The 72,089-nt window shown below is 43.8% G+C and overlaps 1 protein-coding gene across 1 annotated transcript; it reads left to right on the top strand.

The window, feature by feature from the left end:
- Nucleotides 1–13,689: 13,689 nt before the first annotated feature.
- PNSB4 (NDH dependent flow 6) lies at nt 13,690–65,473 on the top strand. The gene is made up of 5 exons (XM_086799191.1): nt 13,690–13,954; nt 64,482–64,635; nt 64,787–64,842; nt 64,936–65,007; nt 65,099–65,473. The coding sequence occupies exons 1-5, from the start codon at nt 13,838–13,840 to the stop codon at nt 65,222–65,224; spliced, it is 525 nt and encodes a 174-aa protein (XP_086655317.1). The 5' UTR covers nt 13,690–13,837; the 3' UTR covers nt 65,225–65,473.
- Nucleotides 65,474–72,089: the final 6,616 nt, after the last annotated feature.

Genomic DNA, 72,089 nt, shown 5'->3' with positions numbered 1-72,089 from the left:
CCAAAGCTTTACTCAATAGTGTTATGATTACCATATGCATGCATAGGATTTGACCAATGTATGTCCAAATATCATCATAGAAAGGGTTTAAGTTAGAATTTAACCATATGGCAAGATATTGCATAGAAATATTAGGTTTTGACCACATGGCCAAAACTTTATTCAATAGTGTTATGATTATAATATGCATGCATAGGATTTGACCATATGGCAAAAACTTTTCTCTTTCTAGTTTTACTCTCAGTGGGAATCTCTACCTAACCTTGAGGCTTTTCCATATACAAGTGATCTTGATCCATATACAATTTCAGAACACAAAAAGAACCATCTTTGTAAGCTAGGTGCTCATAGATTTTAGCTATAATTTCATGCAACAATCAAACACAGGTGAGCATAGATTTTATCCATACTCTCATGCCACAATGAAAGGTTTATTTGTAATGCCAATTTTCATGTAGACATGGTCATAGGTTCATCATGGACCTATTATAGTGGAAGTGGCCAATTGATAATTCATATTCATGGGCTTTTGAAGAGATGTCTTCTATAGAATTTAACCATGTGGAAAAAACTTTGCTTTGTTTAGTTTTACTCTTAGAAGACACCTCTACTTGGCCAACTTCCTTGAGGCCTTTCAATATACAAGTGATCTTGTAAATTAAGATGATTGAAAAATATTTTTAGAACAGAAAAATAACCATCTTAGTAACCTAGGTGTCCATGGATTTTAACCATGATTCCATGCAACAATCAAACATAGGTGCTCGTGGATTTTAGCCATACTATTATGCAACATTGAAAGAATACATGATTTTCTTACTTTTTTCCCATAATTTCAAATTTTGTTTGACATGAAATAGAGAGACAATGTGTTACATGTAACAATTAAGATACAAAGATTTGACCACAATGCAAAAGCCTATGTGTCCAAAATGTTGAATGTAATAATTATAAGGTAGAATTTGACCATATGAACAAATCTTGTGACAATGGAGAGCACTAATGTTAGAGATCACTAATGTTAGAGATCACTAATGGATATACAGAAGTGAGCATGGATTTTATCCATACTCTCATGCCACAACGTTTGGTTTTTTTGTAATACCAAATTTCATGTAGACATCATCATAGATTCATCGTGGACATATTGTCATGAAAGTGGCCATTTGATAATTTATATTCTATGTGTAGCATGGGTTTTTGAAGGAGATGTCTTCTATTGAATTTGACCATATGGTAAAAACTTTGCTATGTTTGGTTTTACTCTTAGAAGACAGCTCTACTTGGCCAACTTCCTTAAATCCTTTCAATGTACAAGTGATCTTGGATATAAGATGATTAAAAAAAAATTAGAACACAAAAAGAACCATCTTAATAACCTAGGTGTCCATGGATTTTAACCATAATTCCATGTAACAATCAAACATAGGTGCCCATGGATTTTAGCCATATTATTATGTGACATTGAAAGTATGCATGATTTTCTTACTTTCATCCGATTTTAGTCTGATATGCAATAGAGACACAACATGTTACGTGTAATAGTTGAGGTACTAAGATTTGACCACAAGGCAATATCCTATGGCTATTTCAGAAAGAAGCTTTCATATTGCCCATGGCTTTTGGCCACACAGTCACTTTTGTTTGAAGCATCATATAACCAGAAGTATATTTTTGTTACCTCTTTTGTAAGCACAAGTATATGTGTGTCTTGAAAAAGTCATTTCATGTGAAATGCATACATATACAGAGAATTATTCTACAATGTCCAATTAGTCTCTATTGTGCTACATGGATAGATCACTATTTTTTGCATAGCGAGTGATTACACATATGTGCAAGTAGTATATAGAAGTATGCTTATATAAGCAAGGTCAACACAGCATACAAGAAGAATCAACAAGACAGAAGCATTCTCAAGGGACAAGGTCGCATCTTTGCCATAACAAGAGTGTTGAAAAATTAATCAAGGTTAGTTTCATACTTGTTTTCTTATTTCTGCATTGTTTGTTTTTTCAAGTAGGCTCTTAGTCAAGAAACATTCTCGATTTTAAGAAAACTGGGTGTGAAGTTAACCATATTTTTATTTTTATGTCATGAATGTACTATATGATCTCATTTATCTTACTAGGTTAATTATAATTAAGAAAGATTAATTATGTAATTAAGCATTATGAACCAAAAAATCAAGAAAACAAAGAACATGCATGAGGCAAAGAGCCTACCTTTAAATGGCTATGGTTACGATGCTTGCTGGCAGAGTTCTGATTAGCGTCAATATTGTGAATGGCTATTGTTGTTGCGAAGCTTGCTGGCAAAGTCGCTTCTGATTAGCATCTGATTAGCGTGTGAAGACAGAAACAAGAAGATGAAAAGAAGTAGATATGCAGATGAAACATACATGAAGGGTCAAAATCTTGCTTAAGCACAACTAAATCTTTTGATTAGAGAGCTTAGGTGAGGCGTAATGCAAAGAAAACATCACAGAGAGAGCAAGAACAAAAACTAGGGTCGAAAGTGTGAGCAAGAAGAAGAGTACGTTTTTAGGAGAAGAGGGAAATCGTAGAGAGAGAAGATAGAAAGAGAGGGTCAAATTCAAATTCTTAGAAAAGGTTCACATCAGTGAAGGATATCTTCTTTAATGAAGCATATATTCTCAAGAATATATCACATTTAATGAAGAACGTTTATAAAAAATGGACGTTTGACAATAAATGGAATTATTTAAAAAAATCACTTTTAGGTTCACATCATTAAAGGATATCTTCTTTAATGAAGCATATATTCTCAAGAATATATCCCATTTAATGAGAACGTTTATAAAAAATGGACGTTTGATAATAAATGGAATTATCTTTAAAAAAACACTTTTATCAAAGTTCGTAATAAGAATTAAGCAATCGATTTTTTTTCATATCACACATAGGTCTTACCGTGGGGCCGGGGACTACCGGCAGCCCCCGGACCCCGCCGCCGCTGGGGGCGTTGCCCCCCGTCCCCCATCGGGGGCGTTGCCCCCCGGCGGACCCCCACCAGGGGGCGTTGTCCCCCGGACCCCCGGCTGGGGACATTGCCCCCAGACCCCCACCAAGGGTGCTGCCTCCTAGACCCCCATTAGGGATCATTGCCCATAGCAACTAGTGCCTCAAATGTCGTTTAGAGTTTCCAAGAAATCCACCACTATAGTGAACAATATTATAATATTATTATATTTTAAAATATACTATTATAATATAATATTATTTTATATTATGATAATAAGTTATATTATTAAATATTATATTAAATAATAAATATTAAAATATTATATTATTAAATATAATATTAATTTATTGATATATTTTTTTATAAGACAACATAGAAAGTAATAAGTTAGTTACATAGGATTACTCATTTTGCATCATTTATTGCTTTACTAAAAGAGTTCCTATGTCTACATAGATATTTCAAGAGGTGTTGAGGCTATTCTAATATTAATGCCATATAAAATAAGATTCATATCTTGCTATTCTATTTTCACGACCTTTACTTTTCATTATATGGATAAATCTACTCTTTTCAAATCTACTTTTTAATTTGACACAACTCATATTAGTTACTTCTTGATGTATATCACTGACAATGTGCACTACATTTAGGCCATAATACCAACTATTGGTATATGATTATTCAATTTTGCATCCAAAATTATTGCTTGTGCATGCACTAACATTTGTGCTTCCCAATATATTAATAACTATTCTACTTACCACGTGGACATAAACTTTGCGCCAACCAAATCTTATTCATACTATGCCTGCAATACATTAAACCTTGAGAGGATTTGACCATGCGGCTAAAACATTCTCTACACTAGCACACAATAAATTGTCTTCCTTGGAAAAGTTACATATGGCCTGTAAATATTTTAAGAACGATAAGCCTTGAGAGGATTCGACCATGTGGCTAAAACATTCTCTAAACTTGCACACCATAAATTGTCTTCCCATGGAAAAGTCACATATGATCTAAGTATATTTTAAGAATGATAATCCTTGAGAGGATTCAACCATGTGGCTAAAACATTCTCCCTATGTAATCTCTCTTTCCCAAGTACTTGCACATATACTATGTATGTTTTTCTTGCTATTGAGGCTTCCAATTAAGTGATTAGAATGCCCCAATTCAGCCCTCAAAATTGTAAGAAAACTAGAGTTTCACTCCTCCTCTAATCTTGTCCAAATCAAGCTTCGTGAAATTTCTATTTATGCACATAGGTTTGATGGCAAAGGTGGGAGGAGCAGACACACTTTAATAGGAGAGACCCTCCTTTATAAGGTCCACACACTCCTAGACTAATAGCACAAGGATATTTGAGGGCTACATCCTTGCTAGAGTTATATATAAACATCTATATAAGGTCCTTTAATAGGAGAGACCCTCCTTTATAAGGTCCATGCATGTGTTGCCACCACACATGCCACATGACATGCAACAAGTGGACAACAATAATCCCAATGCACACATCCAATCTCCTTGACTCAAAGAGAAATAAAACCAGGAAAAAGAAAAAAATACTAAGGAAGTAGTTAGATAAACAATGTAGTGCTTCTATTATCGGGGAATGCATAAGGTTGCAGACTACCCAATAATGCGGAATGCACCTACAGTTGACACCACACATCCCTTGTGTGAATAATGTGCCATAGATCACATGTTCATAGATTGTCTGAGGAAAGATGCTTTATCACAAGATGCCTCACAACAATAACCAACTCTCAACATCTTAAGTGTGTAGAATGGAAAGTTGTCTATGATTCCACTAAATGTGCTCACATGTTTGCAAGCCAAGGTGAGAGAAAAAGCCAAAAATAATGCAAAAAGAATACTCTTAACAAGGGGTATAAAAGAATGTAGTGACACAATAACCAAAAAAGGATTCACAATCTCCTAAAGCTAGGAAAGCCAAAGCTATACAAATTGAAGATGTCAAAACCAAAACTCAAGACAAGGGAAAGAGGCTAGAAGAAAGCCTAAACCTAAGGGAGGTAAAGTCAACACAATGCATAAGCGTTGAGATAAAGGACCCAATGTATGTGACATTTTCTATACAAGTGCTCAAAAAAAAACTTTGTTCTCATCTCGCATGGAAAAAAACAATGGGAACATACTAGTGATCCACAAAATATCAGATGAAGAAACGAGGTCTAGCACCTCATCTATTGAAAGTCCTATGAAAGTGATAAGACTAATGCCACCTTTCCAATCCACCATAAGACTAATGCCACCTTTCCAATCCACCATAAGACTAATGCCACCTTTCCAATCCACCATAAAGGATATCAGGCAACTACAATCCTAGACAAAGGAGTGAGATTGAGCATTATCACTAAGAAATGCTAGAAATCCAATGTTAGAATGATTGAATCTAATTGTAAAAATGGTAGATGGAACTTTAACAGCAAGGGAAGTTTAGCAAGACCATGGGAGATTTGCAAAACCTAAGGATGAAAGTCTTTAAGTTACATTATCACCACACATTTATAGTAATGAACTTGTTGCATCAACAAGATTCATATGATGTTATTTTGGTAGACCTTTCATGAGGGAAGCCAAGATGATGTCCATAGTTGGGCATTAGACCATATTTGTTTAAGAAAAGATACCCAAGTTCTAAAGATAGACCTTCAAACCTAAACACATCTGCTGTTGCTGCCTGCTGATAACTTGTTTGGCATGAATCTAACACAACAGAGCAAACTACCTTAGTTCTAAAGATAGAGTGTGTGGTTGGGTGGAGAATCAAAGTACTAGTCTTACAAGTCCTCAAGCTTATAATGCAAGGAGCATTATATTGGTATCAGAGCCAAGTTCTTTATCTTCCATGTTTCCATTGAGCCACTCATTGTTGCTAACTCTAATTCTACTTATACCCATTAATCTCTACACCTTATTCTTTTTTCTATTCATTTCCATAAGCTAATCTCTATATTTCTCAAATCTTCTCCATCCAAATCTTCTACTTATACCCATTAATCTCTACACCTTATTCTTTTTTCTATTCATTTCCATAAGCTAATCTCTATATTTCTCAAATCTTCTCCATACAAAATACATCTTGCTTAATAAATTGGGCATATCTCTTGCCTAAAAAACTGGGCATACTTTGGAGTTCTACATGGAACAAGTGGAGTACAAGACAACATTGAAGGATCATTGAAGCAAATATCAACAAGGAGGAATCAACAAAATTGTTCTTCACATCATTAGGGACCATTCATAATTACCCAACCAAGTAAGGTCATTGTGATGCATTTTTTTTGCTTTGTGAGAAATTTTCCATTTTGCTTAGTGTTAGGGTAAATGGCTTCTCAAGGTGGGAAGGATGAAAATGGTGAGAAGAGGGAAAACTAAATGTCCTCTTTCCATATAGAAGAGGGTATTACAAAACCAAATGAAATAGATATGCAAGATTTAGAATTTAATGATAAGGATATAAAAATGAAGGAGATGAAAGAAAAATCTCTAATATAGAAAACAAACTTGAGAAAATGATGGGTCTTCTTAGATCCTTGATGGGAGGAGAAGGATTGGGAGTAAAAGAAATATATAAAAGTAACATTGGTGAGGAAAGAGAAAAAACTCTAGAAAAAGGGTTGAATGAAACCATAAGTAAAGAGGGTCCCAAAACTAGAGACCAAGATATGGTATTCAAAGATTTAAAGGCACCCAATTTTAGTGGAGAAGAGAAGGAGAGAAATAAAGATGCAGTCCATATTTTCCTACAAAAATGGCAAGATTTGCATCTTTTAAGAAATGTGCCTAATCCATTCAAGCAGCTTATCCTTATAAGGCAAAGCTTATAAGTGGCGGATGAGTTTTAGGCAAGTACTGATTCTTGGGATTCATTCAAGGAATTATTCTTAAAGAAATTTCTTCCTGAAAATGAAGAAGACCGAAATTGGGAGGAGTGGGATAATTATTATTTGGAACAAAAGAATTTAAATCTCGCTCAATATATAGCTTGCTATAGAAAATTTATCTTAAAGCTTAAGCGAATAGACAATTTTCAAAAAGTAAAAGGCTTCATTAGAGGCTTGAAAAGGGAGTACAAGAAGAAACTTATCTCTATTAAAGAGCCAAAAAACTTAGATGAGGCTATAAGATTTGCAAAAAAATTTGACGATACCATGGGTAGTGGTAATCGTAAAGAAAAAAATAAAAAAAGTTCATATAAACCTCATGGAGAAAATTTTAGCTCTCAAAAAAGAAAGGGTTTTCTCTTTAAAAAGAAAGAACCTTCAAAAAAGCAAAAATCCAATCCTAGTAAGTTTTTTAAAAAATAAGATTTTGAGAGAGTGGTTAAACAAAAACTTTGTTTCTCTTGTCTTGCACCGGGACATGATAAAAAACATTATCGTAAGTCCCAAGGATAAGAACTTACTGGGAATGGTAATGATTGTAACATACCCATCTTCACTAATAAAGAAATGTCCATGTAATAGAGTTTTTATGGTATAAAAATCAATGATTTTATTAAATGAGTCATTTCTACTTAGAATCTTCAAATTCTGAGCCCAAATTTGGAATTTGCGCATGATTTTACTCTATTATAGGATTTTACAGCATCCAAAATGGACACCGAATCAAGCTTATATGCAAATTTCAGTCATTTTTAGTTAAAAAACGACGACCTTTAAACCTTAATAAATGCACGACCGGGCGTCCGATTGACAAATGGTCTGAACCCCAATGACCAAGAGAACCTCCCAGACAACAAAAAAAAATCACCCCCCGGGGCAGTCCGATACGCAAATCGAGGCCGACGTCCCAAATTTGGGGACCCCGCCCCAAAAATTTGGACCGTACACACTTACCAGGGTGTCCGTACGATGGTCGCACAAGAACAAAGGACGGCCGCCCACTGTGTGGTCCACACGTACCGCTACGTGGACACCAATGCTTTCCCTGACCAGATAAGGTACATACGTACCACTCCTTTCCCTGTTAAAACTGACACCGTACCTTTTCCCTAGACCCATGTAGGCCACTGATCTACAGCCTTTGCTGGTACACCGTCTTTTCGTCCTTGCTTTGTGCAGCGCCCGTACCTGCACCCCACAGTTTTATAAACCCCCCGGGGTGCTCCATGGGCAACACGCATTTCTGCGTAGCGTATGCTCTGCTGTGCCGCCGTCCGTCCCTGTGTACTTGTTGTAGTACAGCCACCCCTCTCACACCCCCTCATTTGCCACTTTTCAGATAAGGCAATTTTCCTCATTTGCCACTTTTCAGATAAGGCAATTTTCCTCTATCCCCCTCTTGCTAGGAGGTAGTACAGCAGCCCTCGTCAGCCCTTCTCTCCTTTTGCAAAACATTTTTTGGTTAAGGACATCTCACAATCCCCCCCCCATTTGCGTGGACTTTAGTAAGAGGTTTTTGCCTTAAGAGAGGGTTCATGCGCTGTGGTCTTTTGCTCATACGGTGAGCAAACGATCTCAGAATTGAGATCCGACTGGAGCGTTTCAATCGCGACAGCGAGCCCCACAAGACGACGTCCAAGATGGCCCCTTCTCGGAAACGTCAAAATATTGCCTCGGGAGGAGCGCACAACAACGAGATTAGAGAAGATGCTCCCGATGCGGCTCCAACCCTCCCTTTACAAGCTCCTCAAGGAAATGGTATCCAGGTTAGCTTGGTTATCTTTTAAGGAAGAGTTTTTATTATTATATATTAGTGTTAATGAATGAGTATCTTTTCCTTTTAAAATAATGACATAAAATTGTATAAAGTAACGAATTGTGTGATGTTGTATTCAATAAATTGCATTGAAATTGTTATCTTTAAAGAGTGCAAGTTTTTCCTGGCTTCGACGCTAACTCCGTTCCATGCTTGTGTAGCCGGGCAACGTCGTTAACAAAGCCCGGGAATAGCCCAAGGTATCTCTCATACCATTGGGAGAATAAGGTTCGCCAATTGAGGCGAGAGATTATGATGCTGCCTAGTTCTGAGGGCCCAGGCTAGTGCGGTGAATAAGCCCACCCTAGTGTGCAGACATCCCTATGAGGGACGGAAGGATCGAGCGTGATGGAGCCTGAGAGGGCGACAGGCTGGCTTGAGTCCTCTCGCCAGCGGCGGTCGATGATGAGGTGTATGGTCTCGTAGGGTTTTGCCCAGCATCATGTAGAGGCTGGAAGGCCGAATTCTTGATCATCGGCAGTATAAAGGAAAAGAATAAGAGAGCCGGTTTGTCTTGTATGGAATTGATTCATGTATAAACTTTTTTTTTTATAAATCTTATCTTTTGGCATTATTGTATTGTGGAAAAAGATTGTTTTAAACAAACCTAGTGAAAAGGATCTTAATTAAGGAACATATTTATTTATGTCAAACAGTGTGGTAGGATTAATTAGAAAACAAATTGACGTGTGAGTAGGGTGGAAAGTGGGAGGATGGAATGCCCCAACGGCACCATCCTACGGACGGGTGGACCCGATTAGTCGGGTAGCTTTCCAACAAATTAAGTGAAAGCCCTACGCTAGATAAATAGGTTGTTGGGCAACTCTATTCTAGACGACTAGGCCAGCGGCGGCGGCGGTTGTGCCTTGCATGGATGAGGAAAAAAGCGTTGCCTCTAGAAATCAAGTCTAGTAGTTACCCTATGGGTGATTTGATTTTTAGAAGATCATGCTCCCCCTGCGGGATAGGACTAGGTCTTACCTATGAATCGTATCCTTGAATCTCTACATGGTCAAGGTGTCGATGAATAGGAAATTTTCTCCAAGTTAAGACTTAGTGGACTATCTTAAGTGTTTCCCCTATTTTAGAAGGGGGAAACCTTACAATGATAAACCGAGAATAAACTTGAAGGAAAATTAGTGCACACTATTTTAGAAGGGGGAAACCTTACAATGATAAACCGAGAATGAACTTGAAGGAAAATTAGTGCACACTATTCAAGTGTTGTTACTTAAGGATTTTCCTAAAATAAATCGGTTGAGGTTTGTCATTCTGATGAAAAGCATTGTTGTATGGTGGTAAAATCTATGTGGGAACCATCATTTGGACCACATGACTTGGTTCGAATGCATGGAAATACTAAAGATAAAAAAGTTAGAATCCTCATATTAAATTACAACTTGGTTAAAGAACTTAAGTTTCCTCAAGTCCCAAGTTTTCATATGTATATAGTATCATCAGCCAATGGCTATGATAAAGATGAGTGGGATACTGTCCATGCGTCTGTTGAGCCTACAGATGTAATTCTTGGGAGAGAATGGTTATTTTCACTGGGGGGAAAACACTTTCGAGACGCTATTTGCATAATACACTAACATTTGAGTATAAAGGAAAATTTATTACATTGCAAGGAGAGTACAATGTACCATCTTCTCCTTTGATATGTAATATTAAGCTCCAAAAGCTTCATCAAGATAATGAAATAAAACAAATGTTTTTGTGTTATGCAATGCCTCAATGCCTCAATTTAAAAACCATTGTGAAAAGTTAGATTCAAGTATTTGTGAAGTAGTTAATTCTTCTTTGAACAATTTATTAGAAGAATTTAAAGATGTTTTTTCAAAAACATTGCCAAAAGGTTTACCCCTAGATAGAGGGATAAATCATCCCATAGAAGTTTTAAAGTATTCAAAGCCAGTTAGTAAGCCACCTTATAGAGTAAGTTTGACTGAAAGACAAGAAATTGAAAAACAATTGGTTAAATATTTAGAACAAGACTTTATCAAGCCAAGTAAATCTCCCTAGGCTTTACCAATATTATTGGTGAAGAAAAAAGACAAATCTATGCGCTTGTGCAAAGATTATCATGGATTGAATGCAATCACAATAAATAATAATTTTCCTATTCCTAGGATGGATGAGTTGTTTGATCAACTTAAAGGTGCTAAATATTTTAGTAAGATAGATTTAAGGTCTGGGTATCATCAAGTAAGAATTATAATTGATGATGTGCCAAAAACAACATTTAAGACATCTTTTGAGCACTATAAGTTTTAAGTTATGTTTTTTGGTCTAACTAATGCTCCCACTACTTTATGACCATGATGAACACTATACTTCATCCTTATTTAGGAAAATTTGTGGTGGTTTTTATTGATGATATACTAGTCTTTAGTCAAAATGAACAAGAACATATTGAGCACCTTATAAAATTATTTCAATTATTGAGGAAAAATAAATTATTTGTTAAAAAAATCTAAATGTGACTTTTTCAAAAAAGAAGTGCAATATCTTGGACACAGTGTGTCCGAGAAAGGGATTTGTATGGATCTTGATAAAGTTGAAGCTATATTGAGATGGTAGGTCCTATCCAATATAGATGAATTACAAACCTTTTTAGGACTTGCAGGGTTATATCGAAAGTTTATAAGGAATTATGTTAAGATAGATGTTCCATTGATGAACCAGCTTAAAGTAAAAGGAAAACAATTTAGTTAGACTCATGTGGGTCATACCATGGACTAGGCAATGGGTCTACCATGGACCAGCATGGTCCCCCCATCCAGAGATGTACCTGGATGGCTATCAATGATGAAGCTTTATGCAATGTGTGCGCGTAGGACAAGGCCCAGTGAGATTCGCAGGTGTTGTGCATGGGTGAGGGCAAAAGGTGTGCCCGTGGTCCTAATCACCCTAGAGACTCTCTCTTCTTCTTCTTCTTTTTTTTACATGTGTTTATTGGTCAGCACCCTTAAAGAGGGTTTTGTACTGAGTGGTCCATGTGGCTAGAGTTATGAGCTTACCTTTAAGTTTATCTTGGAGTGGTTGGATAAGCTCAGCCATGTGCAACATTGCCCCTTTAGTTTGGTGACAAAGTCAAGGGGCGGGTGGAGCTTTGTGGATGAGGCTCTGTGGGTTGAAAGGGTTGGGCGAATTGAGCTTTGGAGTGCCCATGGGTTGGGTGTGGGAAAATTCGGAGGATTTTGTCAAGGAGGAGGGAACTTGTCTGCCCGTTGGTCGCCAAACCATCTTTGTCGATTGGACAGGTACTGGCATGGTGGGTGTGGTTTGGGCGAACTGCTGAGGGGTATGCCTTGGGAGCCAAATGATAGGATTGCCATCATGGAAGCCTTGGGCTTGTAAGAGACATTTGGGCATCCAACGTTGCAGAGTGATGAAGGTCCGTGGTTGGCGAGGATTTCGGCTTTTGTGTTGATGAGGGTTTGAGATATGAGGTGGGTGTCGATGCGGAGGAGAGGCTTTTGATTGTGGCTTGAGGAGCCACACACATGTGGCTTGAGGAGCCACATGTGTGTGTTGCCTTCATGGAAGCCTTGTGCTTTGAGCATATTGGTAGGCACCCAACATAGTTGGCTGTGTTGTGCTTGGGGTTACCTAACCGGTGGTCGTGGGGCTTTTTGTCTCTTAGCTTCCTAGTGGGGAGTTATTGTGGTGGATAACCACATGCAGCATTCTTGGTTAGCCAAAGGCGAGGGTTGCCTTTGTAGTATCCTTATGCTCGTAGAGCAGGTGGTCGGGGACTAGCCAACGTGGAAGCTTGGACGTAGGGTTGGTTTTTGTTGGCTTAACTAGCTTCTTGTGCTTTGGGAGGGGGGTGGAGATGGCCATTTTGGGATCCAAAGTTCTATGTAGCCATCGTAGAATCCCTGAGCGGTAAGAAAATGCTTGGGAACCCACCGTTAATTGTCATGGGGTAAAGGTATGCGGTTGGGATGCTTGCAGTGTGGGTGGTCGAGGTTGTAGAGTTGAGGGGTAATGTTGAGCGATGAGGCTGGATTGTCATTGGTGGATGGTGTCGACAATGGCTGATCGACCGACTTTGGTGCATGGCTCAAAAGCTCCACTGTAGCTGCTCGTCACACTGCCGTCCTCTCGCACTCGTTTGTCACACCGAGGCGGTTGCTCTAATCCAATTGGAGATGCAGCTCTCTTGCGCGAAGATCGTGTGTGGGATCTCTGCCTCGCGGAAGAGGATTACGTTGGTTAGCCTAATCACTCAAGAAAGAGAGAGAGAGAGGAAGCAAGAGAGAACAAGTGAGTAGTGCTAATCACTTCCAAACCCTAATCCTAAGCACACCACACATGCTAGATTAGAGTTGCAAGAGAGACGGAGAGAGAGAACACTCCACTTCTATTGCATAACTGGGAGAATGAGTTACAAACAAGAGAAATTGGCTTTTACAGTTCCAAGCCTTTTCCCACTAGGCAACCTGGGAGTAAGTGACCCGGGGTGCCCAAAACATAGTTACAAGGCTTTTCTCTATGGTTTGGCCAATTGACCAAGATCTTATTGTCTGTCCTTTGAAGCTCAATACTTGGGACCATTTTTAGGACGTTTCCCTCATAAAATGACTAGATTTACAATATAGCATGAACGCCCATTACATAAGTGTGCATACATAGTTGTCATAGGAATGTGTTAACCAATATGTGATTAACAACAAAAAGAGAAAGATTGGCCATGGTGCAAATCTTTTTTGCTAGTATTCACACATACTTTCTTCACTTCCTTGAGCCTTGAGGAATGTGTGGACATCCATACATTTCTTTCACAAAAAGGGGAACACTATGTCACCATTGGCCTTGTTGCTTTCATCAAGGAAATGCTGGGTCATTCTATGATATCCACACAAAAGTAATGCTAGGAACTCTAGATTTACCTTATCATCTTCTTGCACGGTCACGATGTCCACACAAAAACTTATGGACGACCTTTTTCATTTTCTTGCATAGACATGAACTTGCATGATTGGGAATATATACACACTTCCTGGTGCGCTCGGCTCGGAAAGTCAGAAGCTTAAGTTTGTAAGAGATAACAGAGCCGACGTTGAAAATTTGCATTGCGTACGGTTACATTGCATTGAGTGAGAGAGAGATGGCGCATGCAGCAGCAGCGGCGGCGGCAGTTCCCTTCACGTGTTGTAGCGTCGGAGTTCCTTTCATCCGGCATCGCTCCAAGGCCTTCAATCCGCCCTCAATCCCTTTCTCACCGGTTCGGAAAACCCTTCAACACCCTTGTTTCCTATTGTGCATCAGACATGCATTTTCACGTTCTCTTAGGCCTGTGTAGAAGTGGCTTTTTTGCACAATGAGCTGTTAGTTCTGAAGAGAAAGCTAGGAGGATGGCAATAAATCTTCTTACACAGCATCCAGTTATTCTTATACAAGGGATTGGTTGGGTCGCTTCAGTCCACATGCCCCACGATTGAAGATCACAAATAAACTTCCGTAGGCAAGACTAAGGGAATAGAGGGAAATGGGTTTTTTTTTTTTTTTTTGGGGGGGGGGGGGGGGGGGGGGGTAAGTGTATATTCACTTTAATGTCAAGACTGCCAGGCCATTCATAGAACAAATCGTTGTCAATGTGCTCCAAGATTGGGGATCAAACCTTCTCCAAATAGTGCTTCAGGTTTTAATCATTTATTTGTAGTCCATTCCAAGACCTTCGTCAGGATAGAGATCTCTTTTGCTCAGTTATTGCTAAGAAATACACAGTGTTGGTTGCCTTGGACAGATTTTGTAATGTAGCCAGTCTTGATTCTGTTGCCTATGCTGTAGAGCTCCTTGTTCTCCGCATTTCGGCATAGTGGTATGGTGGCATTCTATTAGCATTGCCAATACCTTCGGTGGCTTGGCAAGATCATATGTATCTTGTGTGTGTCACATTAGCCTCTCTGCGCTTCTCAATAAAATAAGCTCGGCCCCTGTGAGAGTCTAGTCCTTCTCAGTTACAACTTTCTGCTTTTTGTGCGTGTTTGCATTTTGTTTGCTGGAGCATAGTGTGTGTGTGCCCCAAACATATTTAGAAATTCCAAGGCATTGCAGCAAGGTGTGGAACACCGGAGGAAACAGGTAGACGAGGGACAACGGCTACTAAAAGACATGGAAGCAGAGAAGGTGGAGCTTGCTCAGCCAGTTCAGATGGGGAACCCTCTGCACTTGAAGAGTTTCAAGAAATTTCGGAAGTCAAGAATCAGGAGGCCCAGAAGGCCCCCTTTGTGAGGCATGCAGCTGCTCTCGTTGGTTTGACAAAGTCCTACCTACTACTTGAGAGGCTTGTAGTTGGAATTTTACATATAGAGAAGGAAAGACACAGAAACTTTGGAGCCACAACCTCAGAGAGTTATGGAGACAGGCAAAGATTCCTATGGAGCAACGAATTGAGGACTGGGTGTCTTTTGAACATGGAGTTCACATTGACAAGATACTTCTAGGAGAGATTTTGAGCATGAAGCAAGGGAGCAGACTACGACATGTTACTAGGAGTGTCATTTGCAAGAGACCTTTGAAGTCCTCACTGGAGAAAACCTCAAAGTGCTACTTTGGTGTATGAAGATTGAAAGGGGCTCTTGTGGGTTGACTACCATGAGTATATAACATGCACGTTCCTAAAAGGTGAATTTGGGCATGTTCCTGGATTCATCTAGGTATATAATTCAGCTGTATTAGCGGACATGCAGATTTCACATTGTGAATTTTTCGTCCGAGTTGCGCCAGTTGATATTGTGCTTATTCTTCCTATCTTTAGCGGTGCATTTGCCCTATCAACTACTTATTTGCTGCACTAATTCTTTCTATTTGCTACTTTCCTTAGTGCTAGGCCTCAGTATGGCTGAGTCTGCCTTGCATCTCCGGAGGTTTGACAGAAACTCAGTACGAAGGGCATTTTGTGAATATATGCTCTTGTGTGTGTGTGTGTGTGTGTGGAGTGCGTGTGTGAGAGCATATCTTGATATAGAGTTCTACACCCACTATTGGGCACTGATGACATTAGTGGGGATGTCGTAGTATCTAGTCCATACTATGCATAATGGAGTTGATAGTTATATAGTCTTGTGGGTTGACTACCATGAGTATATAACATGCACGTTCCTAAAAGGTGAATTTGGGCATGTTCTTGGATTCATCTAGGTATATAATTCAGTCGTATTAGCGAACATGCAGATTTCACATTGTGAATTTTTCGTCTGGGTTGCGACCAGTTGATATTGTGCTTATTCTTTTTATCTTTAGCGGTGCATTTGCCCTATCAACTACTTATTTGCTGTACTAATTCTTTCTATTTGCTACTTCCCTTAGTGCTAGGTTTCATTATGGTTGAGTCTGCCCTGCATCTCCGAAGGTTTGACAGAAACTCAGTACGAAGGGCTTTTTGTGAATATATGCTCTTATGTGTGTGTGTCTGTGTGTGTGTGTGTGTGTGTGTGTGTGTGTGTGTGGAGTGCGTGTGTGAGAGCATATCTTGATACAGAGTTCTACACCCACTATTGGGCACTGATGACGTTAGTGGGGATGTCGTAGTATCTAGTCCATACTATGCATAATGGAGTTGATAGTTATATAGTCTTGTGGGTTGACTATCATGAGTATATAACATGTGTCACCATTTGGCCACCCAATTGGTCCACTCGTGCTTTCTCATCATGTATGTACATTGAACTGGTGTCCATGGCAGTTGTATATGCCGGGGATTAATGCCACTTATGTGATACTAATGACTTGGCTTTCCGTTGGGACTTGTGCCTCTGTGTACATGCCCGGAAATGCCCGGTGGATTGGTGTTCCATTGGGTTTGGTACTTTGTGTACTTGCTTGGAATACGCCTATTTTGGTATAGTCTCATGAACGGGGATTGTCCATACCAATGCTGCATTGCATAGCATCTTTATGTGCTTGCTTGCAATTGAAATGGCATGCTGACCAATGTGTAGTTCAAGGGTAAGGGGACGCCCGCTCGCGAACCGTGCGTGTGAAACTGTTTGCTGACATGGTTATGTGGCATGTGACAGGTGGTAAGCATTGGTCATAAACCTAGCCTTAGGAGTTAGCACTAATTTATAAGTGAGTGTGTACACACTTCATTAAGTTTTGGGCGACTAAAACTCACTTATAAATTATGACCAGCCCGGTGTTCACGCACACTGATGTCCCGAGGTGGACAAAATCCAATGTCCACCGCCCAGACCTTATCCCCTTTGTACAAAGGGAGTAACCAGCCATGTGTCCACTCTAGCTTGCTCCACAAAGCACCTGCCTGCCACCTATACTGGACAACTCACCAACTCACTCCTCCTCCTCTCTCTAGAGATTGGTGCCTTCTTCATGAGGGCATTTTGGACTGTATTTTCTGCACTCTCTCTTTCCCAACTCCATATCCAAGCTTGCTCATGTGTTTCTCAAGCTTCCAAGAGTGTTTCTAGGTGCTAATCACTCTCCTACACACTCCCAATGACTGAAATTCAGCAAAACAGCTCTCTTTATTGCTGTAATTTTTGGTCTTTTTGCTGAAAACCCTAATTTCAGCCCTCCTTTCTCAAGTTGAACCATAGGGGAAGCTTTCCCAGGGTTCCCTTTATCCTCTTGAAGACTTTTGTCACGAAGAAATGCGACAAATCAAAGATCTCATCACTCCAAGGACTTCCATCGCGAAGACTTCCGCTGTCATCAACTCTACTTGCAATTGGTAAGCTTTTATGCTTAATAATGGAAGCAAGTAGCAGGAGGGAGGAACCGGATTACAAGATCACATATCCTGTGTAGTGTTCTCTTGTCCTACGTGCTCTCTTGCAGATTGTTGCTACCATGTGTTGGTGGAACAATAGAGAGCAGATGGTAGGGAACATGGGCACTTGAGAGGGTAGTGTGAGTTGCAAGTCTACATCGACAGCCACTTGTTTGCAATATTGTATTCATATGCATTGATATGGAAATTTGGTCAGAAATGCCCATGACACCATGTACTTGATTCTCCCAAGATCAATATACTTTATTTAAGGGAGGGGCCGGTCGTTCTGGCTCATTGTGTGTCTCTTGTCAATTCAGAAAATTACTTCATGTATTGAGCATGTGTCCATCAAATCTTAGTGTATTTAAGTGTATTGATTAGCATTGTGTTCAACCAAGTTACATTGGTATCAGAGCATACGGTTCTCTTTCACTTCTATTGTGAGAGACGATCACCGTGAACACTAGCTATCTCTACACCTAGAATATTATGGACAACCATACAGTGAATGTTGGAGATGCTAACACAAGAGGCAGGGACAATGAAATGTTGGGGTAAAGGCATTATGCCCACCCTTATAGTGTGTACAAGCCCATAAGTTATAGTACATAGTACACTTAGTACTTTTAATGTACTAAGTGCACTACGTGTACTAGTGCAATATACATGTGTGATAGGGGAGTCACACACTCTCACTTGGTGAGTTGACTTATCCCCACAACTCTCTCTCTCTCCCTTGTTTCTCTGTGTATGTCTCCCACATGAACTCTAACCCTAATTATCACTCCCATTCAACTGGTATCAGAGCTTAGGTATCTGTCTTGATCCTCACCCTTTGCCCTAGAGCTTGCAGTTTTCCGGTGCAGCACACTCTGCTCGCGTTCTTTGTGCATCTCTGCTGATGTACAAGCCTAAAGCCTGCGCGTTGCTGTACCTGCGTGACCTGAAGCTCTGCAGCAGCGCAAGGATGTGACTGCTATCAGCTGGCTTAAGCAGTGCTGCCCTCAGATCTCCCAGGCGCAGGTGGAGAAGAAGGCGAAGATAGGGGTGTCAGCGCTGGTGGGCAGCACACGTCCATACATTGGGCGGATAAGCGCATGCGAGGCAAAGGATAAGCGCATGCGAGGCGAAGGCGAGCTAGTGCGACTGGTGGCGTTGAGGCGTTTGGTCGCTAATCGGTTGGCTACAAGGCGTGTAGCGCTACTAGGCGGAGGCGGCGAAGGCAGAAATACGTGAGCGTGGAACGAACACGTGTCCCCGTGCAGGCGAGCGTGGAGCTTTTAGTGCATAGAGATCGAAGTGCGGGCGCCTCTGCAGTCGGCTTCATCCAGGTTGTCTTTCGTGCGCCTACCTCCAAGCGCCTGCATCTTAGGCGCCTACAGCAGCAGCAGCAGCAGCCCAACCAGGCAGCGCAGAGGGCTGCCCAGCCAACCAGGCGAGCCAGCGTTTCATAGCAGCAGCAGCCAGCCATCCGTACACGCACAGCAACGAGCAAACGTGAGTAGGCATCAACACATGCTTCAGCAGCAGCAACTCCCGATTCAGCAACATCAGCAAGAATCGTCCCCCTCCTTTCTGCAGCAGCATTAACACAAAGAAATTCAGCCTGCAAATCAGATAAAAAAATTAGAAAATTACCTGAGGTATTTGCTTCAATTTTTTGGAATTTGCATGTCCAATTTGCAATTGAGCAGGTACAATCATCAATTGAGCAGGTCAGGTGTCGAATTGCTCAATTTTTGAGCAAAATTGGCAAAATTGGGTGACATTGGTCACAATCAGGATCAATTTGCAGGAAATTGGATGTCGAAATTTGGGGCTTTTGATGTAATTGTGCAATTAAGCATTCATACATGCTGTATGATGTGAGAAATCGCATATTCGGGCAAGATTGCAGCAAATTGCAGTGCAAATCAAGGGGCTTTTGTGCCGATTGGATTGATTTGCATGCAGGCACTCGCATTTGACGCTTTGGGCAACGTGTTGATGCCTGTCAAGCACTCAATATGCGTGTAAATCAAGGGGCTTTTATGTGTTGGATGTATATGTGGCCAGGGGGAAGCACCGTGAAGACTCTGGATGCCTTCATGTGCGTCAATGTACCATGTATGATCAGCAATTGATCTTAAATCAAGGGGCTTTTCAAGATTTTATGCTTGTTAAGCTTGGCAAAGCAGCAGGCAAGACTTTTATGCCTTGAATCCTCAGAAATCAGCTTGCAGTCAAGGGGTTTTTGCCCAATTTCTGTTCAAGACTGTTGTATGCAGTGGTCGGGACTGTAAAAGTCTGATTTTCACTCATTTGGACAGCCAGGATAGCATTTATTGCTACTGTACCTACTGGTACAGATTTGGTACAGCTTTGTACAAGTTTTGGCATGGCTGCACATTGATTTGAGTGAGCAAAAGGTTCATTTTCAGCTGCTGTACTTGCCGGTACAGGTTTGGTACATCATTGGTGAGCACTTAGTACTACTGTACAGTACTTTGGAAGGGGAACATAGCACATTTAAGGTGCTGTCCTAAATCTGCAGCAACCAGATTTTGGTGATTTCATCACATACAGTGGGAGTAGAGTTGCATTTGTGCTTCCGCAGTGGGAGATAAAGCTTGGGAGAACAACTGTGACACTTTGTGTGCTTTTGAAGCAGTGTTTGCACATTTTGCAGGGAGTCAGGCATTGACAGGTTGCATATTGCTATGGCAACCACAGGTGAGAGCGCTTCATTGCTTCACATCAAGAAGCTTGAAGGCTCACATAACTATGATATTTGGCAAACCCAGTGCTATAATGTGTTGCTCCAGAAAAAGCAGCACAAGCCTATCAAAGAAAGGGGTCTAATGCGCGCTTCTCTTACTGCTGAAGAGTGGGAAGATATGGATGAGCTGGCAAGATCTACTATCATGTTGTCTGTGTCAGACTCTTTACTTTTCAGCATTCGTGAAGAGAAGACAGCTTGGGGAATGTGGCAGAGATTGCAGGACTTGTATGCCCAGCAAAGTGCCTCAAGCAAAGTGTATTGGTTGAAGAAACTCATAGGTCTTCAGATGAAGGAAGGGGCGTCTATGATAGCCCATTTAAATGAGTTTAATGGTATTGTCAGCCAAGTTATAAATCAAAAGTTGGCAATGGACGATGAGTTCAAAGCCACTTTTCTCTTATGCACTTTGCCAGAGAGTTGGGACACATTCAGGACAGCCACTAGCAATTCGAATGCTATGCTGTCATATGCAGATGTTGAGGGTGCTCTTCTTCAAGAAGAGATGAACAGGAAGAACAATTCCGTTGGAAAGTCCAATGCAATGAATGCACGTGGGAGATCCCAGCAAAGAGGTAAAAGCCAAGAAAGGGGAAGGAGCAAGTCCCGCTCCAAAAAGGACTTGGAATGCCATTATTGTGGCAAGAAGGGACACATCAAAAAGCAATGCTACAAATGGAAAAATGATCAAAAAGAAAAGAGAAAAGGCAAAGATGTAAAGCCGAAGGGCAAAAGTGGAGTCAAGATTGAAGAAATCAATGTGTCACATGCAGGTGACAGTGAGGATGAGGTCCTATTCACGTCTTCACTTGATGCCCGTTCACTTCTTATAGGAGATGGTCATGGTATGCACTCATGGATCATTGATTCAGGTGCCTCCTTTCATGTCACAGGTTGCAGAGACTTGTTTGTCAGGTATACTGCTGGCAATGAAGGAGTAGTTTATTTGGGTGATAACCATGCATGCAAGAGTCTTGGCAGAGGTGATGTGAGACTTGTGTTTTTAGATGGCTCACAGCTTATGCTCCATGATGTCAGGCATGTGCCTGAGATCAAGAAGAACCTGCTTTCTACTGGACTGCTTGATGATGCTGATTATGTTACCACATTTGGTCGTGGAAAGTGGAAGATTAGTAAGGGCTCATTGGTTGTTGCCAGAGGCTCTAAGGTGGACACTCTTTACTTCATGCATGTAGGTGTTTGTCACCATCCTAATGTAAATGCAACCGAGCTGCTGGAAATTTCTATGTGGCATAGCCGGTTGGGACACATGAGTGTCAAAGGAATGGAGCAATTGTCTCGTTTGGGTTACTTGCCTTCTCTAAAGTTTTCAAGTTTTCAGTTTTGTGAGCATTGTATATATGGCAGGCAACTCCAGTGCCCCCACAAGAAAGCTCTTGGACAGAAAGATGCTCAGTTAGAGCTTATGCATACAGATGTATGTGAGATGCCTCAGCTTTCTTTGGGAGGGGCAAAATATTTTGTCTTTTATTGATGATGCCACACGCAAGGTGTGGGTTTATCCTCTTCGTTTGAAGAGTGATACATTCTCAGTGTTTCAGAAGTTTGTTGCTCATGTTGAGAATCAAACTGGCAAAACACTGAAGGCCTTGCGTTCCGACAATGGTGGAGAGTATATGTCCAAACAGTTTCAAGACTTTTGTGATGCTAAAGGCATCAAGAGGGAGCTCTCTATTCCTTATGATCCTCCACAAAACGGGACAGCAGAGAGGATGAACAGGACCATACAGGAGAAGGTCCGTTCTATGTTGTCACATGCTGCGTTACCTCATGGTTTTTGGGCTGAAGCTGTTATAACAGCCGTTCATCTTATAAACAGGTCACCTAACACGAGGCTTGGTGGGAAAGTGCCAGAGGAAGTATGGACAGGGAAGCCTTTGTCATACAAGCACTTGAGAGTGTTTGGTTGCGTTGCGTACGTGCACATACGCAGGGAAATGCGCACCAAACTTGATCCTAAGTCTCACAAATGCATATTCCTAGGATATGGTGACAGAGGTGAAATGGGGTATAGACTTTGGGATCCCGTGAATAGAAAGATTATGCGCAGCAATGATGTCATTTTTGATGAAACATGCATGTATAAGGAGCCTGCAAGGCAACAGGAGCCTAGCAGAGTCATCTTTGATGATGATGGATCATGGACAACAACCAAGGGCTGTAAATCAGCCATTACAGCAGCGAAACCAGCCCTTAAATGGTGCTGAAAATGGTCCAAATGGACATCCAGAGATGGCAGAAGATATCCCTATGGATATGCCATAGTTAGAGGAGATACCGGGCATGATTTTTCAGCCTTATGGCATGGAACAGGAGCCACCAATAGGTGATATGCAGGCTGGACAGCAACCTGCAAATGATGGTCATTGGGTACGGAGGTCCACAAGACCCTCCAGAGCCCTTGACAGGTTTGTTCCATGGGTTGACTACTTGATGCTTACTGACTGTGGAGAGCCCTCATGTTATAAGGAGGCTTTACAGAGGGCAGACAAGGCTCTTTGGGAGCGTGCCATGAAGTCAGAGATGGATTCTCTGCACAAAAATGGAACATGGAAGTTGGTGCATTTGCCTGCAGGCAAGAAGGTTTTGCCATGCAAGTGGAAGTTGCACCTGATGCAAAGCCAAGGTACAAAGCCAGGTTAGTGGCTAAGGGCTTCAAGTAGGAATATGGTGTGGACTTTGATGAGATCTTCTCTCCAGTGGTCAAAATGACCACACTTAGAGCTGTATTAGCTTTGGTTGCTCATGATGATCTGGACTTGATTCAGATGGATGTGAAGACTGCTTTTCTTCACGGTGATCTCCATGAGGAGATATATATGCAACAGCCAGAGGGTTATGCAGTAAGTGGAAAGGAGAAGCTTGTATGCAAGCTGAAAAAGAGTCTTTATGGGCTCAAACAGGCACCAAGAGAATGGAATCATAAATTTGATACATTCATGAAATCCCAGAAATTTAGGAGAAGTGACATAGATCACTGCTTATACACCAAGAAAGCTTTGGATGGCAGTCTATTGATCCTCATCTAGCCATGTATCTAGAAACTACTCCCACTGCAAATGCAATGTCCGGCCTAGTAGCAACCATGGCATACATGAGACTGCCACAAGCTGAAGCATACGGAACCTTGGCCATATCAGCCCTGTCTCTATCCGACTGTAGGCTGTCCATAGCACTGAGTTTCACATGTGGATGCAAAGGAGTACTAGTCTTCTTCCCCCCGTCCATATTGAACCTCTGCAAAACTTTGCCAATGTATTCCTTCTGAGACAAATACAACACATGCTGATTTCTGTCCCGAAGTATCCGCATACCCAAAATGTGATTTGCATCACCCAAATCCTTCACCGGCAAGAAGCATTGGGAAGCAGTGAAAGGTGTCATGAGATACCTGAAGGGCACACAGGAAATGTGCATTTGTTTTGGCAAACAGGATGCATTAGTGCATGGTTACACGGATTCGGATTATGCCGGTCATCCAGATAACCGGAAGTCTACTACCGGTTATGTATTTACATTCACAGGAGGTGCTGTGTCATGGATATCCAGGATGCAGAAGTGCACAGCCTTATCTACTACAGAGGCCGAGTATATTGCAGCCACAGAGGCTTGCAAGGAGGCATTATGGCTATCTCGGTTAGTGGTTGATTTGGGTTATACAGGGGATATTCCATTGTTGCATTGTGACAGTCAGAGTGCCATCCAGTTGGCAAAGAACCCTGTCTTTCATGCAAAGACGAAGCATGTGGATGTGAAGTATCACTTCATCAGAGAGATGATAGAGAACAAGCAAATTCAGCTTGTTAAGATTCATACGGGTAACAACCCGGCTGATCTGTTGACAAAAAGTTTGCCTCCGGAGCGGTTTGCTCATTGCAGACACTTGATGGGCATTGGATGAGGCCAGTTTCAGCCTTGATATGGCCTTGTATATTATCATTGTACATGTTGATTTTTTCTTTTTCTTCATTTAAGGGCACTTTGCCTTTAAGTGGGAGGTTGTTGGGGTAAAGGCATTATGCCCACCCTTATAGTGTGTACAAGCCCATAAGTTATAGTACATAGTACACTTAGTACTTTTAATGTACTAAGTGCACTATGTGTACTAGTGCAATATACATGTGTGATAGGGGAGTCACACACTCTCACTTGGTGAGTTGACTTATCCCCACAACTCTCTCTCTCTCTCCCTTGTTTCTCTGTGTATGTCTCCCACATGAACTCTAACCCTAATTATCACTCCCATTCATGAAATGCATGCTTCCAATGCTTTACAGGATGAGCAAACTCATGTGGAGCACAATAGGGAACATGAATATGTGGGACAGCTGTCCTGTGGCGAAGAGAAGACGTAGGAAAAAGAGTCCATAGTCTTGAGGGCTAAACTAGGCTCTTCTCCATGCACAACAAGAAGAATTGAATCTCTACCGCTGCGAGGATCCATTGGTACATGACCGTTTGAAGGCCAAGAATCTTATATGGATCATGCAATGGCAATGATTGCTCAAGAGTTGTACATGCAACCGAGGGATGCAGCACGTGCATACTTGGCTTGTACCGAGGAAGCCTATGCAGAAAAGGCAACCATCCCACATGTCTTGGAATCCTTATAGGTGTCCGAACAAGAACTTATGTCTAAGAGGATGAATCTCCAAGTTATGGGAGAGGAACAATCGGTGACTTCACGCCATGCAGAAATACCTTTTGTAGCCTGCGAAGCATACAATCTTTATGGGAGTGGTCAAAATCTATGTCAAATGCCATTGCCGGGGCTGAAAATGTGCATGCACAACACATGCAACATGGGCTGAAATTTTCTGTTGGTGCAGGTATTCCGCGTATCTCTCATGCCACTCATGCCTTCGAGTATGCTCGTGAGGGAGAAGCTATGGCTGAAAATGTACCAATGCATGTTGAGGAGCCAGCCATGCCTCATGCTTACAGGGCACATGTATCTATGCCTTATGCATCACCTTTTGCTCATAAAATGATGCCAGTCTCACAGGACTGTCCCAATGGATAAACATGGGGGAAAACATGTTGAGATGCAGGCACATGCATCGAAGTCTCGTGACTTCAAAGCCTTACACCAACTAATCGCAGCCGCCACGGCCATCGAGCGATTGGAACTCAAATTGAGTTGATCCAATAAGGCTAAACCCTCATTTCAAGGCAAAGAGAGGGCTGTCCCAAACCTGCAAAATATTGGACAGCCACCTAAAAAGGACCAAAACCAAGATAAAAATGGTCCAAAGGCTGAAAATAATACTATGTTCTCACTTCGGAGCAGAAAAAGCAATATATGAGCGAGGGGAAATGCTTTACTTGTGGTAGCACCGAGCATATTGCAAAGGCATGCCCAAATAAGAAGAAGCATGATAATGCAAATGCACCAAAGCCTAATGTGCATATGGTTCCGGATGTGCAGGGCAACACTTCACATAATAGCAAAGATACGGTTGTATGTAAAGCTTGGGGATAGCTTAAGGATCAGCGCGCTTTGTTCATGTTTGATGATTGTGCATCTGAGAATTACACAGATGGCAGTTGCTTTGGGTATTGACGTGGAGGACATGGGTCCTCAAATTGAAGCAAGGACTCTCTTTGTTGGTAGAGAAGTGCAAGTCATGCCTATTATTGGCAAGTTGTGCATACACATTCAAGGCTATGTGGATCATGAGGATTTTCTTGTGGCGCCTTTGAATGGTTGTGATGTATTGCTTGGAAAGCCTTGGTATATACGTATTGATCTGTGCAAGGCTTACAAGACCAACATGATCACTTTCATGCATAAAGGCCGAGAGCATATAATTGATGCTGGTGAAGAGGGTGATACCATTCCCCTTGTATCTCATGTACAAATTAAGAAAGTAACGAAAAAGAGTGTTTTTGCGTACTTGATTTTTGTATGGGATCATGTTGAGGAAAATAATGTACATGTAAACACTCTTAGTATAATGATAGGCTGAAATTCTTGCAAGAGCACAATGATTGTTTTGCTGATGAGTTACTAAATGAGTTGCCACTAGTACGACCAAAAGATCATCGCATTGATCTTGTGCCGGGTAGCTTACCACCTAATAGGCCAGCCTATCGTGTAAGTGCATCCCAAAAAGAGGAGATCATGAAGCAGGTGAATGAGCTTCTTGAGAAGGGTTTGGTTCAGCCAAGCTCTTTCCCATATTGTTCACCCGTCCTCTTGGTTCAAAAGAAGGGTGGATCCTTTCGTATGTGTGTGGATTATAGAGCTTTGAATAAGCTTACCATCAAGAATCGGTTTCGATTCCACGAATAGACGACATCCTTGACAAGTTCGATGGATCGGCATGCTTTAGCCAAATTGATCTCAAAAGTGGGTATCATCAAGTGCGTGTAGTGCTTGAGGATGTACACAAAACTGCCTTCAAGACAGCATTTGGGCTTTATGAGTATCTTGTTATGCCTTTTGGTCTTACAAATGTCTCGGCTACATTCAATAGAATGATGAATTGCATATTCCGTGGGTACAAGAAATTTATAGGGGTCTTCTTTGATGACATCCTAGTCTTCTCGAAGACCAAAGAAGATCATAGAGCTCATTTGGCCATTGTTTTTGAAGAACTCCATAGGCATAAACTCTTCATAAATGCAAAGAAGAGTGAGTTCTTCTTGTCAGAGATACATTATCTTGGGCATATTGTGTCCAAAGATGGAGTGCGGATGGATCCTGCAAAGATTGATGCAATTCAGAATTGGTCTGAATTGAGTTCGGTGCATGAGATCCGCAGTTTTCTTGGATTATGCTCTTACTACCCCAGGTTCATTCAGCACTTTGCATGGATTGCTTCTCCTTTGCATGATTTGACAAAGAAGAAGGCCACATTCAATGGACTAATGTAGAGAGGGATGCATTCCTCAAATTGAAAGATGCAACTACTCATGGTCCCGTGTTGATCATTCTGGATTTGCAAAAGCCTTTTAGTGTGGAATGTGATGCATCTGGAAATTGCATAGGAGCCCTCCTAAATCAAGAGGGACATGTCGTGGCTTATGAGAGCTGTAGATTGCATGATGCAGAGCTATCTCTTGGCATTTATGAGAAAGAGCTCTTGGCTGTAATTCATGCACTTACTATATGGAAACATTACCTTCTTGGGACTGATTTCACCAAATCACCAGAGTTCGAGGTATTTTCTTACCCAAACTAAGTTGTTAGAGAAGCATATATAAGGATGGCCAATTTCCTCTCTATGTTTCATTTTCAGATCTTGCACACCCCATGAAAGAAGAATGTAGTGGCAGATGCATTGTCACGAAAGCTGTATGTAGCAGCTATCTCGTTTGCCTCTCATGCGGACTTGCCTACCATGCGTGTTTTGTATTATACGGATGTTGATTTTGCCACTATTTGGGCTGATTTGATGGTTGGTCATGCACATGCCTCATATGTGATCAAAGAGGGTTATCTCATGAAAGATAATTGCCTATGTGTGGTATCTGACATAGGTTTTGGATGAGTGCCATGCTCCTCCTTATGCTGGTCATAGAGGCATAATGCCTACTACGCACATGATTGAATGGTATTTCTTTTGGCCAGGTATGCGGAAGGACATAGAGGCACATGTACGTGCATGTATTACCTGTCAAAAGGTGAAATTTGATAGGCAAAAGGCACCAAGTTTGCTTCAGTCATTGCCTATTCCTACGTAGCCATGGGAAAGTATTACAATGGATTTCATTATGGACTTGCCACGGACCTAACAGGGTAATGATGCAATTTGGACAATTGTGGACATGTTTAGCAAGCAAGCTCACTTCTTGCCGGTCAAAAAGACCATCAAAGCTGAGCATATGGTTAAAATATATCTTGCACAAGTGTTCAAGCATCATGGAATGCCGAAGTCTATTGTGGGGGATAGAGATCCCAGGACTATAAGTCTCTTTTGGCAGGCCTTATTTGATAACATGGGCACCAAATTGGACTTCTCATCGGCTTATCACCCTCAAGCGGATGGCCAAAGTGAGGCTGCAAATTCAGCCGTGTTGGATCTCTTGAAATGTTATGTGGCGGATCAAAAGTCTTCTTGGGAGAATTACTTACTACTTATAGAATTTGCACACAACACTTGTTTATGCCTGTCACGATTGTGACGTATGTATGTATGAGATACTCTCTTCATTGCTGATTCCTGTTGCAGATGCAAAGAGTAACCAGCCAAGGGAACCCCTACCCTCGATTGGTTGTGACTCTTCGCCAAAGGATGTACCTCTTCATCGAATAGCCACCTCCCTTCGACGAATGGTTGTATCCCTTGATGAATGGTTGTGCCTCTACATCGAATAGACACATCCCTTAGCCTAAAGTTGTATCCTTTCGTCTATAGTCATGTCCTTTCGTCAAAGGACATGCCTCTTCAAATGTGTCTCTTCATCTCCTATATAAGAGACCTATTGTACTCAGTTTAATCAATTCAATTCAAGTCGATTCAATCTTCTCTCAAGTGTTCTCCTGAAGGTTCTTGTTCTCTAAGTTAAGTACTTAAGTAGTACACAATATGAGGGATTAACAACATAATCCTCACAGTGGTATCAGAGCAAATTTTTTTCCTACCCGTGGGTTGTGAAGCCCTCACCCTCTCCGCGGCACTCCCTCGTCCACCCCTCTTCTCGGTGTTGTATGGAAGCAGCGGAGCGATGATGGACTTGGCGTAAAGCTTTGCCCATGGTGCTGTAAAATATATTTTTTTTCCTCCCCCCGTGGGTTATGCGAGCCACTTAGTCTCTTCACTCACCGTTCTTCCCCCTCTACAACCCACACGTGTGTTGTATGGGAATTATGGAGCAATGGCAGATCTGGCGCAACACCCCCCTCCTTGCTTTGTTTGCTGCAGGCTATGTGCCCCCTCCTCGCTATGTGCAACTGTCGGCCCTGAGCGCCCCTCGCTGCTCCCCTCTCCTTGCTTCGTACGCTGCAAGCTGTGAGCCTCTCGCTTGATTCATGCAGCTGCCGACCCAGAGCCCCTCGCCGCCGAATAGCGACTGCTCGCCACCTCTTCGCTTTGCTGGCGGCGCCCTTTCGAAGCGACGCACTTTTTTTCCTCCGGTCGGCTACGCGGTCCAGGCCCGTCACCTTACACCATTTAAAAAAAATAAATTAATACATTATATTGTCACGTGGGTCTTCAAAAAAAAAAAAAAAACCGGGCGTGCGCTAGTGTGAACCGACACCCCTTTCCGTTGGCGGTTCGGCTACAACCACCTCCCCCTGGCTGTCAGGATGCCGCTATCTTCACGTTCGCCCCCCTCTCCCTGGCGATTCGGCGACCATCTTCCTCCCGGCTGTAATCATTTTTTCCTTGTCCTCTGCGCCCTCGCAATCTACGTGCATGCTTCATGGACAACTTTCCAGAGGAGCCCGACCTGCACATCTCCTACCTGAGTTACATCGACGAGATCCCCGAGGCTCTTCTTCCCGAACACAGCCCTCCTCGTGCCCCCACTCCAGAACTGGTGCCACTTTTCGCCGATGCTGGGTGGATTCCAAGTCTCCCGGACTCTCCTATCCCAGTAGCCTCGGCCTCACAGGTGTACTGCATACATGTCAGCAGCCCGCAAACCGAACCCGACACTTGGGCGATCTGGACTTTTTTCCTCACCTGCGAGCCACTGCACCTTACTCATTTCGAGTACTTTCTGTCACAGTACCCTCAGTTGGCACACTTTCTTCCAGAGTGTAGTGTAGATGGCCTCCACAATATCTCCTCCACGCGCCTTCCTGTGACATTCTACTGTGAGATCGTCGTCCCCGATTATACTCCATTATCTCCGGTGACGAGCTCTTTGGCGGAACCAAACGAAGAAGTGAAAGCAGACGGCGTAACCTCCGAGGACGATCACGAGGAAGTAGAGGACCCCGACTTCAAGTACGAGGACCCCGTTACTGCCTCTCCAGCAGCTGTTCCTTCCATCCTACATTTCAGGTGGACCTTTCTTGCTTCACCTCAGTACTCTCTCTGAGTTCTCCAGATGTCGACTTCGCACCACAACGTGCCACCCGCCGATCCTCAGATGGAGGCCTTGTAGATGATCACTCTTCAACAACAGATGGAGGACTTGCAACGGGTCCTTTTCGACGGTATGGCAGCAATGCGATCACAAATGGAAGACATGCAACAACGGCACCAACACCAGCGCGAGGGATCCAGGAAGTCACAACGAGCGCGTCGTTCGCGTTCTCCAACATCATCATCATCATCCTCGGTGGGCCAGCAGGATGATTCTTCAACTACTCCCGGTCCTCGACCGCCGAGGTAGACAATGTTGAACTCAAACTTTTGTATGAATTAATGACCATAGCACAGACAAGAAAGATGGATATCAAGTTACCTGAGCCCTACAATGGGCGCCGCAATAAGCGGTTAATCGATCACTGGCTCTACAAGATGGAGGTTTATTTCTCAAATACTGAATTGCCTGAAAACAAAAAGGTGGCATTGGCCAGTACCCTCTTGAAAGATACTGCCTTCCTTTGGTGGCGACGCAGGATTTCAGATGGCAAGTCTACTCCGATGTGGGATAAATTCCGGCGCGCTCTTCGCAAGGCTTTTGAGCCTGCAAATGCGAACTTTCATGCCAGGTCTTCTCTCCGCCGCCTGAGTCAAACTGGCTCCATGGCCCCGTACGTCTCAGAGTTTCAAAAACTGGTTCTCGAGATAGAGACACTCAGCCCCTCTGACCAGCTTCACAGCTTCATTGACGGGCTTGAACCCACGATCCAAGACGAAGTCCATAAGTACAATCTTGCCACCCTGGATGAAGCAATCTTGTATGCCGAGCGCATAAGTGATTACAGGCGTCCTCCCAGGAACTTTTCCTCCGGCGCTCGTTCTTACCAGCGGAATCGACCCATTGGGACTAGCCAACCCCAGCGTCCCAATCCTGGACAACCCAACTCTCGGCGACCATATTCTGGGCAACAGTGCTTCCGATCGCGCTTCTCCGGTCAAGCTCCCGCGTCAAATGTAGGATCCTCTCAGACCGAATCCTCTGGCAGCAGAAACCGAGATCGTTCCCGACAGGACCGTCGCAGCAATGATCGGCGCAACTTCAAGCGAGAAACCTCTTCAGGACAGTAAACCTCGTCATCGACTGCCACTTCATCCCAACCTAGTTGTCCAGGTCTCTGTACAATTTGTTCTGGCGATCACCGGTGGTATGAATGTCCTTAGCGCCCTAAACCCTCCAACACTCGGCGCAATTCTCAGGTGGACAGTTGCCACCATGCTGATCATGACCCGCCTCCTATGAAAGACAAAAACAAACAAATAGCTTGTTCTGTTTGCGTTTTTAGTTGTCAGTACCCTGATGCTTAATGGCCAAAGTACCAACCCCGTTCCGGTGAATCTTTCCAAGCAGGTCCTTAGTCTTCTGGGTTTCATTGGCGAGCATCCCATCAATGTACTGGTGGACAGTGGCTGTTCCACTAATTTTGTGGGCACTTCTTTGGGTCACAAGCTTCGCCTACAGACCCGACATTTTGTGAATGCTTTTCAAGTAGAGCTTGCTGATGGTTCCTTCCTTAATTGTAACAAAAAGCTGCAATAGCTTCAGTTCCAGATTCAAGATTACCAAGATCACCTTAATTTTTCAGTGATGCTGTTGTCACATTATGACATGATACTGGGAGTCGGGACAATCTTGGCTGTATTGATATGATCCAGTGATCAGCTTTCGTTCTCATTCAATCCAGTTATACCATGATGGTCGAGAGCTGGAACTTCATGGCCTTTTCAGTGCCAAACCCATCACTGTTGTTTCTGCCCTGCAAGTCAAACGCCTCGTTCGCAAACGTGACTGTACAACATCCTTGGTCATGTTACGGAAGATTGAAGCAGAAACTAGTGAGCAATCTCAAGCCTCGTCATCAACAACTGCTTACTTAGAGCAACCCTTCTTCAGGCCTTTTCAGGATCTGTCTTTGAATGATCTTCCGACGACATTGCCTCCTCGTCGTCCTGTGGATCACCCGATTGATCTTATCCTAGGTCAACCTCCTCCAACCCGAGCTCCATATCGTGTTTCTTACTTTGAATCTCAGGAGATACAAAAGCAATTACAGGAGTTACTAGACAAAGGTTACATCCATCCCAGCAAAAGTCCCTTCGGAGCCCCGGTTTTGCTTGTCAAAAAGAAGGATGGATCAATGCGGCTTTGCATTGATTACCGTTATCTCAACAAGCTGACAATCAAGAATAAATTCCCTTTGCCTCGCATCGATGAGTTGTTTGACCAACTGCTTGGTGCCAAGGTGTTTTCCAAGATTGATTTGAAGTCCGGCTATCATCAAATTCGTATCCGTAATGGTGATGAATACAAGACAGCCTTTCGGATAAAATATGGCCATTATGAATTCTTGGTCATATCTTTTGGGTTAACCAATGCCCTGGCCACTTTCATGACCTTGATGAATGAAATTTTTGGGCCGTACTTGGACAAGTTTGTGATCGTTTATCTCGATGATATTCTGGTTTTTAGCCGATCTATGGTCGATCACAAAGAGCATTTACAGATTGTCTTTGAAGTACTACACACCAATATGCTGTACATCAACAAGAAGAAGAGCGAATTTTTCAAGAACCATGTGGAATATCTTGGTCACATCATTTCTGCTAATGGGATTGCAGTAGATCCTAAGAAGATTCAAGCGACTGTGGATTGGCCCTTGCCTCTCACCATTTCAGATGTTTGATCTTTCTTGGGACTTACTAACTTTTATCACAGCAAGGTGCATAGGTTTTCCGAGATTTCTGCCCCTTTGACAGAATTGACTGAAGTTGGACAAACTTCAGTGGTCTTCTGAAGCTGAGCAATCCTTCAATGATCTCAAGCATGCCTTGACGACAACCCCGGTCATGGCCATTGCAGATCCCACCCAACCCTTTGATGTAATGACAGATGCCTCAGATCATGCTTCTGGTGGAGTTTTGATGCAGAGTGATCGTGTCATTGCTTTTGATAGCAGGAAGTTTTCAGCCATTCAAAGCAGGTATCCTGTGTATGATAAGGAGTTTTTGGCAATCGTGCATGCTTATCGGACTTGGAGACATTATCTTCTTGGAGCAGATTCAGTTGTACATACAGATCATCAATCTCTGACGTATATTTTCACTCAACCTGTTATGAACTCTCGACAAGGCCGATGGGTTGAATTCTTGGCTAATTTCCACATGATTATCCAGTATGTTCCTAGTCTTCAGAATGTGATTGTAGATGCTTTGAGCCGCATGCCTCGAGCCACTAATTTTGCCATCACAGATGTACAAATGGAAATCCCTGCTTGTTTCAAAAATGAGTATTTGACTGATAGAGATTTTGGAGATGCGTTCCGTGCTCTCAAATCTTCTAATCCTAGTCCTACAGAAATGAACATGTTTGCAGCCTACACCATCATGGATGAGTTGCTGTTCTTTTCTGATCGCATTTGTGTGCCTCACAATACTTCATTGCGGAAGATTCTCATTCAAGAGCATCATGAAGTGCCTTATGCTGCTCATCTTGGTATCAACAAGACATATCGGCTTTTGTCTACTACATACTTCTGGCCTCAGATGCAGCAAGATGTTATCAAATTTGTCAAATGTCATGGCCCTGTGAAAATGGAGCAGGACAAGTGTGGGCATGGTGGTTGCAGAGTCAGAATATTTTATGATTCACATGGGGGGTGCCCGGACAGTGTTTAAGATGTGTGGACATCCCTAGGTGTGAAGGGGGAAACTAAAAACATTAAGTTTTAATGTTTATTGGAGTTTGCCCCTAGGCCTTAGTGGCCCTAGGAACTTATTAAGTTGGGGCCCTAGGGATTAAATTGGGGAGGAGTTTTCTCTCTCTTCCCTCTCTCTCTTCCTTTTTTGGGGAATCGTGTAGCAAAAGGAGAGGTTCCTTCATGCGCATGAGGTTCTAGCGTGGAAAAGCTCAAGGAGGAGGAGGCGACTGCTGAAGACCAGTTTCGTGGCTGTTTTTCTGAGTGGAACCAGCCGTACAGCACTGTACGGCCAGAACTGGACACTCTCTCTCTCTCTCTTTCTCCTCTGTTGCTGGCGGCGCACAGGACAGCTGCTGGAAACCCTGCGCAGAAGATCTGTACAGGCTGTACAGACTGTTTTCCAGCCCATACTCTACTGTACGACTGCCGTACAGTGTACGGGCAGTCAGATACAGCACATACAGGTGCAGGCGGCGCTTTTCTGGGTGCTGGACAGACCTGTGTATGCTGATTCAGGCTGGTACAGAAGTGGACAGCAGGCTGTTTGAGCAAGTACAACGCCTGGCGCGTATCCCGAGGCGGTACAGACGGGTACAGAGCTGATTTTCAGATCTGTATTTTCAAGGACAGCATAGGAGTGAGCATCAGGAGGAGGATACAGGCAAGAGCAAGCACACGTGTGAAGCAGGATTGTGGATTCAAGTGCCTGCAGGCACAGATTGGTGCTGCTGCTTCCTCCAGTGTTGTTTCATGAGCTGAACTTGGTAAGCTCTGATACTGTTCATCCATCTCTCTTTCTATTGCTTGATGTCTGCTACAGGTATGTGTTATCTGGCTCCTTGTGAGAGGAGGAGTATGGCAGATTGACAAGGGATTAAGACAGGGATTGAACAGCACATGTATGTTTGAGCTGAGAAGATGTATCAAGCTCTTGAGTTATGCCAGATGTATGCCCATGGCTGGCCTGCTTTGTGAACTTGGCTGATCAGAGGGAGGCACAGTGTGTTGCTTGAGGACACAGATCTGTGTGCATAGATCCTCTGTGCTGAGAAGGAATTGTGGGCAGTCAGATTGGACTTACAGGTGTAAACTCTTGGCTGGTCTTTGTGTTGTACTCAGCCATACATATTATTTTAATTGAATAAAGAAATACCGCAAGGGGCGCCAAGCTTTGGGGCCAACAGGTGTCGCTGTGTTTTCAGATTTGGGCACTCTAGCCCCAATCTGTGTTTGGTTTCTCATCTAGACTACAAGTGGACGAGTGATTGCTCCTACCGCACTCTGGTTTCCTATCAGAGGCCGGTTTCAAGGTCCCGTATGATGGGTATGAATGTTGGGGGCAGCAATCTTACAAAACCACTTCCATATGATAATCTAACGCCTATGGGAAAGGCGAAGGATTACAAGGAAGGGGGAGCTGCAGTGAAGTTTGACACTTTCAGTGGGGCCAAGGATAAATTGAAGGCACTTACCTTTTTACAGCAGTTTGATGCTGCTTTTTCTGGTGGGAATTACACAGAGTCCTCAAAGGTGAGGAAAGCTGCCACTTTTCTCAAGGGCAATGCTTTGCAGTGGTGGTCTACTCTTCTTTTGCAGGGCATAGCACCCACTACATGGGTCCAATTCAAACAGGTTTTCTCTTCCGTATGGCTCATATCTACATTTGAGGTGGATGTTATGACCGCATGGCACAAGCTGGATGCTTCAAAGTGTGATAGTTTGGAGGATTATAATAAGAAGTTTTGGGAAGCTCTACTCCCAGTGACTTCTTATCGTGCCGTGCCATTATCTGAGCAGGTTGAGAAGTATTGTTGTGGGCTGCCCAAGGAGGTACGAGATTATTGTATAAAGACAAGAGTAACGAACATGTCACAGATGATTGAGAATGCTATGACAGCCAATGCGTTACTCACAGGTGGTTCATCTGGGTTTAAAGGCAGTAAGAAATTGGGCAAGAAAGCTGAAAAATTTGGGCATGCTTCTCGTGATGCTAAAGGGTCTTCAGAGACAAAGTATAAGAAGTTGCCAATGCCCAAAAGGACTTCTGAGGAAAGACAGGCTTTGAGAGATGCTCAAAAGTGTTTTTACTGTACTGAAGAGGGGCATATGTCATTCAATTGTCCCAAAAGAACGTCCAAGAAGGACCCTGACATTAAAGGAGAGCCCAAGCCAAAGAAACAAAAGCCTTCTGCAGGCTTAGTTCCTGATCTTGTGGGTGAGCAGCTAAGTGGTGAAGCTACAGAGTTGTGCAGGGCATGGGGCAAAGTGAGAGATCAGAATGCTTTGATCTTCTTTGACACAGGTGCTAGAGCCAACTTCATTTCACCAGATTTGGCTGGCCGATTGGGGATTCGTCAGAGGAGATGGGGCCGTTACATGAGGCTAATATGGCTTGTCCAGGGTATGCAGAACCCGTTACTCCTATCATTGGGAAGCTTCGGCTTCATTTGCAGGGTTATGTGGACAGCGAGGAGTTCTTCATCATGCCTTTGGATGGCTGTGATGTTTTGTTGGGGATGCCATGGTGCCATAGGGTACATGCGGCGGTGGATACTTACAATAGGAGAATTACTTTGACTCATAGAGGGAAAGAGCATGTATTGGATGTAAAACTCAAAGGGGAATCTGTTCCTATTGTATCCGCTTCGGCGATTTCATCAGTAATGAAAAAGCATCTTTCCGCGTACTTGATTTATGTAAAGGATGCACAGGATGATGAGTCTAAGTCTAATTTGTCAATGTTAGGTAAGGACAGGGCTGATTTCTTAAGTGAGTTTCAAGACTGTTTTTCCGAGTCATTGCCAGGAGAATTACCTCCTAAGAGGCCAGAAGATCATGCCATAGATCTGATTCCTGGTAGTACTCCACCGAATAGACCGCCGTATCGTGTTAGTGCAGCCCAACAGGAAGAGATTATGAGTCAGGTGCAGGAGCTATTGAATAAGGGGTTGATTCAGCCTAGCTCATCACCCTTTTGCTCACCTGTGCTCTTAGTGCAGAAGAAGGATGGTTCTTGGCGCATGTGTATTGATTACAGGGCGCTGAACAAGAATACCATCAAGAATCGATTCCCCATACCGAGGATCGATGACATATTGGACCGCTTACAGGGCTCCACAGTTTTTAGTCGTATTGATTTGAAAAGCGGGTATCATCAGATACGCATTAGACCCGAGGATGTGCATAAGACAGCATTCCGAACCACATTTGGGTTGTATGAGTTCTTGGTTATGCCCTTTGGTTTAACGAATGCGCCTGCCACATTTAACAGAATGATGGACAGGATTTTCAGGCCTCATAGAGAGTTTGTGGGCACATTCTTTGATGATATGATTGTGCATTCACGAACTGAGGAAGAGCATAGAAGGCATTTGGCCATTGTGTTTGCAGAACTCAGAAACCATAGGTTGGTGGTTAATGGCAAGAAGAGTGAGTTCTTTTTGCAGGAGATACATTTCTTGGGGCATATTGTGTCTGGTCATGGAGTCCGTATGGATCCAGCAAAGGTGGAAGCAATACTTAATTGGCCAGCTTTGAGGACCGTGCATGATGTACGCAGCTTTTTAGGATTGTGTTCCTATTACAGGCGTTACATACGGCACTTTGCTGAAATTGCTTCACCTCTTCATGCTTTGACGAAGAAAGCAACTCCGTTTAGATGGGCTGATCGGGAAATTACAGCATTCAAAAAGCTCAAGGAAAAGCTTACTTCGGACCCAGTATTGGTGTTACCGGACCTCCGAAAGGCTTTTGTTGTCCAGTGTGATGCATGTGGAAGTAGCATTGGTGCAGTTCTCATGCAAGAGGGACATGTGATAGCCTATGAGAGTAGAGTTTTGCAAGATGCCGAGAAGCATTTGCAGGTGTATGAGAAAGAGATGTTGGTTGTAATTCACGCTCTTTCTACATGGAAACACTACTTGCTTGGGGCTGATTTCACTGTGCAGACAGATCATCAGACCTTGCGATATTTCCTCACGCAGACTAAGCTTTCAGAGAAGCATATGCGTTGGGCAAACTTTTTGTCAATGTTTCACTTCCAGATTGTGCATGTGGAAGGCAAAAAGAATGTAGTGGCAGATGCTTTGTCACGCAAGCCACAGGTCTCTGCCGTTTCACTTGCTTATCATCATGAGCTTGATGAAATGAAAGAGCAGTATGCCCATGATGAGGACTTTGAAAGGTTGTATGATCAGATGTCTGAGGGTCAGCGGCATGAGCATTACACTCTCAGAGATGGGTTTTTATTGATGCATGGCAGACTGTGTGTTACCAGGCCATTGCGACTCAAGGTTATGATTGAAAGTCATGCTCCACCGTATGCAGGTCATAGAGGTATTGACGCCACGGTCAAAGCAGTGGAGACTTTCTTTTATTGGCCAACCTTGAGAAGAGATGTTGATGCCTTTGTGAGGCAATGCATCGTATGTCAGAAGGTAAAGTTTGACCGTCAGAAGACACCAGGGTTATTACAGCCTTTACCTATTCCGGATAGACCTTGGGAGAGCATTGCCATGGATTTTGTATTTGATCTTCCACGGACACAAACGGGAAATGATGGCATCTGGACTATCATATGCAGGTTCAGTAAGCAGGCACATTTCATTCCCGTGAGGAAGACAATTAAAGTGGATCATATGGTGAAGTTGTTCATGGCGAACATCTTCAAGTATCATGGCTTGCCTACGTCTATCATTAGTGACCGTGATCCACGGATGACGAGTTTGTTTTGGAGAGGGTTGTTTGACAACATGGGTACAACTCTCAAGTTTTCATCGTCATTTCATCCACAGACAGATGGTCAGTCAGAAGAGGCTAACTCTACAGTGTTGGATCTTCTCAAGTGTTATGTGTCAGAGCACAAGCAACAATGGGAAAAGTATCTTCCTTTGGTGGAGTTTGCATATAACAACACTGTACATAGCTCGACAGGCAAGGCGCCTTTTGAGATTGTAGAAGGAGGGAAGAAGGTACCACCCATTTTGCATACAAAGGATAAGTTCTTTGAGGCTGATCAGTATGTGGAGAGTTTGGATGAAGCTTATCGGAGAGTTAAGTTGGCCCTCCAGAAAACTCAGCAGAAGTAAAAGAAAGCCGCAGACCGTCACAGACGTGATTTGTAGTTTGCATTGGGTGATTGGGTTCTTTTGCATTTTGAAAAGGCTAGACTCAAGAAGATGAAGGGTAAAGAGCGCTTATTCCCTAAGTTGAGTATGCGATATTATGGGCCTTTTCAGGTTTTGGAAAAGATTGGTGAGGTAACCTATCGTTTGAAGTTACCAGATCACTGGAGGATTCACAATGCTTTTCACGTGAGTCTTCTTAGACCTTTCCGTGGGGATGTGCCTGAGGATGTATCAGATGAGGCTCAGCCGGAAGTTGAGGAACTTGATGAGGTTCTGATTCCAGAGCAGATACTGGCACATAAAGAAAGGAAGGTGCGAGGTAAAGTTTCCTGTCGCTATCTTGTGAAGTTCAAGAACTATTCACCGATGGATGCGAAGTGGATGGAGGAAGGTGACTTAACAGATTCACCTCAGGTTTTGCAGCTTTATCTCGATGCCTTTGAGTTAGAGCCGACTCTTATTGTGGCTCATTCAGGTTCAGTAGAGCATGGGTCTGGAGCATTACCTGATGCTCAAGAGGGGGGTAGCACCTCCACTCCCTTGATACAGACAGGCTCAGATGACATCTAGAGGTCGCTTGGTGCAGATTTTATCTCATCCGAAGGTACTGAGGCTGACATTACATCTGTTTATGGGACTTCTATGATATATGTGTACTAGTCACATGGAGATTTTTGTGGATATGTATGGTTCACAGTGGTATACAACTTGGACTATTACTATGCCATTGCTTTGTAGTGAATGATGATACATGTGTATGGCTCAGAGAGATTGGGACGCTGATCTTGCCATATTGTATATTTCACTTTGGATATTTTGATGCATCACCAGAATGCAATCGAGGACGCTTGCCATCTTTCAAGAGGGGGGTATGTCATGGCCCTGTGAAAATGGAGCAGGACAAGTGTGGGCATGGTGGTTGCAGAGTCAGAATATTTTATGATTCACATGGGGGGTGCCCGGACAGTGTTTAAGATGTGTGGACATCCCTAGGTGTGAAGGGGGAAACTAAAAACATCAAGTTTTAATGTTTATTGGAGTTTGCCCCTAGGCCTTAGTGGCCCTAGGAACTTATTAAGTTGGGGCCCTAGGGATTAAATTGGGGAGGAGTTTTCTCTCTCTTCCCTCTCTCTCTTCCTTTTTTGGGGAATCGTGTAGCAAAAGGAGAGGTTCCTTCATGCGCATGAGGTTCTAGCGTGGAAAAGCTCAAGGAGGAGGAGGCGACTGCTGAAGACCAGTTTTGTGGCTGTTTTTCTGAGTGGAACCAGCCGTACAGCACTGTACGGCCAGAACTGGACACTCTCTCTCTCTCTCTTTCTCCTCTGTTGCTGGCGGCGCACAGGACAGCTGCTGGAAACCCTGCGCAGAAGATCTGTACAGGCTGTACAGACTGTTTTCCAGCCCATACTCTACTGTACGACTGCCGTACAGTGTACGGGCAGTCAGATACAGCACATACAGGTGCAGGCGGCGCTTTTCTGGGTGCTGGACAGACCTGTGTATGCTGATTCAGGCTGGTACAGAAGTGGACAGCAGGCTGTTTGAGCAAGTACAACGCCTGGCACGTATCCCGAGGCGGTACAGAGCTGATTTTCAGATCTGTATTTTCAAGGACAGCATAGGAGTGAGCATCAGGAGGAGGATACAGGCAAGAGCAAGCACACGTGTGAAGCAGGATTGTGGATTCAAGTGCCTGCAGGCACAGATTGGTGCTGCTGCTTCCTCCAGTGTTGTTTCACGAGCTGAACTTGGTAAGCTCTGATACTGTTCATCCATCTCTCTTTCTATTGCTTGATGTCTGCTACAGGTATGTGTTATCTGGCTCCTTGTGAGAGGAGGAGTATGGCAGATTGACAAGGGATTAAGACAGGGATTGAACAGCACATGTATGTTTGAGCTGAGAAGATGTATCAAGCTCTTGAGTTATGCCAGATGTATGCCCATGGCTGGCCTGCTTTGTGAACTTGGCTGATCAGAGGGAGGCACAGTGTGTTGCTTGAGGACACAGATCTGTGTGCATAGATCCTCTGTGCTGAGAAGGAATTGTGGGCAGTCAGATTGGACTTACAGGTGTAAACTCTTGGCTGGTCTTTGTGTTGTACTCAGCCATACATATTATTTTAATTGAATAAAGAAATACCGCAAGGGGCGCCAAGCTTTGGGGCCAACAGGTGTCGCTGTGTTTTCAGATTTGGGCACTCTAGCCCCAATCTGTGTTTGGTTTCTCATCTAGACTACAAGTGGACGGGTGATAGCTCCTACCGCACTCTGGTTTCTATCAGAGGCCGGTTTCACAAAGCTTGTCATTCATGTCAGATAATGAAAGCCTCTCGACAACTTCCTCAAGGGTTACTTCAACCGTCGCCAGTTCCCAATGAGAGATGGGAAAGTATCAGTATGGATTTTATTATCACTTTACCTCGTTCATCCAAAGGCAATGCTCAAATTCTTGTGGTGGTTGATCGATTTTCCAAAATGGCGCATTTCATTCCTTGCAAGAAAGCTGCTTCAGTCCCAGATGTGGCGTCATTGTTCGTGCAACATGTCCTCAAATTGCATGGTTTGCCGAAGACCATCATCTCTGATAGAGATCCAAAGTTCACTGGGCATTTTTGGACGTCTTTGTTCAAATCTCTTGGCACGAATTTGGTGTTCAGTTTAGCCTATCATCCTCAAACAGATGGACAAACTGAAAGAGTCAATCAGATTTTGGAAGAAATGATTCGACATTACATTCAATCTCGTTTGGCATCATGGGAAGATTATTTGCCACTCGTGGAATTTGCTTATAATAATTTCCATCATTTAGCAATTGTATTAACTCCATTTCAAGCAGCATATGGGCATACTCCTCTTGTGCCTACAAACTTTGTTTTACAACACAAAGTGGCGTTGGCAGATCAGTTGGTTCAGGAGATGCAAGATGTGCTTGTGTAAGTTCGAGATAAATTGGTCCATGTGCAATAAAAATATCAAAAACAGGCCAACAAGCATCGTCGACATGCAGATTTTCAAGAAGGAGATTTGGTCTTGTTATATGTGGCACCTCATCGCTACAAAACAGTGAAGTCAGTTTTTCCAAAGTTGCGACCTAGCTTCTATGGGCCTTTCAAGATTCTTAAGAAAAATTCAGTTGTCAGTTACAAGTTGGAACTTCCACCTTCATGGGGGAAGGTTCATCCGACTTTTCACATTTCTTGGCTCAAACAGTATGTTCAAGGAGATTAGCCTATTCCAGACTTATCTTCATATGTACCAGAAATTGAAGATGACCATATTATCCTTATTCCAGAAGTTATTCTTGACGTACGATAGAAGGAAATGAGAAGAAAGTTGACTTCAGAATTTCTTGTGAAGTGGATGGATTTGGATGAGTCTGATTCCACTTGGCAAACAGATGAAGAAATGCAGCAGTACTCTAATCTTCTTCAGGAGTTCTTTGACAAACGGATGTCTATCATTTGACACATGGGTTTTATTTTAAATGGGAGGGAATGTCACGATTGTGACGTATGTATGTATCAGATACTCTCTTCATTTTTGATTCCTGTTTTGCAGATGCAAAGAGTAACCAGCCAAGGGAACCCCTACCCTCGATTGGTTGTGACTCTTCGCCAAAGGATGTACCTCTTCATCGAATAGCCACCTTCCTTCGACGAATGGTTGCATCCCTTGATGAATGGTTGTGCCTCTACATCGAATAGACACATCCCTTAGCCTAAAGTTGTATCCTTTCGTCTCTATAGTCATGTCCTTTCGTCAAAGGACATGCCTCTTCAAATGTCTCTTCATCTCCTATATAAGAGACCTATTGTACTCAGTTTAATCAATTCAATTCAAGTCAATTCAATCTTCTCTCAAGTGTTCTCCTGAAGGTTCTTGTTCTCTAAGTTAAGTACTTAAGTAGTAATTAGTACACAATATGAGGGATTGACAACATAATCCTCATAATGCCTGTGTATTAGGTGATCCTTGGGAGGAGTCCCTCATAGGCTTCGTGTTGTTAGTGTAGTCCATAGGACTCCCTCATGAGGGAAAAGAGCGTAGAGGTATTTGCAAGGAATCATGAAGGAAAACTTAAATTGTGCCGCTCAAAAAATGGAAATCTACTCAGATCAAGTCACTTCCCAAATGACCACCTCATAAAATATAACAGCAATGAGGTAAGGGTTTCGTGGGCCAGGGAAGCACAACATATTCGATAGAACCAAACCAAGCTTTCCCATTGGCCTATGCCATAAAAGCATATTGTTTGCCAATGCCTACTTTTCCCTATGTCGTATAGAGTGAAAGAAAGTGCCACAGTACACAAGTGTTTGTTGTGAGCACAACCACCGGACCATGTGTCTATCTCATTGTTAATGTCCATCTAATGGTTATGTTACTTCCTGGTCATCTTGGCCGAATTCCTACCGGTAATCTGCCCTTTCTCATGATTAGAAAGATCATGTCAGAAAGTAAGTTATGTAATCTTCGCCATGGATAGAGAGTGAAACGGTTTTCTTCAGTTGCTACAATGTCGAATACTATACATGCTGTTCGAAAATCACAAAAAAGCGAGCGAAAAAACTACTCTTTATGCGTGAAAATCGGAGAATTAATATCAAGACAAGGACTTGCTACTGCTCTGCATACAAGAGGAGGTCGACTTTATTGAACTCAATCTTCCTTGCACTTTTGTCGCATACAGAGAAGTGCTCTCTTTGGGGTTTTTTGGTTTAAAGCAAACCAATGCTTTTTCAAAAAATAAAAACAAGTTTGTGCTCAAATTTAGCATGCCTTCATGCATGCATGAGCCTCTCTGCCCACACCCGCTTTCTTTTTTGCATGCATCATTTCTGTCCATGCATGTGTAGGCCTGCCCCCCTCTTTCCCTACTGCTGGTTGCCTTCAGCAGATACACCCACCTCTGCTTGCCGCTCTGTTGCATGCTGCCATATTGCCGCCCACCTGTATGGCGTGATGACTTGGCCTGTACGGCTTGCTGATGTCGCTGTATAATCTGCCACGTGGCATGTACTATGGCCTTGTTAAAGTCATTCCTTGAATCTCCCTAAACACAGCTGAAAACCAAGGCTAGTCCTTAACCAAATCATGAGGTAACAGGCTAGCTCACCTCCCAACCGCGACCGGCATATTGATCTCATAGTCACAAGGGACGGGGGACGGTAACGGGGGACAGGGACAGGACGGGACGGGGGACGGCCATAAGTAGGGAACGGGGACGGGGGAGGGAACGGCACTCAAAAAGTGCTTTTTTTAAGAGTTTTTCTACTCTACACTTATTTACTTTGGAAGTACATCAAAATGAGCACAAATTTACACTAAAAATGGTAAGCTTTTGAGTCATATTAACAAAATACGCCAATCAAAGAGTGAAGGCGTTCACGGTTGATTGTATTAATAACTCCTCGTATTTGTCTTTGTCAGGCACAAAGTCTTTCAACTTCTCTATCATGCGATCCATGGCCTCGTAGACCTTGCCTATGCATGGTTGCATAGCGTCTACAATCCTCAAGAGGTGGACTATGGGCCTCACCATAGCATCTGTGGTCTTCACACGCTCCCATCAAGAGGCGTCATCCGTCCGTAACCTACACTCTTGGCTAGTGTTTGTATGGGACTCTTGCATGTCGACAAACTCGTCACTAAGGAAAACCCCCCTCAAAGCACCACTACAATCCTTCAACCGGCCCAATATGAGAAAGTTGTAGGCAAACCAGGTGTCGGAATATTTGAGGAGAGAGAGAGAGGACCTCTTGTTGAACTCATGCCGAAGTCTTTGGTGGTTGAGGACAAAGGAGACCATGGTGTTGGCCTCCTCAATGAGCGGGCTGATCCATGGCAATGCCCCTATGTCCTTGAGGAGGTTGTTTAGACAATGAGCCATACAAAAGGACACCCTGACATGTCCATACATACCTTGGAGGATAGCTCCCGCTGCCCTATTGGAAGGCTCCCCATCCGCAACAAAGCCCACTACATGCTCGGGGCCAACGATCTCCATGGTGGTAGCCCACTCCACCGCAAGCACATCCGCGCTCTTCCCGGTGCCGGATGCATCATGAGATGAGATGAAGTACATCTTTCCGTGGGAATATGCAACCACGCCATGAATACTCCTCTTGCGGGTGTCACTCCATCCATCCACAATGACGGAGACTCCATTCCTCTCCCACTGCCGCTTTGTGTTGTTGGTCGCTTGCTCTACAATGCGCTTCTCCTTCTCGAGCAATGTAGTGCGCAAGCTCTCGGATGAGGGGGGCGTATAGGTTGAGCCATACTCCCCAATCTTCTTAACCATGATCTTGAAGTATTCCGACCTATTCAAGAAAGCAATTTACTAATTTGAAGTGGACTAGGATGATGAAAATATGAATGATGAATTGGCAATGATCGATTGCACTTACCTAGCCGCTTGAAAGGCAATGTGGTCGTGGAAGAAGAAGCGGGCCACCGCCATATCCACCGCCTCCTTCAACTTGGAGTTCCAATTCTCCCCAAGTGTAGATTGTCGCCGTGGGCCACGTAATGGTTGAGAGGCCGTGGAGATGGAGGGTACTGACGTCGTGGATGGAGCAACATTCCGACTCGATGGTGAAGGTGATGAGGTGCATGATCCGGATCCACCACATGACTCCATTGTAGAGGTTTGAGTTCCTCTCCCCATCGTCGCGGGATCCACGGCCACTCGTGGTGTCCTTCTTGCCGCTTCGACCGCCTCGTAGACAGCAAGCTTGTCAAGAAGTTCCCGTCTCTTCTTGGTTGTGACATTCGTACAAAACCTCACCTCATGCCCACTCTCATGCAAGAGGTGGGCTTGGACTTTGTCGGTGCCACCCGTTCGCCGGTACGGGCAAAGCTTTCATGCCCATGGCTGAGAACCACCTCCATGAGCGGATGGGGTGTAGTTAACCTCCTCCCACCATGTCCATCCCGTTGTCCTTCTACGGGAAGCCCTGGAACGTGAGGAGGATGCCATGGTTGAAGATGGCTTGAGGCTTGAGCCTTGAGCAATGAGAGAGAGAAAGAAAGAAAGTTATATTAACGTCCACGGGAGGCCGAATCCGACCTATGGGACATGAGAGAGAGAGAGAGAGAGAGAGAGAGAGAGAGAGAGAGAGAGAGAGAGTCTAGATAGTAGAGAGTAGGGCAATGGGTGAGAGGCTTGGAAGTTGGAAGCTACTAATTTAGAAGAAGCTTGAGGGAGAGAGACTAGAGAGAGTAGATACTAGATACACTCGAGTCTCATAGAGTGTAGCTTGAGGCTTGAGGCTTGAAAGTTAGAGAGAGAGAGTTGCTTGAAGCCTTGAAAGTTGAAGGGGTGTGTGTGTGCTTGTAACCTTGTAGCCTTGTTCTTATATAGATATTAGATAGGCAAGAGAGAGAGGCAAGGGCAAGAGAGAGAGAGAGAGAGGCAAGGGCCAAGGCCCAAGGCTCAAGCCTAAAGGCCAACTTCCAAGCCTCAAGGCAAGAGAGAGGCAAGGGCCAAGGACCAAGGCCCAAGGCCCAAGCCTCAAAGGCTCAAGGCCTCCCCAAACGGCCAAGGCAAAAAACAGTCCGACTGTGCACGCAACGGCTCCCTGCGTCCCCCCACAGTGCCGTCCCCCAGAGCCGTCCCCGTTCTTGCTGTCGTCCCTGTACCCGTCCCTTGTTAGGGATGCCTCTAGGGAGACGTTCAACCGTTCCCTGCTGTCCCCGTCGCTGCACCGTCCCGACTTTGTGTCTCCCTCTAACGGTCTGTCCCTTCCGACCCCTGTGACTATGATTGATCTCCCCCGAGCCAAGGCTCGGGCTACCTCCACAATCCCATAGGCCTGTGTCTAACTCCGGCATCCCGTACTACCACCAAAGCTTGCCCATAGGCCTTTGACACGCCAACCTACATACTTGCTATGTGGTGGCATGAGCATGTTTGCTCTCCTGGTCCAAGCCAAATCGTCAGTGGTGCATTTGCACAACTATATCTCATAATAACCCAAGTTCTCATTTATATAGTAATAACTGCAAGCTCAGCGAGGCGTGCAGTGACAAACTCAACCACGTGTCCAAGAGATAAAGATATAGAGAGGGGAATAGGGATCTTGCACAATACACCACACTGGGCGGCGAACATGCCCCTCTCCCTTTTAGGAATTTATTCAAGAACAATCCACGACAGGTTGGCCAGGATCAATACAATCAATGAATACCAAACAAACAGAAGCGCCGATGTAGGATATCCAAGTCGAGCACACCACGAGGATGACCCACAAGTATCTCTCACTGGGCTAGTACCAGATTCAATATCCATCTCCTTATCCAGTGAATCCAAGTCCAATGAATCCAAATCCAAACCCAAGTCCAATTCCAGATCCAAATCCAAGTCTAGATCCAAGTCCAAATCCAGATCCAAATCCAAGTCGAAATCCAAGTTCAGATCCATATCCATTTCCAAGTCCAATTCTAGATCCAAGTCCAGATCCAAGTCTAGATCCAAATCCAAGTCCAAATCCAAGTGCAAGTCAAAATCCCTAGTTTGTACACAGAGTGCTCAAGGGATGATATCAGTAGTAGACTCAATGCCCAAGTTGGAGCAAAGGCAAACCTCAAAGAGAGTCCTCTCGAAGAAAAACATAAACATATATATATCAGATCAAGTCTTTAACCTGAAGTTGGCTCAAAAGTAGCAAAAAAAGCATTGTTGGCTGCCTTGCTAGGCGTCGAATGGGCAAGTCGGGGTGATGCTGTTGAGGAAGCACAGGTGGTACAAGTGCTGAGGAGTTGGTGCAGGTGGCTCTGTCGACTCTGATGGCTGTTGCCCGCAGTGCTGCAGGCGGCTGGTGCTAGCTGTGTTGGTGGCTAGCTGGCGGCGCTGCCGGCTGGAGTGCTGGCTATGCTGCTGCAAGGGGTTGGTATAGGTAGTGCAAGGGCTAGAATAGGCAGCGCAAAGGCTGGCACAAGCGTTAGCTGCTGGCTGGCTGGCTATGTTGGTGGCAGCCTACAACAACACATAGCTATTACAGGGTGGCGCAGATGTCTACTTCAGGACGGCGGAAGGATGACTGGGACAAGCGCAGGCCATCAGCAGAGAACTTATCACATGCACTGTGCACTGTAGTGCATGGTGACAAGATGGCTCATCATCATCATCAGTGCAACATTGTACATTATTAGTACCTTTTAGGATGATATTTGTCGTACGCCGTGACCCCATTGTAATCCTCAGTCCAGGATAAGTCAGGCACGAGCTACGTAGGTCATTCTCAGTCTTAGACAGTCAGTCAGTCAGTCAGTCCAAGTCCCTTAACCCACTTGAAGAGATGCATTCATGCATGTAGAGTCAGTAGAAGCCTTAGAGTTTGCATCAGGACACGTGTGCATTTATGCATAGCATTCATCCCATATGCATGTAGTCCATCTAGACCATTACAAAAGCCTTCAGATATCATCTAGCAGTCATTAGAATTTATCTAGTATTATTCCCATAATTTACAGCATTTATTGGGCATTTTTACATCATTTATATATTTTTGCATGGACAATTGCAGTCGGCCAGCTCTGTAGCTAGCCGACCAGAATCCCTTGTCCATATAAATAGCTGAGCATGTAGTCCTTTCATTCATTCATATCATAATCAGCATAGAAGAACTCAACGCTTGGAGCCTTCAGCACAAGGAGCATAAGCGATTGCAGAATTCAGCACATCAGCCTTCAGTGTTTTCCTCATCAGCATCTAGGAGCATCCACGCTTGAGCATTCAACCTCCATACAGTAAAATGCAGCATCTACAGCATTCAGCCTTCAGTACCCCTTGCGTTTTGCTACAGCCACTTGATGAAGGTAAAACTCAGCATTCATAATCATTTTCAGCATTCATACATAGTCTAGAACAGACCCAATCAGCCCCTTCTCCCAGTCTCAGATTTGCAGCCTTCCTACATCCATTGGGAAGAGTGCATAGGCTCGAGATTGGTCATCATTGGTGATTCTACAGCCGTGTACAGTTCAACCCGACTCTTGGTCTTCCGAGATCTAGGGTTTGGCTTATCGTTAGTCCACCGTCAGTCTCTTCAAAGAAATAAAGCAAATACTATTCCGGTAATGGGATAGGGGGCCCTTTAGTGGGTAATTCAAGACCCCATACGGTGTACAGTTTCTATATCTCTCTCTCTCTCTCTCTCATCTCTTAAAGTTTAAGTCTTAAGGTGGGTTGCTAAACTCGCGAAACTCAGGATACAAAAGACGGTGTGAGCATTTGTGTGGCAGGATCCTCAAATTACGAATACCTCCACTGCATGTTACATTGGTATCAGATTTAGCCTGTCCACCCACACCGTATCCTAGCATGAGGGCATCGTTGGATGGTCAGATTGCGTTTTGGCACGACCATCGACTTCAGCATCATTGTCTACAGAGGAGAGTAACCATCAGTTGGAAGACGTCTCCCCCGAAGGAGACCTTGCTCTTCCGACTACAACAGACACCATAGCTCTACTCAGAGCTTAGAACCAGCTTCTCATGGAGCGTCTCCAACTCTTGGAGTCGAACTCTTGGAGTCCAACTCTTGGAGGCAACATCAGCACATCCTCCTCCGCCTCCAGCAACCCCCGACTACATCTCCCTCTTCTTTCAGATGGAACAACAAAGAAGAGAAGACAAGGCTAGACGGAGAGAAGAAAAAGCAGAAGCTGAAGCAAGAAAGCAGTAAGAAAAAGCAGATAGATGGGACTATGAGGAAGCCCAACGTAGGATCGAAGAAGACCGGCGTCAGGTTGAACTTGCCGCTCGAGAGCTCCAATGAGAGCTCGATCGAGAACGTATGTTACTCGAGCACCAAAGGGAAAAGGAGGCCACGCATCTTAGATACCGGCATCTCTCTTCAGTTTCCCTAGCCAGAGGTGCCACTAGCTAGTATCTCGTGACATCGACTACCGTCATTCGAAGTCAAATGGTAAGTATGATCATTTAGCAGTTAATCAGTTTATTCATCAATTTATTGCTCATTTTTCATTAGCTAGGATCACATATCCTCACCACGTAGCGGCTCCCCACCTTACAGGTGAGGCAGCTCACTTGGTGGCAGCATCGGTCTAGTCTTCATACAGACTAGACCATAGGTGTCATAGCTTTTAGCTGGGATACGTTTGTTCATGACCTAAAGACCAGATTCCTCCCGCCCCAGTATATGACCGGCCTGGCAGATGAGTTTTATGGACTCAAACAGAACGGGTCAGCAGTGCTTCAGTTTTCCGGAAAGGTTATCACATTAGCACAACAGTTAGAGCTATCTGAGCAGGCCAAGATGGATCAATTCATTCGTGGATTAGATCCCAATATCCAATTCACAATTCGCAACTTTGAATCTAGTGCATATTACCGGGCTTTGACTCTTGCTCAAAATGAAGAAATGAAGATGAACGGAGGCAAGCCAAAGCAGTCGTCACAGTCCAATACCAAACCCCAACAACAGCAATCTGCTGCGCAACCAAGGAAAGGTAATGCATCTTCTAAAGATGATAAGAAGGATGACAGTAATAGCTCTAGTTCAGGAGGTAAGAAGGATAAAGAATCCAAGCCTAAGAAAACCCATGAGGAAAAGGCTAAAGCAGGCATCACTAGAGGTTATCTTCCTTCAGAGGAGCAAAGACAGTATCAATCAGAAAACCAATGTTTTTTCTGTCATACCATTGGCCATGGTAAGAAGGATTATCCAAAAAGGCAAGCGGAGCAAGCCTCCAAAGAGCCTTCTGCCGCAGTATCCTCCGCTCCTCCAGACCCGCTTGCCACCACCAATGTGGTTCAGATCTTACCTTCTATGCATCCCATGCCATCCGTGGTACTTCATGCTAAGCAAGAGGGTGAGGCGACAACCACACAGAAAAGCTTGATTCGAGCTTATGGCTCTGCCACCCCACAGGCCGCTAGTTCATAATTCTTTTTGACATGGGCAGTTCTAAGGACACCATCTCTCCCCAGTTGGCTACTAACATGAGCTGTACCTTAGTGCCCTATCATTTGGAGGTAGATGGGTTTACACCTGGTCTCCGCACATATCTCAACGGGCACAACACTTTTCTTTTTAGGTTCAAAAGACCTCATTCCAGCGAGATTTCATTGTCTCTCCTCTTTTGGGATGTGACATGATCTTAGGAATCCAATGGTTTCGTCAGTATGAACCTATTCCCAATTGGGAGCAGGACACCTTTATTATCTCTAAAGGTTTGCCTGAGCTTGTCGTGATTCGGGGGGATAGGAGCATTCTTGGCATTCCTATGATTTCTCCTCTCTAGGCTCAACGAGCTATCCGCAAGGGAGGGGAAGGAGCATTGATTTATGCGCAGACAGCTTCTATCTCATCGATAACTGCTGTCTCATCTTCTTTAGTTCCTCGGTTGGCAGATCTCCTAGACATTTTTTAGGATGATCTCCCACCAATATCCCAGCCTCTCGTCTTGTGGATCATCATATCGATTTGGTCCCTAGGTGTCACGATTGTGACTTAGTTCATTATACAGTCTCCTTATGATTACAGATACTGAAGTGACATGATTACAGAGGACCCCTACACTTGGATGGTCACGACTATTCGCTCTAGAGACATGCCTCTTCATCAAGAGCCACACTCCTTCGACGACTGGTCACACCCCTTCGCTCTAGGGTTGCAACTCTTCACCCAATGGTTGCAGCTATTCGTCCAAAGGATGTGTCCCTTCGCCTAGAGTCATGACTATTGGTCATGGGATGTGTCTTTTCATTCGTGTCTCTTGAACTCCTATATAAGGAGCCTATTGTATCACAATTTCAATCAATCAATCAAACATCTGTGTTCAAGTCTACTTTCAGTTTCAGTCTTAATACACAGATAGTGGATGAAATACTAAGTAATAATAGTAATCCTCACAGTGGTATCAGAGCAAAATTTTTTCCCGGGCCTACGGTTGTGAGCCTCTCACCCTCTCCGCTCTACTCCCCTAACCGGCGTTGTATGGAAGCAGAAGAAAGATGGAACCTGCATCTACGAGTATGAGGTAACCTAAACCTTCTTTCTTAATTCACATATAGAAGATAGATGCACAGATGTGTGTGTGGCGTACCCGGTGAGTATGCAGCGATCTCCTGCTGGTAGCCCTTCGTGAGCCTCTTCATCGGGTTGTGCCCTTTCGTGTATGGGTTCGCACCCCTTCACATGAACGATGGCACCAAGAGATGGCACCTCTTCGCATGGCATCCCTTTGCTGCGGAATTTGGAAGCCCCCCCTCTCTTCGCCTTGTTTGCTGCCAGCATGTCTCTTGATTGCTAAGAGTGGCTGCCAATTGTCGGCCTGGAGCCCTCACCGCCGACGAGCACCTTCTCTTCGATTAGTCGCTGCCGGTGCCCTTCAACTCGGCACAATCCAGTCGGCGAGGCTCTTCGAAGCGGCGCATCTATTCACAGGCGACGTGCCCGTCACCTTTACACCTAAAAATAATAATAACACCTTATAACTAAAGGCTTACAATTAAGCCTTATTACACGTGGCTCAACCAGCTACGTAAAGCGCCCGGCACCCAATGGCCGCCAGCGCAAGGACACCCGCCGCCGTCGACCAGCGCAAGGACACCCAGCCGCCGCCGACCAACACATTTGTTAAAAAAAAAATAAAAAAATATAAAGGAGCGAATGGGGCCAGCGCAACGACTTCATCCGTCGGCCAACCTACTCGTTTCACTCGCACGTCGTTCGAGAGAAGGTGCGCTCCTCTCCCACTTTGCCACGCTAGGGACTTCTATCCACTCTGGCACGCATTTCCATTCTCAACCAGGTGTCCAATGGAACCCAACAGCAATCAGCCCGTGCCTTACATCTCGTACATAGACGAGGTCCCGGAGGCCATATTGCCCGAAAATCCTCGCGAGACACCCACACCGGAGTCCGCTCCATTACCCGAACCTGTTGCAGAACCTGTTCCGGCTCCAGTTCATGTACCAGGTCCCCTGGACTTTTTATTATACGTCAGTCACCGCCACGCCACTCAGTTCCAGGCGTGGGTGATCTGGCATATTTACTTGACGTGTCCAGCACACCATCTTGCTCATTACGAGTTTATTTTGGGACGGTACCCACATCTTGCATATTTCCTGGACGAGTGCCGTGTGGATGCAGTGAACCGGATCATCTCGCTCCAACCCTTGGTTCGAGTATACAGCGAGCTCATTGTGCCCGATTACACTCCCTTAACCCCTGCAGAGACACCTCCTCTCGACGAGGTGGAAGACTTCGAGCCTTCGGAGTTAGGCTCCGATTTCTTAGCAGAATTGGGAGACGATTCACTGTCACTCTCTCCTCCAGCAGTACCACATATTTCACCGGCTTCTCCGCGCTACTCCCTCTAGCAGATCCAACATGCCATCTATCTCAGAGGAAGAGGGCCAGCAACAAGACGAGCAAATGCAGGCCATTACATTATTACGCGAGCAGATGGAGACACTTCAGCAGACTTTTTCGACAAGTCTCTCTACCATCAGCAGATGACTCGACCAGTTGCAGCGGCCCCATCCAGCGCGCACATCAGCCAGTGATCCACAACCATCTTCTTCAGAGACTTCGGTAGCAGAAAATGAAGATGAACCAGATCCAACTGCCGAGGTAAACAATGCAGAACTCCAACTTCTTTATAAAATATTAACTGCTGCACAAAAAAAGAAACTCGATGTCAAACTGCCTGCCCCTTATAATGGTCGCCGCGACAAGCGCGTGCTTGACCAATGGATATTCAAAATGGAGGTATATTTGACCAATACCGATTTGGTCCAAAGCAAGAAGGTTGCTTTAGCCAGTTCCCTACTCAAGGATACAGCACTTCTATGGTGGCAACGACGTGTTGCAGATGGTAAACACACTCCTACTTGGGATAAATTCCGGCGCGCCCTCCGCAAGGCCTTTGAACTTGCCAGTGCGGACTACCATGCCCGGTCTGCTCTCCGCTGCCTGAGGCAAACAGGATCCTCAGCCGCATATATCACAAAGTTCCAACGTTTAACTCTGGAAATTGAGAGCCTCAGTCCCGCTGACAAGCTACACAGCTTCATCGATGGGCTTGAACCCCACTTACAGGAAGATGTGCAGAAGTTTAACCCTCTCACCATAGATGCTGCTGTTGCCTACGTAGAGCGCCTTGGAGATTTACGATGACAACCCAGGACATCCTTCTTTGGCAATCGGTCCTCAAACGGTGCTCGTTTCTCCCAGCCCAATCGCAGAGGAAATTTATCTCAACCTGCGTCTCAATATTCCCAATCCTCTGGTCAGCAATTTACTCGGCAACAGCCCTTTCGGCCTAGATTTTTCAGGTCAAGCATCAGCCTCACAAACAGGATCCTCTTCCAACAACAACAATCGGAATCGAGGACGCAACTGGCAAGATCGCCGACCCAATAATCGCCGCAATTTTCGCCGCGATACCTCAGCAGGTCAGCAAGCCTCTACATCGGCACCTTCAACCTCTCAAGCCAACCCTTCAGGTCTTTGCACAATTTGCCATGGACCGCACAGGTGGTATGAGTGCCCAAAGCGTATTCTCGCCAGAATTCCAACATGGAATGTTTCCCAGAAGGTGAACATGGACATCATCATCCTTTTGCGCTAGAAAAAGGCAAGCAGGTGGTTCATGCAGTTCGAGTTTCTAAAGTCGTCAGTGCTTTAATGCTGAATGCCCACAACCATACTTCAGTGCCTGTTAACCTTTCCAATCAAGTTTTGAGCTTATTGGGATTTATTGGCCAGCATCCTATCAATGTTCTTGTTGATAGTGGATGCTCGACTAATTTTGTGGGAACTACTCTCGTCAGCAAGTTGCGATTACCTACTCAGCAGAGTGCGGAAGTTTTCCAAGTGGAACTTGCAGATGGTTCTTTCTTGCATTGCAGCAAACGGATTCAGCACTTGCATTTTCAGATTCAGGACTATCAGGATCAGCTGAATTTCTCTATTATGCCTTTGTCACACTATGACATGATCCTTGGACAGTCTTGGTTATATGAGTATGATCCTTTGATCAGCTTTCGAGATCATTCCATTCGACTTTATCATAATCATCGAGAAATGGAATTACGAGGTCTGTTTAATTCTAAGCCGATTACTGTGGTTTCTGCTATGCAAGTCAAACGCTTAGTGCGTAAACGCGACAGCACTTCTGCCTTAGTTATGTTGCGAGAAGCAGAAGACAATACAGTTGATCAATCGGAATCCTCGCCATCAGATATTTCTTATTTACAGCAGTCCTTCTTTCAACCTTATAAGGATTTATTTCCTGACGAGCTGCCAACGACATTGCCACCTCGACGTTCTGTAGATCATATGATTGATCTAATCCCTGGACAACCACCGCCAGTTCGAGCTCCTTATCGAGTTTCTTATTCAGAATCTCAAGAAATTCAGAGACAATTGGCAGAGTTGTTGGATAAAGGTCATATACGTCCAAGCAAAAGTCCTTTTGGTGCTCCAGTTTTATTGGTCAAGAAGAAGGATGGATCTATGCGACTTTGCATTGATTATCGTGCCCTTAATAAGTAGACAATCAAGAATAAGTTTCCCTTGCCTCGCATCGATGAGCTCTTTGATCAGTTGCTTGGTGCAAAGGTATTTTCGAAGATTGATCTGAAGTCAGGCTATCATCAAATCAGGATTCGAATTGGAGATGAGTATAAGACAGCTTTCAGAACAAAGTATGGACATTATGAATTTTTGGTCATTCCTTTTGGGTTAACCAATGCCCCAGCTACTTTCATGACTTTGATGAATGACATCTTTGGTCCTTACTTGGATAAGTTTGTCATCGTTTATCTGGATGACATTTTGGTCTTCAGTAAGACTTTAGCAGATCACAAGCAGCATTTGCAGATTGTCTTCGATGTACTCCGTACGAATGTCTTGTACATCAACAAGAAGAAGAGTCAGTTTTTCAAAGATCATGTAGAATATCTTGGACACATCATCTCTGGACAGGGTATTGCAGTTGATCCTAAGAAGATACAGGTCATTGTTGATTGGCCTTTGCCACTTACAATTTCAGATGTGCGATCTTTCTTGGGATTAGCAAATTTTTACCACACCAAGGTTCACAAGTTCTCAGATATTGCTGCTCCTTTGACGGCCCTTACAAAGTTAGATAAATTGCAATGGTCACTTGAAGCTGAAAAGTCCTTTAATGATCTTAAGCATGCGTTGACAACTACGCCTGTTTTGGCTATTGCAGATCCAACTCAGCCATTTGACGTCATGGCCGATGCTTCGGATAGAGCATCCGGAGGCGTTCTTATGCAGAATGATCGTGTTATTGCTTTTGATAGTCATAAATTTTTGGCTATTCAAATGCGATATCCCGTTTATGACAAGGAATTTTTGGCAATTGTACATGCTTATAGAACGTGGAAGCATTATCTTCTTGGTGCAGATTCAGTGGTTAAGACAGATCATCAGTCTTTGACTTACATCTTTACTCAGCCAGTGATGAATCCTCGTCAAGGACGATGGGTTGAATTTTTGGCAAATTTTCACATGGCGATACTCTATGTTCCTGGATTACAGAATGTGGTAGCAGATGCTTTGAGCCGCATGCCTCGAGCTACGAACTTTGCTATCTCAAATGTGCAGATGGAGATTCCAGCATGTTTTAAGCATGAGTATTTGACAGATAGAGACTTTGGAGATGTCTTTCGAGCTCTCAAATCTCTTCATCCTACTGTTGCAGAAATGAATATGTTTGCCGCATATACAATTGCAGATGATTTACTTTATGACTTAGATCGCATTTGTGTTCCTCACAATGCATCTTTGCGGAAACTCCTTATTCAAGAGCATCATGAAGTACCCTTTGTCATCCTGGAATTAACAAGACATATCGTCTGTTATCAGCAACATACTTTTGGCCTCAGATGCAACAGGATGTTATTAAGTTTGTTAAAGCTTGTCACTCTTGTCAAATTATGAAAGCTTCACGACAAGTTCCTCAAGGATTGCTTCAGCCTTTGCCAGTTCCTCAGGAAAGATGGGAAAGCATAAGCATGGATTTCATCACTACTTTGCCGCGTTCGGAGAAAGGCAATGCTCAAATTTTAGTAGTGGTTGATCGGTTTTCCAAAATGGCACATTTTATTCCTTGCAAGAAGACAGTTTCTGCTCCAGATCTTGCAGCGTTGTTCGTACAGCATATTTTCAGAATTCATGGATTGCCAAGATCTATTGTTTCTGACAGAGATCTGAAGTTTACTGGACATTTCTGGACTTCCCTATTCAAATCCCTTGGTATGAATCTCTTGTTCAGTTCTGCTTATCATCCTCAGACAGATGGACAGACAGAAAGAGTAAATCAAATTTTGGAAGAAATGCTTAGGCATTATATTCAGACAAGATTAGCTTCTTGGGAAGAATATTTGCCTCTTGTGGAGTTTGCTTACAATAATTCTCCGCATTCAGTCACTGGAATGACTCCTTTTCAAGCAGCATATGGTCACACTCCGCTTGTGCCTACAAACTTTGTTCTTCAACACAAGGTGGCATTAGCAGATCAGTTGATTCAAGAAATGCAAGATATTCTTGTGCAAGTTCGAGACAGACTGATTCATGTTCAGCAGAAGTATCAGAAGTATGCGAATAAGCACAGAAGGCATACTGAGTTTCAAGAAGGTGACTTGGTTTTGCTTTATGTTGCACCGCATCGATATAAGACAGTAAAGTCAGTCTTTCCGAAGTTGCGACCGCGTTTCTATGGTCCATTTAAAGTTATAAAGAAGATTTCAGTTGTTAGTTATAAGTTGGATCTTCCACCATCTTGGGGAAAAATTCATCCGACATTTCACATCTCTTGGCTCAAGGAATACATACAAGGAGATTCATCTATCCCGGAGTTATCTTCTTATGTTCCTGAGATTGAAGATGATCATATTATTCTTGTTCCTGAGAAGATTCTTGACGTTCGTCAGAAAGAAACAAGACAGAAGATTACTACAGAATTTCTTGTTAAGTGGATGGACTTGGATGAGTCAGATTCTACTTGGCAGACAGATGAAGAGATGCAACAATATCCTCAACTCCTCCAAGAATTTTTTGGCAGACGACCGACTCTCATTTAATCACAAGGGTTTTATTTTAAATGGGAGGGAATGTCACGATTGTGACTTAGTTCATTATACAGTCTCCTTATGATTACAGATACTGAAGTGACATGATTACGGAGGACCCCTACACTTGGATGGTCACGACTATTCGCTCTAGAGACATGCCTCTTCATCAAGAGCCACACTCCTTCGACGACTGGTCACACCCCTTCGCTCTAGGGTTGCAACTCTTCACCCAATGGTTGCAGCTATTCGTCCAAAGGAGGTGTCCCTTCGCCTAGAGTCATGACTATTGGTCATGGGATGTGTCTTTTCATTCGTGTCTCTTGAACTCCTATATAAGGAGCCTATTGTATCACAATTTCAATCAATCAATCAAACATCTGTGTTCAAGTCTACTTTCAGTTTCAGTCTTAATACACAGATAGTGGATGAAATACTAAGTAATAATAGTAATCCTCACACTAGGACAAAACCTCCTAGCAAGTTTCCCTCGTCTTTCCAAGACTTTCAAGGGTAAGCTAGAACAGCAGTCAATGCTCAAACATTGGAAGCCTTTCTGAAACCGGCCTCTGGTAGAAACCAAAGTGTGGTAGACTAGCAGTCACCCTTCCACTCGTAGTCCAAACAAGAAACAAAATTAACTGGAGCTAGAGTGCCCCAAAACTGAAATGAAATCGACACCTGTTGGCCCCAAAGCTTGGCGCCCCTTTCGGTATTTCTTTATTCAAATTCAAAGAGATGTAAAACTGAGTACAACAAAGCCAGCTAGGATAATACACCTGTATGTCCATCTGGCAGCCCACAAGACCTCTTAGCACAGAGGATTCACACACAGATCTGTGTCCAACAAAAGCAACACTCTGTGCTTTCCTCTGATCAACCAAGACAATTCAGCCGAGCAGCCTTGAGCACACATCTGGCATATCCCATGAACATGGTTTCACAACTCAGTGCAAACATGCATCCACTGTCCAGTCTCTGTTTCCACCCTTTCAAACTGCCATACCCCTCCTCTCACAAGGGGCCAGATAACACAACTCTGCAGTAGACATAAGCCAGTGGAAAGAAAGAAAGATGGACAAGTTCAGAGCTTACCAATTCAGTGCGTGGTTCTGCACCCGAGGAACTGAATGTACCAGTCTGTACTTGCCAAAGATTGTCTGTACTTTCCTCCCTGCAACCACTTAATACGTGCAAGATACGTGCGTGGAAGCTATAGGCATTGAGAAGAAAGGCTGTCGACTAGTTGGTGCTGGTGTTTGGCTGCGTACAGAAGTGCCCGTACAGACAGGCCGTACAATCCACGTGGAGGCTGCCCGTAGAGTCGGCTGCTGCAAGTACAGGGTGTGGCTGCTACAGGTCTACCCGTAGAGTCGGCTGCTGCAAGTACAGGGTGCGGCTGCTACAGGTCTAGGCGGCGCTGACAGGGACTGAGAGCAGGTACAGTCTGTGCTGCAGGTTTTGGCGACGGCTGTGCAGAGGTACAGGTGTACGGACAGCTGGTACAGTCGTACTGTTGGCGGCTGTACATAACGGGTTTCAGTCTCGCTGCTGTACGACAGCAGGTACAGACAGCTGGGCATCTTCTGGTTCAGGTGGCGCAGGCGACTAGAGTCCAGACAGCAGGCGGGCAGATTCAGGTGACTGTATGTACAGTCCGTACAGTCCTGTACGGACAGGTACAGTCAAGTACTGTTGACCTGTACGGACATCACGTCCTCATTCATACATCCACATCCACATACATACATACATCCACATCCACATTCCCATTCACATCTATACATCCACATCTACATCCACATACATACATACATCCACATCCACATTCCACATTCACATCTATACATCCACATCTACATCCACATTCACATACATCCACATCCACATTCCCATTCACATCTATACATCCACATCTACATCCACATACATACATACATCCACATCCACATTCCACATTCACATCTATACATCCACATCTACATCCACATTCACATACATCCACATCCACATCCACATTCACATACATCCACATCCACATTCCCATTCACATCTATACATCCACATCTACAGCCATGCAGGCGGTGCTTTATCAGAGCATAGTTGGTGCTTCCCAAAAGCAAGAGAGAGAGAGAGATGAGGGAGGCGTGTACCAAAAGTGGAGTTTCCTCCCTCCAAAAATATCCTAAGGCCCAAACTTTAATGTTTATTAAAGTTTCCTAGGGGCCACTTAGGCCTAGGGGCCACCCATGGATAAAACATTAAAAATATTAATGTTCTGGTCCCCCTTCACATTTGAAGATGTCCACACCTCATCTCATTTGTCTGGGCACCCCAAATATGAATCATTTAATATTTATTTTGCTCAGCAACCACCATGCCCACACTTGTGCTGTTCCATTTTCACAGGGTCATGACATACCCCCCTCTTGAAAAATGGCAAGCGTCCTCGATTGCAATCTGGTGATATAGCAAAATATCCCCTATTTTTCTGTGGCATGGGAGGCAGTCTTGTGTAGTGGCAGGAGGACCTTGAACTTGGCCGACTGCATCTGTGGAGACACTGGAGGTGGCCGATTGCTCTGCACAGGTCGTGGACCTCCTTGATGCTGGCCGACCTCCCCTGCTATTGGCCGACTGTGCATTTCTGCAGTCGTGGGGTTTTGTGGTCCTGTTGGCTGCCCTACAGCAAGCCGACTGCTGTTGGGGGGCCATATAAAATGGCCCCCAGCCCCCTTGTCACCATTGTATCATTCCGGGATTCTTTCTTGTGTATATAGAGCAGAGTTACATGCCTCTATCTCTCTCTCTCTTGTGTTGTTATTTTTTGCATTGCGTTTTGCTCTTGTGTTCCCAGATCTGGTCATCATCTCTGCTGCGTATTCTGACATGGTATCAGAGCCCGGGGGTGTGTGGTCCTGGGCGGCTCATGCGTGTGTGGTCCTGGGTGACCTCCTCGCGCATCCGTGGCTTGTGGAGCTCAAATCGAGGGAGGTTGTTGGAAGGTTGGCGATTTTGAGCTTGTGATCCATGGCCAGAAGGTGCCTTGGATTATCCCATAAGTGGAAGCATGGGAAGTTGAAGAGCCATATATAGGCTAGAGTGGCACCTTGTCATAATCATCTCCCCCGGCCGGTGTTTTGGGAGGCAGCTCACCGGGAGATGGGAGCCCTGTGGGGGGTGCTGCAGTGCCCGTTGGGGGTGTTCGTGGTGCTCGATGGTGATGCGTCTCCTACGTGCGTTATTCTTCCGCTGCGCATTCTGACATGGTATAAGAGCCTAGGCTCTAGATAGTTCTTGGGATTTGTGTGAGCAAGAGGGGGACTGTTGTGTTGCTGATTGGTGGATTGTTCGGGACTGTTTGGGAAGAGGAGAAGCAAGAGGACAGCGGGCTGATTTGCTGGATAGCCACTTATTACAGGTGTAAGTTCTTCTTTGTTCCCACCCACCCACCCTTTTTCAGAGTACATCCCCGCAATGGCAGATCTGTTAGAGATGGCCGAGAGTCATGTGAAGATCCCGACACTCCCCACGTTCCCGGTGGACCATCAGTTGGACAGGAACAACTACGACATATGGAAGGTTATGATGGAATTTGTTCTGGAGTCTTACGACCTCGCTGATTTCGTCGTTGTTGGGGTTCCACGGCCGGAAGTAGAGGAAGGGGAGTTACCGTCAATCCGAAGGGACCGGGAGGCACAGGCACAGATGTGGGATCGTGTCAACGCCCGAGTCCGTTCGTTTATCTTTCTCAATTGCACACCGTAGGTAATCAATCATGTAAAGCATATGACGTTGCCCAGAGGTATATGGCAGCACTTGGCTTCTCTTTATAACAGGGTATCACCCATGAAGAGGATTTCCTTGGAAGTACAAATGCGGGTTATGAACCTTGCAAAGTCGTCGACGATGCGGGAGCACATTAACAAGCTGCAGGCTCTTCAGCAAGAAGTTCTTCAGGCTGGGAAGAGGTTATTATCAGAGGACATGGCCATAACGTTGCTGTCACACTTGCCCTCTCAGTACTCAGCATTTTACTCGTCTTTGATTACTGGTGGTAGGCTGAGCACCATCACGTGGGAGGAGCTTGTGCCCATGGTCTTGGACCAGGAGGAACGATTCACGAACCCTCCTCAGGGTGGAGGTTCGGAGGCCTTAACTGGCCAATGGTCGAAAGGCCGTAACATGGGCAAAGGGAAGGCTTCATCGGAGAAGTGTTCTGAGAAGAAGTCCATTTTACTGACCGCGAGAAACTAAAGGCAGAGAGGACGTGTAATGATTGTGGCGAGAAAGGCCACTATTGGAGGCAGTGTCCCAAGCGGAAGACCGAGAAGGGTGAAGATTCCTCAGCAGCAATCATAAAAACTCTGGCTTTTGTGGACCTGGAGGTGATGGACACCGATGTTTCATTTTCTTCAGGCAGGGAGGAGGTTGGAGGATTCTCCGCAACGGATACTAGGGAGTGGATTCTAGACAGTGGTGCTTCCAGGCACATGACTCCTTCCCGTTCAGATTTCCAGGATCTCTGCAAGTATTCTGGTCACATTCTTACTGGGGATACATCCACTATCCCAGTTCATAGTGAGGGCAGGATGGAGATAGTTCCCGATGGTTGAGGGGGGAAGCATTCCTCCCAGGTGTTGTATGTTACGTCACTTGGTTTTCATTTGTTGTCAGTGCATCAAGTTTGCAAGACTGGCGTACAGGTGGAGTTTGATGAGCATTTTGTTGCTCTCCGGGACAAAGCAACAGGTCAAGTGGTTTGGGAAGGCGGAGTGGAGAATGGAGTTTACAAGCTTTCAGCACTCTCTCCCCCAGGTCCTCAGGTTTGTGATGAGCGGCTCCGGGTAATGGCCACTTAAGTGTGGATATGCTGCAGGTTCTGCGCTTTCCGGGACCAGATGGTGGATAGCTTGCCAGTTGATGGCAGCAGTTGGCAGGAACTTTCCAGTACTGATGTTGGTGGTTCTTGTGTTCGTCAGTCAGAGGAAACTGAACAAGTAACTTATGCTCTGATGTCTCGTAGTATTCTGGATGAAGAAACTCCTGTAGATGAGGATGTTCTTTCCACGGGGACCTCTCGGAAAGCCAGGCAGGTGGCAGTTGATTACTTGCAGAAGGAGGTGTATACTCCAGGCTTTGTGGTTCCGGATTCAGAGGGGTTGGTTGACAGGTTTCAGAAGGCCTTGCGTGGTCTTCAGCAGGTTTCCAGGACTAGGCTTTGCACCGTAACAGGTGTTGATCCTTGTGAGCAGTGTGATGCCTCTTTGACTCATAAGCAGAATGGTTCATTGATCTGGTTGATGGGGTGGGTGGGAGAGGGGGTTGTCACTAGCCCCAGCTTTTTTGGTGCATGGTACCAATGTGTTGGAGTTCTAAGTAGGTAAAATATCTGGCGAGACAAATTCATGTTGGTAGGCCAGGTTCGTGGGGGCAGTCAGCCAGCTACATCGCTCCTTTATAAAGGCCTCCCTGCTATTTAATCCAATTCATAGGCACATTGCTCTACACCTATCTGCTGGCTGTTATTGCCATTGTAAAGCCTCATGCTATAATACAAAGAGGTTCATAGTCTGATCTCTCTCTCTCTCTCTCTCTCCCCCCTATGTTTTGCTTCGCAACTTTATCAACGTGCGGCTGGATTCATGTGTTTGTAAGGGCTATTGTGCCAGTTCATTGTAATGAGCAGCCAAGTGTGGACAAAGTTGGGTTATTTTGTGAACACACTTAGTTAGACATTATTATTAGGTTTGGTAGGGTTTGTAGCCAACTTACCAACATTAGATGCTATAAGTAGTAGTCTAGGCCCTTTAGTCATATTCATTCATTGATCATTCAAGCATCATTGAGTATCTCTAGTGCATCATATTTCATGATAAGTAATACAAGGTAGATTAGGTCATCTTCTCTACTTACGTATTGAGCATGAAGAAGCAACAGTTTGTTGCATGGGTTCAAGTCTCTGTGATTAGGCACTAACTGCAATCAATTAATCAATCATAAACACGCTTTTGCAAAGCACCCATGTTACAGCGGGCCTAACACATCTGCAGCTGCAGCCCAGTTGGTTAAGGTTTTTTGGAGTCCTGCATGGTGTTGCACAAGTTTTCTCACCATGCATGCTCTAGTGTTGGACAAGCAGTGGTGTTTTGATGTTATGTGGCTGTTGGCACTCCATCTCCATCTTGCTGTGGCTTCCATGTATTCATTAGAATCCAAGCTCCATCTATAGAATCTTCATGTTTGCAGGACTGGTTTACTGAATCCCTTTTTTTATGCTTTGAACAGATTGAAAAGCACACTGTAGGATCTAAGAGAGCCCAGGGAGTGAACCCCGTGGCAGTGTTTCCTTTACTCTCGCTTGCTGCAGAACCGCAGCAGTATGAGTACATAACTGTCTATAATGACTGGACTATGGATGAACTTACCCTAAAGAATATATGTAAGAACTCTCTATACTGAATTTGGATGCCATTTTGCCATCATAGTTTCAAGGGACTATAGATGAACTTACCCTAGTTGCCATCATAGTTTTGATGTGTTCCAAGGTTTCAAGTCTGTTTTGACCGCATTGAAGGTGTTTGATATTGCAGATCTGGGTTTTAGCCTCTTCTTCTGCTGGGGCTGTTGTGTGTTTGCATCCATGCATGTGAGTATTGTGAAAATGTCTGACACAGGATCAACCACGACATTGGTTATGATGCTTGTGTATTGTAATTGGTGAGTCCTTTTGGTGTTTCAGGATCCATTTTATGATAGTGATGTTTATAGAGAAGCTGGAGGCGATGGGAGTGGTAACTGGATGTATAGGCTGGTAAGTAGCATTCCCTTTCCCATCAACAGGGTATTTTGGTACCTGCAATCTCAAACACAACTGATACTCTCATGAGATTGTGTGTTCCTAGGAGGAGGAGGAGGAAGTGCAGGCTAGGGAGGAGCTATGGAGGGAAGAGCTTGCTCGTGAAATTGAAGAGCGAGTAGGAGAATTGAGGGAACTCGAGGAAGCCGAGAAGGAAAAGGAGTTAGTTTGATTGGTGAGACCAAGAATTCTGCATAAAGCGGTGTGATCGTATGTCGTATAGACTAAAGGTAGGGTTAACCTTGTAAGATGTCCTATGTGCATATACTATGGGGGGGATGACACCCCTACATAGTGGGATCAGTTCTCTTTTGATTAAAGGTGAATATGCCACAAAGTGTGTTTGACAAGCTCTGAAGCGTCCTCCCTTTCTTTTTCGTATGTACGTCACCATTACTAATAAGTACAGTGCATTTCTTCTTGTCTTGTATTATTAAAAGATGAAAGGATCATATAATATATTTATTTATTATTAAAAGGAACGCACTCATTGGTGAACATGCACGTACACACACAAGGTAGGTACGCTTGTGGTGAAAAATAGCGATAAGGCACTTAATACTTTGATTACCCATATATGACCTATCTCAGCACAAAGGCTAAAATCTGACTTTTTAATGGATTAAATATATATATATATATATATATATATGTAAGCATAACATTAATACTAGAGAAACTAGAATGCTTGGGTGGCCTTGTCCTCTTGATTGCTTGCACCTATGCGTTGTCAATGTACTTTGAAAGAGAGTACTTTGAAAGAACGTGTGTCCTTCCATTCATGTATAAACATCTTGAAGCGCATGAATGAAGATGGACACTACAACCCATACCATTTTTACTGCACGTCCTTTTCGTATGTGTGTCTTTCTCAAGTTTATATGAAAAGCTTATAGAGCTCGAATGAGCATGAACATCAAGCCTATGAGGAATCGATGGACATTGATAGAGATCTCGGAGTACATCGTAAGGTAGATAATTCCAAATTCATTGCCACATTTGAATATGAGTTACACGTCATCCATCAAGTCATAGGATTTTCGTGCTCATTTGTGTGAGTGAAGTTTTTAAAAAAAACTATACATAAAGTATGGCAAGGAGTTGGCACAATTCTTTCCGAAATTTTATAAACATAGGAGAACTTGTCCTTTCCGTGTTTCCAAAATAGCTTTTTCGATATCGAAAGTGGACCAAGACACTTTCAGTGTTGAAGATGACCATTAGTCCTACATATTGATTCATGATACAAAACTCATTTTCAATTGTGGTAATGAATTTATAATTTTCTAAATTGTGAGGTAATTTTGAATTCCCATCCAATTCCGATGCTAGTCTAGCATTGCTGCCAAGTATGCTTTTAAATTCATGTTCATTCAAGCATTTCAAATATGCTCTACACTACATGAAGTATGCTACCTAAGTGCGCACACAAAAAATAGTAAAAGAATTAAAAAAATCAATCTTGTTTTACAAGCTTTAGAGCATGGAGTGCATTTGGTTTTGATGATGTGTGTGAACGAGCATGAACATCAAACCTATGATTATATTCAATGTGAGGAATCGATGGACATTAATAGAGATCTCAGAGTACATCGCAAGGTAGATAATTCCAAATTCATTACCACATTTGAATCGGAGTTACACGTCATTCATCAAGTCATAGTATTTTCATGCTCGTTTGTGTGAGTGAAGTTTTAAAAAAAAACTATACATAAAGTATGGCGGACAGTTGGCAGAGTCCTCAAATTTTTTATAAACATAGGAGAATGTGCCCTTTCCCCATTTCCCAAATAGCACTTGTGATATCGAAAGTGAATCAAAACACCTTCAATATTGAAGGCGGCCATGACTTCTATGTATTGATTTATGATACAAAACTCATTTTCAAATGTGGTAATGAATTTGTAATTTTTTAATTTGCGAGGTACTTTTGAATCCCCATTGAACATAAGAAGAGGCTTCAAGTTCATCGATTGCAGATGTCAGTCTAGCATTGCTTCCAAGTATGCTTTTAAATTCATTCTCATTCGAGCATTTCAAATTTGCTCTACACTACTCGAAGTATGCTACCCAAGCACTCACACAAAAAACGCTAAAAGAATAAAAAAAACAATCTTGTTTTGCAAGCTTTAGAGCATGGAGGGTAGTTGGTTTTGATGATGTGTGTACGCGCATGTGCAGCATGTGTGTGTGTGAGAGAGAGAGAGTACCTGATTGCATTTATGCACCAAGACAGCTTTTGCGAGGCAAATCAATCAGAGAATTCGCTTCATTGATGATGATCATAATGAGGGTAAGTGTCATGAACCATAGAGACTGATTTCCACTTGTATATAGGGGCCCATGGGCAAAAGGAGAAAGTGACTATAAATAGGGCTTGTGGTACATTGGTAGGATCTTTTGACATCTTTTGACACTTTTACTAAGTTTGGTCATCTTGTACCTTTGGGCTCCATCTATGGAGATTTGGCCTTCCATGGTCATCCTCTTGGTGAGAGGTTAAACACACGTAGGCTATTTGTGCATCTTCTCTTGCTACATGCACTCATAGATTTTCTCTCTCTTTTGTATATTCATGTGATGAGCCATTTGATCACTAACCTCATGATTAATGGATGCTAGATTCTTACTTTGATGTGTTTGATTCTATATTTTGCTCTAGATCCATTTCATTTGGTATCAGAGCCTTGATTTTGATCCATTATCAAGGTTTTGGGCATGAGATTAGTCATTTTCTTAAAATTTTTTTGAATTTTTTCTTGATTTCTTGGAGTTTTGGCTTAATCTTGCTTAATTTCTACTTAATCTTTGGAGATTAGTGGAGAGGAGGCATCATTTCATGTGATTTCATGGAGATTTAGCTCAATTGGACCTAATTTGGGCACCCTGGATCAAATATTTGGGATGGGCTACAAAAATTGAAAAAAATTTGAATTAATCATCTCTTAATTTTCTTGTTATTCACGTTTATCTTTTTGTGCTTCTTTTCCAAGCTTTCCATAGCCATTACTTCTCATCTTTCCCTCGTTTTGCTTCCATTTGCTAGGGCTTTTGTTGTTGATCTTGAGGAGAGGAACACATAGAGTATCAATTTACATGCAATTTTCTAAAAATTTCTTTCTCTTTTCTTTCACATAGCTCACCATTGTCCATCTCCACTCACTCTAAATGGCTGCAAATGCATTCTATTGCTAATGAGAGCCAAACTTGGAGATGATTTTGTGCTTTTTCACTCATGAAGCAAGGCGTTGAGCGCCGTTTTTCAACGCATCCTTACGGCCAAAAATCACAAGATGGAGATTCTATTACATTCCATGTGGTTGTTAGCCATGATATTTGGCATCTTTTTGGTGGATTTTGGGGAGTTCTTTATTGCTATTGGAGAGGGAGAAGAAGAGGTTTGAGCAGCCCTCAAAAATTATAAAAATCTTCAAGATTTGGTTCCATTGGAAGCTCTATCATTCAACAATCCAACCATTGAAGCTTTTGGAATACCATTGGTGAGTTTCTATGGCCATTTTCTCAAGCTTTGGTGATTAATCCTCATGCTATGGACAAATTGGGGTTATTCATGAAAGGAAACCCTAATTTACAGCATTTTAACATTCCTACATAACTCATGATCCATTGGAAAGTGATTACATGTTCTTATTGCTCACATCTTTCTTTAATCACACCCATTTGGATGTCATGTGGCCATTTGTGAGACAAATGCAAGATTCTTTGATGAATCCATGCATAAATGGATGAAGGAATGCATATGCTTAGATGCATTGATTGAGCCACATGCATGGAGTGGATGTTGGGTAATAATGAGAAGGGTTTTGCTATGGACATGATGCTTTTATGCATTGATATGATGCTATTGAGCATTGGAAGAGCTTGATGTGTGATTGGAATCAATTGGTAATGCTACATTCAAATGCAAGTTGATGCCCTTGAATGCCATTTGATGCCAATTACTCATAAGTAATGCTTATGGAAGTGATACCAATTGGATATTGATGCATTGATTGAGCCACATGCATGGAGTGGATGTTGGGTAATAATGAGAAGGGTTTTGCTATGGACATGATGCTTTTATGCATTGATATGATGCTATTGAGCATTGGAAGAGCTTAGATGCATTGATTGAGCCACATGCATGGAGTGGATGTTGGGTAATAATGAGAAGGGTTTTGCTATGGACATGATGCTTTTATGCATTGATATGATGCTATTGAGCATTGGAAGAGCTTGATGTGTGATTGGAATCAATTGGTAATGCTACATTCAAATGCAAGTTGATGCCCTTGAATGCCATTTGATGCCAATTACTCATAAGTAATGCTTATGGAAGTGATACCAATTGGATATTGATGTCATTGGTATATGGTATTATCTCACTTGTGCTTATTGATTGATGTTGGATCTTTGGATGAATGGCGGATATTTGGAGCTATGTGGATAAGCATGAGTTCATGCATAATGGTTTATGAGTATATTGTAATGGGCATGAGTCATGCCACATCTTTGTAAGTGATCCGCCTCATTTTCAGATTCAAGCTATATGCACCTCACAATTGTTTGCACTTACTTCAATTTCTAGAAACTAGATATGTTGGTGAGGGTATCCCGGGTGCTGGCGGAGAGGCCCGGGGGAAGAGCATGGCTTGAATCCACCGTGTCGTGAGTGCCGTGGTAAAGCGGTACAGTGGAGGATTAGGTGTGGAGGTGAAGACTTGGCCTTAACCCGTGCCTTGGTTCGAACTAGGTACGGGGGTAAGAAGAGCTTGGCCGGGAGATCAGCAAGCTTCAACGCGCTACACCGACGATCCTCTTGGTTTATTTACATGGCAATGGCGTCTTAATATGGACATCTCATGGGAATTGATCTTACATTATGCCATGGGAAACATATGGTGAATGCTTTGTATTGCAAGGAATTTGTATGCCTTTTGGTGATGCAAGTTGAGGCACATGCTATGTAATGGATGGGAATTGATAAGAGGATTATGGATTTTTGCATTGCTACTTGAGAAAAAATTGAGATTAAGCTCCTAAAACAAAGGAGACTATGTCAAAATTTTCTCAAATTTCTGGTCATACATGGACAAGTGAAGCTTGTGGAGCATAATTTGCAGACCTTGGGATGCCAATGAGGTGCGGAAGGTGTTGACATTGGTTTGGGAGCAAACAAGGATCAATTGGGCACAAAAAGGGTCACTTTGGCAAGAATCTGCAGATTCACAAAAACCCTAATTCAGTCCCAACCCTTTTGGACTGAATTAAGAGGGACCATATGAGCTCTTAGTGCTTCCTTAGAGCTACCCAACGAGTCCTTAACCTCCGCATTTCGATATCTCTTTAGGGTAGAATTTAGGGTTTTTGAAGGTCTTCTAGATCCAATTACATAGGCTTGTAGTACTCATCGAAGGCTTCGATTTGAGCTAAAAAGTTTTGCATTTGGATATTTCTAGCTCAAGTTATACCCAAAATACCGTTTCAGCCTAATAACCCTGGAAACCCTAAAACAGAGAATAGTAACACACCTCATCTCTTATGAGTCTTTGCATAGTGGTCTAGTACACTTCATTAGCTCTCCAACAAGCTTTAGATCACTTCAATCGGACATCCCTACCTCAATTTAGAGCCAAATTTCTAAAACCAAAGGTTTCCATGGGGCCGAAGCCGAAGCCAAAAGGGCGACCGAGACGCAACACTTTGGCTTCCGACAAGGTAGAGGATGAAGAGGCAATGATGGAACAAGGAATTTTGGATGCTCCGGAGGACTCTTGGGCACACTTCAAGAGAAGGGGATACTTTTGGGCACACTTCAAGAGAAGGGAATGAGGAGTTGAATGTCGGAAGTGCCCATAAGCACACCCCACAATCTTCGCATACCATCCCCATCGATTCAATCATGCAAATGCTGATGGAAATGAATGCTAAGATGGACACGATGGCTACAAGGGTGGAAGTCAATGGTAGGCTTGACACTATGGCTACAAGGATGGAAGTTTTGGAAGAGAGGGTCGCTCGGCCAATGAGCCAACCTTCCTATGATAGTGGTCATGGTGCTTTACATGAAGGCAAACAATTTGGGACAGCTTTTGAAGGCCGTAGGGAAGGCAAGCTACCCATGGTACAAGAGGTTTCTCCCAAGGTAACACATGAGCATTCCACCAAGAATGTCACTTTTGGATTCATGGCGGATGCTAGGAGGCCTTCTATGCGGGAGATGAAGCCTACTACATTCCAAGCGGGTTCTTCTCAATTGGATGGAAAGCAACATGCACCTACATTCAGACATGAGGAGTCAAATTTTGGGGATCCAAGGAGAGTACCTTTGAAACCTAAAGCAAATCAATTCTCCATGCTTGAAGAGGAGGTGTATGATATGGATGTGGGTGAGCTTGATTGGGAACATATGTCATTCATTGAGAGATAAAGAGAAGCTCATGATAGGTGGATGGAAATGCCAAATTTCCTCAAAGGGAGTACAAGGATTTTGCACAATTCCTTGGATCTTTTGTGCAAATGCAAAAGCACAAGCCCTCGCACCATCATGAGAATGCATCGTCAACCGTGTCAAAGGATGTAAAGGACAAGATTTCACTCTCTAAGTTCAAGGGTGATGGTTCAGCTCTACATGAGTTGGAAGAATGGATGAATAAGTTGGATACATACTTTCAGCTCTATCCGAAGAGTGAAAGAGACAAAGTGCATTTTGCATCCTTTCATTTGGAAGACTATGCACATCAATGGTGGAGACATATGCTCAAGGAAGGAGTTATGCCACATACTTGGGAAGAACTCAAGCATGAAATGAATATGACATTTGTGTCGCCTTTGGTTCTTGACCGATACCATGAAGAATGGTATGAACTCACACAAAAGGGCATGTCGGTTAGGGAGTACATCAAGAGGTTCATGAAGCTCTCCATGTTTGTGGATGGACTCAATGAAGGCATGCGATTGAAGAAGTTTGTGCATGGTCTAGATTCATACATCAAAGCGGATGTCTCGGCACAAAGACCAAGCACTATCAAAGAGGC

Source organism: Cibotium barometz, chromosome 6, assembly GCF_041138505.1.
Source record: "Cibotium barometz isolate CiBa-2024 chromosome 6, ASM4113850v1, whole genome shotgun sequence".
NCBI classification, from domain to species: domain Eukaryota; kingdom Viridiplantae; phylum Streptophyta; class Polypodiopsida; order Cyatheales; family Cibotiaceae; genus Cibotium; species Cibotium barometz.
The sequence above is the reverse complement of the archived record's forward strand: the minus strand, read 5'-3'. Positions and strand labels throughout refer to the sequence as shown.

Excerpts from the sequence above, each read along its gene's own strand:
- PNSB4 (XM_086799191.1), top strand. The coding sequence starts at position 13,838 with ATGGCGCATGCAGCAGCAGCGGCGGCGGCAGTTCCCTTCACGTGTTGT. Across the intron at positions 64,843-64,935 it reads GTGTGTTTGCATCCATGCAT|GATCCATTTTATGATAGTGA; the intron begins GTGAGTATTGTG and ends TTGGTGTTTCAG. Across the intron at positions 65,008-65,098 it reads GTAACTGGATGTATAGGCTG|GAGGAGGAGGAGGAAGTGCA; the intron begins GTAAGTAGCATT and ends GTGTGTTCCTAG.